Raw genomic sequence first — 72,089 nt, 5'->3', positions numbered from 1 at the left:
TTTTTGATTTTCTTGCACTAGGACCCCCAGATCCCTTTGTACTGCAGTACTTTCCAATTTCTTGCCATTAAGATAATAACTTGCTCTCTGATTTTTCCTGCCAAAGTGCATAACCTCACGTTTTCCAATATTGTATATGAAACTTGGTAACTAGTGTAATCGTCAGCACAGCTTCAGCAGGGATCCTGTCTGACTAATGTCCTTGACAACTTTGAGGAAGTGAAGTCCCAAGTGGCCTGTGGAAAGACTTGTGCTATGGTGAACCTACACTTCCAAAAAGGTTTTAACAAGTCCCACATGAATGGCTGCTATTTAAGTTTACAGTGGTGGGGGAATCAAAATAAAACCTGAGATGGCTACGGGGTTAAAAGCAGTGGGTGCTTGTTAAGAGATTGATATTGAGGTGGGGAAGTGCTCATCAAATTTGCAGTCAATACCAAACTGGGAAGGGGGAGTTAAATCTGAAAGAGGCAACAGGGACCTATGAAATGAGTCAGATAGAATATGTAAGTAGGTGGCAGATGAGATTTAATACAGAGAAGTGCAAAATATTGCACATAGGAAGAAAACTCCATGAATGGTGTTGAAATACCTTAAGCTTTGAAAGAGAGCCAGGGATATTAGTAGACTCGCACTTAACTTGTCCAGGAGCAGCAATCAACAATGCAAGTAAAAGGCTGAATTATATAACCAGAGCAAGAGGATAATAGTCAAAGGAAGCCATGCTTATACTGGCTGGTCTGATGATAACTTGAGTATGTTTCCATTTCTGGACCCTGAGAAGTTAATGGAGACATTCAAACCTTGAAGACAGGATGGAGAAGAGCTGTGAGACTGATTCCTTACATCAGAGAGCTGAGTTATGAGAAAAGACTGGAAGAAGTCAATCCTTTCAACCTTGAAAATAGGGAGTGATATAGAACCTCATAGACGTATGTAAAATAGTAAACTATAGAGAAAAGGTACATCTGGAACACTATTTCAAATTAAACTGTGACAGTAGGACTGAGTTCAAACTAACAAAGGCAGATTTAGGACTGATAGCAAGAATTTCTTTGCACAAAGACTGATCAATAAGCTTGTGGGATGGTCAGTGTGGGCAAAACACTTTGGAATCATTTAAGTGACTGATGGATGATTTGACAGGGGTATTGTCGGTTCTTTCTGGAACGGTGAGGCCGGATGGGTGAAATGGTCTCCCTCATCCCGTGAGGTTGGATGAGAACAGATTTGGCGGTGTGTCCTCTGTGGTCGAATAGCCTGAACTAGGCTTACATTTCGAAATGGACCAGTTGATTGCGGTACTGGAAGGCCAACAGCGCCATGGAACCTGAATCAGCGTCTTCCAAAAAAACATGATAGAAAATTAGGAGAAAAGAAAGACTTGACTTTGAGCATTGCTCAGACTGATTTTAGACTTGGAACAGTATGCTGCGCAATAAACACACTGGGACTATATCGTAATAGGCTACAAGTTTTCCATTAACTCTTTGCGCTGTGCTGTGTTTGTACTCATAAACTCACCCACATTGTTAGGAAGAATGTAGCGAGCCAACAAACGCTGAAGAAACATTAGCTACAGTGGGACCTCACAGAGTTTCATGTGAGAGAGCAGTTGCTGAAACCAAGTAAACGCATCACTGACTTGCCAGGAGATTTCTCATTTGGAGCTGAAGTATAGATTGCAAACAATTCCCATTTGTGCTGAGTTTGCTGATGTCATCCAGCAGGGAGCAATGGGGGCCCTGCAATTACCGTCTGTACTCCGTGGCTAAGGTGGGGAAAAAAATTTGCCAGCGTTCCTCCTCCAGATTGTTATCGTTTGACCCCTAGTGGATAAGTGATCCTGTGGATGCTGGGTGATGAATTGCTTGAATTGAATTGCTTGTTGGGACTTATTGTTGAAGCTTACACATGGGCTCCTTGAGTGAGGTAATGCAGAGCTGCCAAGGTGCCTATTGCACAAAACAAAAATCTGAATATTTTCTACAACGCAGAACTCAAAGGAAACATTTAAATTTTGAGGTAATGAGGCAGGATCGTAAGTTTTAAATGGGCATAGGTACAAATTCTTTCGGGTGTTCTTGTGGATTTTTTTCTGTTCCAAATTTTCTCCATCTCCTGAACACCATGAATCATGCTCGGGTACATGTATCGTGAATCTTGGCAGCTTTTCAAATAGTGCCATGGGACCTTTTACGTCCACATGAAGGGGCAGACGGGGCCTCGGTTTAACATTTCATCCGAAAGATGACACCTCCAACAGTGCAGTACTCCCTCAGTACTGCACCGAAGTGTTAGCGTAGATTATCTGGTCAAGTCTTCTGGAGTGGGACTTGAACCCACGACCTTCTGACTCAGAGGCAAAATTGCTACCAACTGAGCCATGGCTGGGGACCTAAAAGGTGGTTAAAGTTGCAGCGAGTGTTTACTGTACATCGGCTGCTGACTGCTGCAGCTGTTCACTTTCTCCAGACCAGCTGGACACAATCGAGTGCAGCAGCAGTCAGTGAGTGGGTTAGAGGCAGCAGTCGAGTGCTATCAAACAATAATAGACTAAGGTAAACACAAGTTAGTGAAAATATCCAGCAGCAATTTCATCATTAGTGCTTTACACTAAATGGTGACTAGTTCATTCTCAAAGCAGTATGTTGCCAGTACAATTCTTCAGTCCAGATTCAAGTTGGATGTAAATCTAGGATTCCTGCCAACCAGGGGTTGAGGGTCATGGGAAAGCTTGCATTGACATCAGACTCTTGATATTTTAATAAGGCCAAAGGAGGTACCAGAAACCTTCAGGAACTGAATCCTTTGATGCAGAATGATACAAATCCACTTCAGAAGTGACAGTCTACCACTGGCAGCGCAGACTTTTAAAAGATTTTACAAGTCCTGAAAGATTTTGGTGGGACTCCTGAGAGTTTAGATGAAGAGTTTAAGTTCTTGTAAATTTTTATTGACCAGACATTCTGCAATTCTTCACCTTGATCTTATTGAGTGAAAAGAAAGTCCTGTTGAAATGTTTGCTGTATATTTTTTACTACATTATTCACTGATGCATATTGCAGTTCATGCTGCATGTCTCACATTAAGATGAGGGAAATTTATAATTATCATCGGTATTTTGCAGCTTACTTTAGTACTGGAAGAAGTGTCATGTTTTAGAGCAAATGATGTCTTGCAGCAAAAGATGGCGAATATCACAGGGTTAGTTGCGGTGTCTCTCAGAATGACCTTGGTGTCGGGGTTTGTTAGTGTTTGTCTCCCCTTCATGCTGCTTGCTAATAAATAAATAATAAATCCAATAAGGAATTCAGGAGAAACTTCTTTACCCAAAGAGTGGTGAGAAGGTGGAACTTGCTACCACAAGGAGTAGTTGAGGCGAATAGCATCGATGCATTTAAGGGGAAGCTGGATAAGTACTTGAGGGAGAAAGGAATAGAAGGTTATGCTGATAGGGTGAGATGAAGCAGAAGGCTCGTGAGGAGCATAAACACTGGTATGGACCAGTTTCATGCTGCAAATTCTATGTAATTCTATGTAATTTGCTCTCCTCAAATCACAAGATAATTATGGATGTGAAAGGTCATTCAGTCCATCCATTCTGAGAGACACTCACACCTCCATGAAATGATTCCAGGGTTTTTGCGTCCACAACTCTATCTGAAAGTCTATTCCACACTTTGATCAAGCTTTGTGCGAAGAAGCAGTTCCTGTCCCCCTAGTTCAGTGTTGTCCGATACATTAACCCCTGGCCACATATAGCTAATTGGGAATCCAGATGTAGCTAATAGCATTTCTGATTAGTAAATAAAATGAGTAGTAGACACTGTCGTTGGGCATGTGATCGCAATAATCTTATTCGCATGGCGTGTGCATGTGAACTTTAACCATTTGGTGCATTTGTTGGTAAAATGGTAAGACGAAAAGCAGAGAGTGCGAGTGTTTTTTTGATTGTTGTGAGTGGTTTACTTCCTTTGTTACTGAATGGTGGTAGATGCTTGTTAATTAAATATATACACGTGAAGTCCATTTACCTGTATTATGTGAGTCTATGTAAGGTGTTTTCTACTAAGATGAGTACATGCGGCTAAAATGGTGTCGCCATAGCCACACCTGTGACAAATTAACAATTTCCATTGGACAACACTGACCTAGTGGTACATTCATTTAATGTAATATTCCAGGTTACCTTTTTCTAAAAAGAAAGACTTGGATTTATACAGCACCTTTCACAACCTCAGGATGTCCTACAGCACTTTATAGCCAATGAAATACTTTTGCAGTGTAGTCACTGTTGTAATATAGGAAACGTGGCAGCCAATTTGAGCACAGCAAGCTCCCACAAACAGCAATGTGATAGTGACCAGATAATCTGTTTTAGTGATGTTGGTTGAGGGAAAAATATTGGCCAGGACACCAGGGAGAACTCCCCTGCTTCAAAATAGTGGCATGGGATCTTTTACCTCCACCTGAGAGGGCAGACGAGAGCCTCGGTTTAACGTCTCATCCGAAAAACGACACCTCCGTCAGTGCAGCACTCCCTCAGTACTGGCATCGGGAGTGTCAGCCTAGATTTTGTGCTCAAGTCTCTGGAGTGAGACTTGAATCCATAACCTTCTGACTCAAAGGCAAAAGTGCTACCTCCAGGTTAACTTTTTCTATGCACTTAACAGTCTTCTATACCTCTGTAAGATCATCTTTCAGATACCTCCTTTTGAGGCTGAAAAGCCCAGGTTTAGGAACATAGGAACATAGCTACATAGGAACAGGAGTAGGCCATTCAGCCCCTCGTGCCTGCTCCGCCATTTGATAAGATCATGGCTGATCTGTGATCTAACTCCATATACCTGCCTTTGGCCCATATCCCTTAATACCTTTGGTTGCCAAAAAGCTATCAATCTCAGATTTAAATTTAGCAATTGAGTTAGTATCAATTGCCATTTGCGGAAGAGAGTTCCAAACTTCTTCCACCCTTTGTGTGTAGAAATGTCTTCTAATCTCGCTCCTGAAAGGTCTGGCTCTAATTTTTAGACTGTGCCCCCTACTCCTAAAATCCCCAACCAGCGGAAATAGTTTCTCTCTATCCACCCTATCTGTTCCCCTTAATATCTTATAAACTTCGATCAGATCACCCCTTAACCTTCGAAACTCGAGAGAATACAACCCCAATTTGTGTAAACTCTCCTCCTAATTTAACTCTTGAAGTCCGGGTATTATTCTAGTAAACCTACACTGCACTCCCTCCAAGGCCAATATGTCCTTCCGAAGGTGCGGTGCCCAGAACTGCTCACAGTACTCCAGGTGTGGTCTAACCAGGGTTTTGTATAGCTGCAGCATAACTTCTGTCCCCTTGTACTCTAGTCCTCTAGATATAAAGGCCAGCATTCCATTTGCCTTCTCCATCATTCCTCATTACTCAGACATCAGATGCAATCTCTACCTCAGTCTTTCTCCCCTCACTCCTCCGGTGCTGAGTTTGCTGTCATTGCGCTCACTCTTTCTCTTTGCACCTTGCCTGTTTGTGTTCCTTGAGATGTGTGCAGCTGATAGCTCCGTTCAAACCCACTGTCACAAAGTAAAATCACTGAGCAGAAACATGTATCTCCATTGCCTGTGGGACTTTTTAACGGATTCAAGAAAGCTACTTGTTCTACTCATGGTAAATGTTGAAATTTGGAATGTTTGCTGTGCCAAGTCACACATCATGGTTCAAAATGTGTTGCTGGAGGAAGTCATTTTTTTTTTGGAGAGCGAATGAAAAACAGTTTACAGATAATGCACGTTGTTTCAAATCTTTACATGTTCACCGAGGTGAGAGATGTTAGGAACATTGGAATTGTTAGACGATAAAAGACCCAGGTCCATCTAGTTCACCTTCTACTATTCTGGTAGTTGTATAATACTGATCATAGCAATCAATCTCTATCAATTAGTCTACAACAGACCCAGAAAGTCTGCAGAATAGAACATTCTAGGCATCAAGCACTCCCAAATTAAGTGTAGCACAGCCTGATGTAGAATAAAGCTTTCTCTACTCAGCCCCAATCTCAGATGCGCACCCCTATTGCATCTGTGTGACATTTTTGCCATTTACTATACCAGTCTCTCTGAGTAAGATTGACAGCTAGTGCTGAATCAGGGACAGTTTTGTCTTGTAGGCCTGTGTCCCAGATAGAGACTGGGGAGCATCCTTCACATTTCCCATTTCTTCAGGAAATGTGAGTCTGAGCAAAGGACCTGTTATGAAGATCTCCACTCATTTTTCTACTCCATTCCACCCCATGAACTGGCATTCAACAACAATTTGCATTTATATCGCGCCTTTAAAGTAGTAAAAACATCCCAAGGCACTTCACAGGATCAGACAGAATTTTAAACCGAGCCACACAAGGAGAAATTAGGACAGGTGACCAAAAGCTTGGTCAAAGAGGTAGGTTTGAAGGAGCGTCTTAAAGGAGGAGAGAGTGGTAGAGAGGTTTAGGCAGGGAATCCCAGAGCTTAGGGCCTAGGCACCTGAAGGCACGGCCGCCAATGGTGGAGTGATGAAAATCGGGGATACGCAAGAGGCCAGAATTGGAGGAGCGCAGAGATCGCAGAGGGTTGTACGGCTGGAGAAGGTTACAGAGATAGGGAGGGGAGAGGCCATAGATGGATTTGAAAACAAGGATGAGAATACACAGGACATAACGAATTTAAAAACCAGCCTTTATAATTCCAGAGTCAAGTGCAATCTGACTTCAGAATACAGATGTGTGAGACCACTACAGAGAGACCCTCTTGCATGGCTTGATACCAGGCGCAGTGGTAAATCAGGTTTTAAAAATTGCTCAGGTTGTTTGTTGGACCTTGTGGGCACTTTTTAAACTTGCTGCAGTTTTTTTTAAAATGCCTGTGGCATTGTCTACAGTCGTTGATGGACATAAGCTTTTTGAAATGTATATACTTATACAGTATCTACAATATGTACACAATATATCCACAAAATGTATACAGCATATATGCTATATATATATATATAAAATATAATGACGGAGAGACATCAGAGACTGGTTCCAAAAGGCCATCTAGTGGTCAGAGCCTGCAACTACTTTGTGACTATTGATGTAGCAAAATTAATTGGGAATTGTTGACATAGCAATTTACAATAGTAAGTGTTGACACTAAAATGTGCCCAATAACCGTGACAACAGGAAGTAAGGTTTGTGCATGCCCTATGCCAGATATTTAATAGTATGTAGATTGACAATTTACTGGTGACGAGTGGGGCTTTGAACTTGTCTGGAAACATTTCTTCTGGAGGGGAGAACACAATTCGCAACCAAACAATACAACAGAGATCTTGCTGCCAGAAATCGCACTCAGCACCTATTAGTCGCTGATTGGTAGCATAATATAACTGCAACCTGAGCTTTTCCATTAAATCATATAATTTTACAGCACAGAAGGAGGCCATTCAGCCCATCGTGCTTGTGCCAGCTCTTTAAAAGAGCTATCCAATTAGGCCCACTCCCCCGCTCATTCCCCATAGCCCTGCAAATTTTTCCTTTTCAAGTGTACATCCAATTCCCTTTTGAAAGTTACTATTGAATCTGCTTCCACCACCCTTTCAGGTAGTGCATTCCAGATCATAACATCTCGCTGCGTAAAAACATTTCTCCTCATCTTGCCTCTGGTTCTTTTGTCTACCTTGTGCATTATACTGTGTATGATACTCTCCAGTGTCCAGTACCTTTGGGGTAACCTACCATTTGGTAGCACTCTCGCCTCTGAGTCAGAAGGTTGTGGATTCAAGTCCCACTCCAGAGACTTGAGCACAAAAACTGAGGGAGTGCTGCACTGTCGGAGGTGCCGTCTTTCGGATGAGATGTTAAACCGAGGCCCTGCCTGTCCTCTCAGATGGACGTAAAAGATCCCATGGCACTATTCGATGAAGAGCAGGGTAATTATCCCCGGTGTCCTGGCTATATTTATACCTCAACCAACATCACTAAAACAGATTACCTGGTTATTTATCTCATTGCTGTTTGTGGGACCTTGCTGTGCGCAAATTGGCTGCCACGTTTCCTACATTACAACAGCGACTACACTTCAAAAAGTACTTAATTGGCTGCAAACCGCTTAGGGACACCCTGAGGTCATGAAAGGCACTATGTAAATGCGAGTTCTTTCGTTTTTTTCTTTAACCTACTCCTGTGTATCTTGCATGTGACACTCTCCAGCTTGTGTATTATTCTATGTGGAATACATGCGCCATTGATTTGAATAATGGAATCTCTTAGAGCAGTTTCTCTTTGACTGAAAAATGTGTTTCTATTTTGTTTTCTAATATTGATGTGTAAAGCGTAATTAAGAAAAAGAAAATGCTTGTGCCATGGATGCATTTAAGGGGAAGCTAGATAAGCACATGAGGGAGAAAGAAATAGAAGGATGTGCTGATAGGGTGAGATGAAGAGGGATGGGAGGAGGCTCGTGTGGAGCATAAACTCCAGCATAGAACAGTTGGGCCGAATGGCCTGTTTCTGTGCTGTACATTCCATGTAAATCTATGTTATTTTTACAATGAGTAAAAATATAATTACAAATTATTTTTTACTGTGATTGGTGCTTTCATCATATGATGAAAGGACAGCACCGAGAAACTGCAACACCATTTAATCCTGACAAGTCTGTAACCACTCTTCATTGCCTCGATGCTTTATGCTTTGATGGGGGATTATGGCTGGTTCGAGACTTCTGTACACGAGGCGTGAGCAGCAGTAATACATTTGAATTATGTGGCAGGATCAGGTCTGGATTTATCCAGACTTGATTGTGTTTGTAGAGTGATTTATTGGAGTTGTTGGGATGTCAAAATGCTGATTGTGAGAGCTCCTGGGCAATGGCAGTCTCCGAGATGTGTCTCAAATGGGGTTTACAGCGACTTTAACCCACCAGAGCTGAAAAAAAATCCACACTGAGGTTTGAATGAGTAAAATGAAAAGAGCACGGAATCATTGCAATAAACTAAAAATTGACTTGCATATGAGGCACTAAAATGCGCACATTTAAGTGATTCTGCTCCCATGATCCTTTACATAATGCGCTCCTGATGCCAGTGCGTGCGTATGTGTGCACGCGCCTTTGCGTGTGTGCTCCTTTAAATGAGGAGCATCTGAACTCAGCGTCTGAATGATGCACAGCGTTATTAATGCTCAAATCGGCCAGCAACTTGTAGCTAGGAAGAGGTACCCCGTGAATTGCAAATCGCCACAAGTCGCTGGCCGATTTGCGCCACTCCACCGTTAGCTTTGCAAAAATGGCATCTCGCGCTTAACCTCCCCGTGATTTTCATGAAGTTGCTGCATTTACGCATTAATTGCTCATTAAACTCGCCACAGAAAGTTAAGTCTTGTAGTTAACAGTGTAAGTACCCTTTTAATGGCATGATAATTCTCTTGCCCGAAAAGTAAGTGTGGAGTCTCATTCTTTCAGGTTGTGAATTGTTTTAGGAGATTTTAAAGATATCAAATTTTAAAATTTAAAATTTTCTTTCTTACTTTTCCTTTCTGTCTCTTTTTCTCTCTTTCTTTGCCTCTTTGTTTCTCTTTCTGCACCTGATTTGATTCTAATTCACCCACCTTCACCGTTCTTCCTCTGTTTATTTCTCAATCCTTTAATCTCGTTGGTTACGGAGGTACATTGTTGGTCCTGTTGTTCACCAAGGTCTCAGATACCCACTTGCCCTCACTGAGCTGTTATCAGCTCGCACTTCCAGCGACTTTGTGGGCAAATAATTTTAAAACCTAAACATGCACCAAGTCTAACTAATGGGGCACGCCGTGAGATGCCCTGCTCCAGCAAAATCTGTCCCAATGGGTTTGGTGAACCCAAATACAAGCACATCTTCTCCTTCACTCCCCTTCCTTCTCTGCTTTCCAGAGGGATCATTGCCTCTGCGACACCCTCATTCCCCCCGGCATTTACCCCAGTATGTGCTGCTTTTACCAGGCATCTTCCCACGAGACTGTAGCATTTCTGATGAAGGTATTAGCCTATTTTACTTTTTCAGATGTTAATGGTTTTGCTGAATGTTTCCTATTTTTAATCAACTGTTCTACAAGTTTTTTTTTGAACATCTGCTCATGGAATTTTACTAAGTAAATGCAGATTATTGTAGTTGCTTCATCAATTTCGTTGGTGAAGTTTGGGCCTCCCATCCTGTGTTGCCCTTAGTTACCTGTGCATTAATACTGGTGGTCATAAACTTAAAAAAGAACTTGTGTTTACATAATCCCATATCATTTCACACAATGAATTACATTTGGGTGCAGTAACCATTGTTCTATAGGCAAATACGGCAGTCATTCCTTATCAATAATGTCACAACAAGCAGTGCAAAGGATGACCAGTTCATCTGGTTTTTTGTTTGGTGGTATTAGTTGGGGGAAGAATGTTGACCAGAACAATGGGAGGACGCACTGATCTTCTTTGAACGATGCCATGGAATCTTCAACGTCTATCCGAATGGGCGGATGGGACCCCGGTTCAATATCTCATCCAAAAGGACTGACAATAACCAGCCCTAACAAAGACACAGAACCAGAATCTACTGCTTTTGGAGACTAGATCTTGAAGCCAGCAAAGCCGTGATGCCAATCCAGGAAAAGGCAAAAGAGTAAAACATGGGCGAGAATGACACTCTGAACTACTGTCACAAACTTGCTATTGGCTCATTATATGGGAGCACCAGTGAAGGCCTAGGAGCAAGTTGAAAAAAAATTATTCTTGGATCTGGGCGTCACTGGCGAAGCCAGTTCTTTATTGCCCATCCCTAGTTGCCCCTTGAGAAGGTGGCGGTGGTCTGCCTTCTTGAACTGCTGCAGTCTCGTGAGGTGATGGCGCTCCCACAGTGCTGTTAGGTAAGGAGTTCCAGGGTTTTGACCCAGTGATGATGAAGGGACGGCGACATATGTCCAGTTGCCTGCCTGTCCTCTTGAATGAGAGTGTTGTATGGAGGCTCCAAGAAATCGGAAGAGGAGAGAACAGTTTTAAAAAGATGGACGCTTCCCCTTGGGGGAAAAAGAAGTTAAAATTAATCATTAATTATTCATTTCATTTTGTTTTAGAATTCCGAGATGAAAATTAAAGCCATAGGAAGTGCTGATATTAGCTCCCCAATAGCCTAGTCAGTAGATAAAGGCTGGTGTAATATTAAGCCATACAAGCTAGAAAGCCTCAGGTTTAATGTATGGTTTGTGCTGAGATAGGTGATCTCAGCTGGGATGCTCCATGATTAGGGAGTGAAAAAATCAGCAAAACTTCCTGCTCCTGATTGCTATCCAGTCACACCTGCTCGGAAGTGTTCATGTGTGGATGTTGAATGAGGATAGATCTGGTATGGCTATTATCTATCACCCAGTCAAGTATCCTGCAACACTCGTTGTCTACACTCACAGAGGAATAATGGTGCCCAGGGAGCAGTATCGTCAGAAAGGGATCAATGCTTTAAGGTGGAAGGAAGTGGAGGGGACAGAATTGGAAGAAAACGGAACAGCCACACAAATCTGAAACAAAATGAGAAAATGATGGAAACATATAGACATCCAGCTCCTAAAAGACATCTGCTGATGGAAGTGTTAAAATCATGAAGGGTTCTGATAGAGTAAATAAGGAGAAAGTGTTTCCAGTGGCAGATAGGTTGGTAACCAGAGGACACGGATTTAAGGTGATTGCCAAAAGAACCAGTGGTGGGATGAGGAGAATTTTTTTAACGTAATGAGTTGTTATGATCTGGAATTCACTGCCTGAAAGGATAATGGAAGCAAATTCAGTAGTAACTTTCAAAAAGGAATTGGATAAATACTTGAAGGGGAAAAGTTTGCAGGCCTATGGGGAAAAGTGCAAGGCAATGGGACTGGTCACTTCCTGTGCTGTATCATTCTCTGATTCCAGACGTCCCACCCGAAATGTTAACTTGTCTTTTATATTTATTTAAGAATTTTTAGGACCATTATTTGTTTTAAGCAATAACAGTGAGAAAAAAAAACAGCATTCAGATCCAATGTCAAAGATAAACCTTGGTGGCATTCTGACAGTATCTGGATGACTAGCAGTGGCCGGTAAAAAGCATCGACTTTAGTTCCTGTAACCATTTGGTCATACTGTCCCAAGGTACTTGGAAACAAACAGCGAAAGCTGCAACATTGACAGCATTTATTTATGGCTCCCGTAAATGGTACTGGTGTACGAAAGGGAGAATGTGTGAAGCTGATCGCTTGGCTGATTGTACTGCAAGCCCAGAGTGTTCTGAAATGAGTAACATGAGATACTCATAACCTACACTGGACTTTGACCTCTTTCTTTCTTTTCACTCACCCACTGCTGCCAAAACTCACCAAAACCTAGCACCACAATATTAAAAAAGGGCATTAACAGGGGTCTGCATTGTAAATATAGGTAATCCTGTTAGAATTAATATAATCTTGGTAAATTAGCAAAAATAGGTAATCCTGTTAGAATGAATATAATCATGGTTACTTAGAAATATGTGATTGGCAAGGAAGTGAGGAAAACCACTCCTTATATGGGAGACAGTGGGTGCAAACAGGTATGAGGGTAGGGACAAAGATCCAAGTGTGAGGCATGAGGAGAAAGAACAAGAGCCAAGGTCTGCATGCCTCCCAGAGGATCGGGTAATATCGCTTCCTCGTTTTATCTGTAACTTAAGTAGGTAAGTATTCCTTGATTCAAATAAAACATACTCGTTATCCACAAACCGATTGGTCTCTTTCCCCACCGCCTCCCCCCCCCCCCGATTTTCTTACAGTATCCAAATACTGCTTTCCTTCTTATGCAGTTGGTGTAAAATAGATTTCTTTCTATTCACTAGTTATTTAAGTCATAGGAACAGGAGTATCATTCTGAATAGTCTGTTGCAAAAAAAACAAAATTGCAGTTTTGATGATGGACGCTTATTTTTACTGTAGGACTATTATGTTAGGTCAGAGTAACCGGTGAGAAAGACATGGCCTTTCGGCCAACAGCTACACTTGTAAATCTAAAGGACCCAACCTTGAGCTGACAATAGGCGCACTTGTTCATTGGTCTTGCTAGTTGCTGCCAGATTCAGTGGCTATGGTATTGCCCCAATAAATGCACAGAGCCTTAGTTCGCCTGATATCAGTAGCACCAATAGCGTCAACATTGCCCAATTACGAAGCTCAGATTAAAACGGGGACTTGCAATGATGTCATCACACCACACACGCGCACAGAAAATGGGTCTCCACCTTCCCAAACTACCTCTGACGTGCTTAAGGAGAGCAGCTCCTCCAGATGAGTTAAAGTAAACAGGGGAGCATGATACCAGATGGTCGGTATAGCAACGCTCTCTGTAAACTGGATTTTCATTAACAGCAAGATAAAAGAGTCTTAAATAGGGCTTCTGATATCAATTTGGTCTTTAGGAACATAGAAATGTAGGAACATGGGAACAGGAGGAGGCCATTCAGCCCCTTGAGCCTGTTCCGTCATTCAATTAGATCATGGTCGATCTGTATCCTAACTCCATCTACCCGCCTTGGTTCCGTAACCCTTAATACCCTTGTCTTGAAACCTCCAATTGTCCCAGCATCCACTGCCTTTTGGGGAGAGAGTTCCAGATTTCTACTATCCGCATTCTTATTAAGGTGAAGGAAGCTAGTTCCGGGGAACAGGGTATGTTGAGTGGGGAGGGCACCATACTGTTCTAGAAAAAAATATCCTTCATAACATTTTGTAATCTATTAACATTTGAAGCAGCATTAAATAGTAAATAACCATTTCTTCTAATAAATGAAATTAAGGTAATCCAATTCCTCCATCCCCATAATCATTCTGGTTGCTTTCTTCTGTGTCCTTTCAATAGCCACAACCTGCTTTCTGTACTGAGGCGACCAGAACTGGGTCGCACCAATGATTTATAAAGTGGCAGGATTACCTCACTATTTTGGCTCAATATTGACCTTTTAATATAGCCCAACATCTGATTTTCTTCACTTGTTGCCACCAAGCTTCAATTTAATTGTCAAATCAGGACCCTCAGATCTCTTTCATTTTCCATCCACATTATTTTCTTTCCATTTAAGTAATAGTCCCTTCCTGAAATTTTTGTCCCCATGAGAAGCACTTTGCATTTCTCCACATTGAATTTCATAGGAACATAGGAACAGGAGTAGGCCATTCAGCCCCTCGTGCCTGCTCCGCCATTTGATAAGATCATGGCTGATCTGTGATCTAACTCCATATATCTGCCTTTGGCCCATATCCCTTAATACCTTTGGTTGCCAAAAAGCTATCTATCTCAGATTTAAATTTAGCAATTGAGCTAGTATCAATTGCCGTTTGCGGAAGAGAGTTCCAAACTTCTACAACCCTTTGTGTGTAGAAATGTTTTCTAATCTCGCTCCTGAAAGGTCTGGCTCTAATTTTTAGACTGTGCCCCCTACTCCTAAAATCCCTAACCAGCAGAAATAGTTTCTCTCTATCCACCCTATCTGTTCCCCTTAATATCTTATAAACTTCGATCAGATCACTCCTTAACCTTCGAAACTCTAGAGAATACAACCCCGATTTGTGTAATCTCTCCTCGTAACTTAACCCTTGAAGTCCGGGTATCATTCCAGTAAACCTACACTGCACTCCCTCCAAGGCCAATATGTCCTTCCGAAGGTGCGGTGCCCAGAACTGCTCATCTGTCACCTGTGTGCCCAATTTCCAAGTATAATCAAATGCTCCTGTAGCTTATCCTGTTCAGCTTTGGAGTCTACCACCTTCATTAGCTTTGTGTCATCTGTATATTTAGCCATTGTGCTTGTGACTGCAAGCTCCAGATCATCTGTGAAGATATTAATCAAAATAGGTCTCAAAACAGACCCCCATGGGACTCCACTGGTAACTTTCTCCCAGACTGATGACAATCCCTGTACCACCACCCCCTGGGTTCTATTAGTAAACTAATTATGTATCCATTGTAAAATATTTCCACTGATTCCTGCTTTCTTTATTTTCAGAGGAACTGTATCAAAGGTCTTAATGAAATCCAAGTACAGCACATCCACTGCCTTACCCCTATCAAGCTCCTATGTCATGCCATCAAAGAAAACCAGTAAATTAGATTGACAAGACCGTCCCTTCATGAACCCAAACTGGCTATCTTTTATGATTTTATTTCTATCCAGATGCTCCATGACCTTATCTTTAATAAGGGTTTCCCTATCTTGACCCACAATGGACGCCTAGAGAAGCATATAAACCAGTAAAACCATCAAATATCAAAAAAACTTTCCATCAACCAGCGTGTTGTATTGTACTTTATCTTTAATTATTGACAAGTAAACATTCATTACATCAACAAAACTATCGTGGGATTTATAGATCTTGGCCCAGGTTTTTTATGTTATCTTATTCCATTCCGGAGTCTCCCAGGGCTACACCTTATTCCTCAGCCAAGAGAGCAGACAGCTGACCTACTCCCCAGCTTATTCCTGTGATTTTTTCCTTCCCTCACCTCCTTCTGATAGTACGGCTGAGAACAAGTGTTTAATGAGTGTAGAATCACAAGTGAACCTACATCTTAAACCGTTCCATTTACTTGGAAGTCCTAATAAACATTTTGCCCACGAGATTTTTTGTTAATAAAGACAATTGAATAGGGCAAATTTTTTACCTTCATCACAAGGGCAGTAATCTGGCGGAGCTGATCGCCTGCCAGTTACCGAACCCATCTGATTTTCATTCCACTGATCCACTAACCCAGATCCCTGTCCCTGCGATGATGACAAAAATTTACCCCAGTATATTTGGTTGCAAAAAGCACTGGTGTCTCTGACCTGATGCTCGTAACTATTTCTGGGTTTGCACAAATTAACTTTTGTTTTTGTAAATGTCATGCTGAAGATATTGATGCTGGGAAATAGAGTTCTTAACCGTTCCAGTGTCAAAATCAAGAAACTCCTAGGTCAAGCAATGGGCCACATGCAGAGTAAAGCTCCCTCTACTCTGTCCCAACAATGTACCTCAGTACCTCAATACGTTAAAAAAATAGTATTTAACAAAAATAAAATACTCTGTACAATCAGTTGTGACGGTTTCAAGAGTTTCAAGGATACATATTGTAGCAGTGAAAGCCATTATCATACTCCAGTGACTCAACAAGTTTATCCATTGAGAAACACATACAGGAAAAAGGTCCCAGGTTTCACCTCCAGTCTGTGGTGAGTTGGCTGATCTCAGCCTTGGTTATGGGGTTGTTACATCAGGCCTCAGAGCCATGTACGGAGAGGAAAATCATCTACAGTTCTTGCTCCTGACCTCCATCGAATGACTCCCCGGCTGTACATTCAGTGATCCCATGGCTAAATATCCTGCAGACACTCGCTGACAAGGGCCTCATACAAATAAAAAGGAAAAAAATGCAAAACTTGCATTTATATAGCACCTTTCACAACCTCAGCATGTCCCTATGCACTTTACAACCAAGTATTTTTGAAGTGCAGTCACTTGTAATTTAAGAAGCGCGGTAGCCAATTTGCACACAGCAAGGTCCCAAAAAACAGCAATGAAATAAATGACCAGATCATCTGTTTTAGTGATGTTGGTTGAGGGATAAATGTTGACCAGGACACTGGGGAGAACTCCCCTGTTCTTCTTTGAATAGTACCGTGGGATCTTTAACATCCAGCTGAGAGGGCAGACTGGGCCTCAAATAAAGTCTACTTGCGCGACGTACCACAGGCAATCTTGTGCCCATTGAATTGTACCTTGGCATGGAGTCAATGCCAATGGGATAGGAGGAACAAACTTGGCAAGAAAAAAAATTAAACTAGGAACAACACAGATCCTACATCACATGGCATCATGAAATGGCAACATAAAGAAAAATGATTATAACAAAATTCACAGCCTTATAAAGATCTGGAATAGTATCTGATATATTGCAGTGAACTAAAGACAGTAATAGAATCGCAGTTCAGATAACATACACAATACTGCTTGAGAATTGCAGCGTTATTGGAACTCAGCTGAATTATTACTTTGAATGATACCCGTTATCCTGTATATTTGGCCTACATGGAGATTGTTTTATTTTTGCGAATTTTAGTGTGTAAATTCGGTTATACTGCAGCTTCTGTGTTAATCTGACATCGTTTTCCTGTTACATGGATGCACAAAGCACAACATAACTGTGGTTTGAAGTTGTTGATCTGAGGGGATTGTCTCACATTAGTTGTAGCATATGTGCAACTAAGAAAAAAAAACTTGCATTTATATAGCGCCTTTTATGACCTCAGCATGTCCCAAAGTGCTTTACAACCTATGAAGTACTTTTGAAATGTAGTTACTGTTGTAATGTAGGAAATGCGGCAGCCAATTTGCACACAGCAAGCTCCCACAATCAGCAATGCGACAATGACCAGAGAATCTGTTTCAGAGATGTTGATTGAGGATAAATATTGGCCAGGACACCGGAGAGAACTCCTCTGCTTTTCTTCGAAATAGTGTCGAGATCGTTTACATCCATCTGAGGGGGCAGACGGGGCATCGGTTTAATGTCTCATGTGAAAGGCGGCACCTCCGACAGCGCAGCACTCCCTTGGTACTGCACTAGGAGCATCAGCCTAGATTTTCTGCTCAGGTCTCTGGAGTGGAACTTGAACCTTCCGACTCAGAGGTAAGTGCTGCCCATTGAGCCATGGCTGACACACAAGAACATAACTGTTGCAAAGGCATTTTTAAAAGAAATCTTAATTTAAAAGTCAGCATGTTACAAGAAAGACTGGGTTGAGGAAGACCATACAACCCATCTTAAGTCACTGAGCCCAGAAGGACCTACAGTCCTCCCCTTCATAGCATCCAGCCAAACCATTCCATGGGTTTTGGTTCCACCGGCCAAGGCTGATGTCCATTACCCTGATGAGCTGAACTTCGTACAAGCATTTAAGAACGCGCACAGAAAGCTGCACTTTGCCAGAGAATACAGTACCGTGGAACTGGCACTCACTGCAAAGCAGGTTCCTGCAGCACGAAGGTGACATAAATCACAATGCTTGACAATCTCGGTTTTAAAACTCCAATTTTGCCATTTATCACAATGCACCAAAAAGGCATCGTTGCATTTCAAAACCATTTTGTAGCATTTTACAGTGCAGTGAATCATCTTATATTAAAAACAACAGAATAGCTAATTGAACGAGCAAATATTTGTGTTATTTGGTACTACACTTGAAAAGTACTTCATCGGCTATAAAGCAAAGCGCTTTACTATCAGTGAAGTACTTTTGAAGTGTAGTCACTGTGATAATGTTTCCCTACGTTACAACAGTGACTACACTTCAAAAGTACTTAATTGGCTGTAAAGTGCTTTGGGATGTCCTGAGGTTGTGAAAGGCGCTATATAAATGCAAGTTCTGTCTTTCTACTATCAATTATTTAGGGGAGGATGACGAGAAAATCAGTGTTTTAGGGGTTTCCTTAAATTCCTGTCTGTACGAATTTAACACAGTTATTAATTTGAAGTAAGGTTAATGAATGCTTTGAATCTCGTAGACAGGAACTTGATGTGAACACCTTAACCACTGCACTGACAATAATGTGAAGAGTTAATTAAAGCCCTGACTGCACTTTATGATACACTAGCAACCTAGTAAACATTTTTTTTGTTTAAAAAAAAAATCAGTGTTTTAGGTTGGATTTAAAAATGGGTTGGGTCCAGACAGAGATTGCTCAAATATTAAAGCTGTTTCTTTCGCGGATTAAGTTCTCAACAATGGTGGTTGTGGCCACCCACCTTCTGTATAGGTTACTGAATAGCTGGCACAGAGCTCCCTCCTGCCTAGGTAAATCTCTTGCAAAAATACATAGTGATTTATTAGGTCACTTACATTTTTTGAATAATTGTCTTAAAAAGGCACTGTTTCATCTTGCAGGGAGATAATCCTGGCAGGTGGGAGCTACACTATGCCAGTTTAAGGGTATCCAGTGTGGTGATGGCCATGGGGGTCTGTGCATCGCCCCATGGATGGTAAAATTGGGGGGGGGGGGGTTGCACAATGCACACGCGACCCGAACCCGCCGGGCAGGTCAGGTTAAAATTGTGGCCTTAGACTCCGGGTAATTTTCCCAATACACGGGTCTGGCAGTGAACCTTGACCGCCACCTGTGTGCATCGGTAAATCACAGGCAGGCTTTTTCTACCTACTCTTCTACACGTAGCAAGTACTCGGAGATGGGGGTCAAGCGGACTAGAGGCGGGAGGGGGCAAAAAGTGACACCAGACCTCGAAAAAGTGAATCATTTGGACATTCTCCCGCATTCGGCCCTGAAATTCCAGAGGGTCGGAGGGGTTTCACAGTCTCCCGCTGTAAAGTCAGGGGGAGGCCAGCGGACTCACCTGGAGAAAATGGCATAAATGGTCATGGAAAAATGGGGCAAACCGTTGAAAGCGGACGTTTGTCTGAGGGGGGGGTGGGGTTCCACCAAAGTCATAGCAGGATGTCGGGAGAACTCCCTGTAAAATTTCATAACTCCCTTGGGGTTTGGGATTATTTTTTGCCAGGAAACCTCGACTCAGTAACCTTATATTTCACTCAAGGTTCAAAAAAAAAATCCCACATAAGCTGTAACTTCCTGAAAGAATCTAAACTGCTTTCAATCGATTCGGCTACGCATTTGTGTGACTCATTACTACTGGACTGAATTCCGGTACAATCAAAACCCAACACAGAGCTAGAACATATGGGAAGCAGAGCTCCATATACATGCTTACAATTTTGGAACTAAACTATAAACAAGCATTACACAGAATTTTACAGCACGGAAACAGGCCATTCGGCCCAACTGGTCTATGCCAGTGTTTATGCTCCTCATGAGCTTCTTCCCACTCTACTTCATCTCACCGTATCACCATATCCTTCTATTCCTTTCTCCCTCATGTATTTATGTAGCTTCCCCTTAAATTAATCTCATTCAAACATAGCAGTGAAAATCTTTTGTAGTGATTGCCTTCATGTTAATTTTTACTGAGGACCATTTCAATCCTTTGGGTCTGGATTATTCCCCTGACCCCTCCCCTAGGGAGCCCCCTAACTAATACTGCAGTTAAATTTAACTCAAATCTTAAAAATCTCACATAAGCCAGAAATTCCTGAAAGACCCTAAACTGCTTTCAAAAAAAAAGTGACATAAGGTGAACAAAGATTTTTTTTTTTTAGTAGTGTGTGTAAGTAGCTTTCACGGCAGCTTGTGATGGGGCACTAGTCCAAAGAAGGGCTTGTATGGAGAGCAGCCTGTTGGATCCAGTCCTCTTTGTGGGTGCCATCGCAGTAAGGAGGGTTCTTGGTCTGTTTGCAGCCGCACAGCCAGACTGTCTTCGCCTCCTCCAGTTTGAACCTTAATGGGGTTGGAGCTGAAGGAAAAGACTTGTGGGTCCCGTCACAGAATGGCTGAAAAGAAGCAAAAAGAAAGCCACACAGTTTAAAAATTGGACAAAGGACCACATACAATATACACTGGCCTGCAGTTTGCTCCGAATTTGCGCCCGGAATTCGCCCGTACATGGGCAAAAAGATCATGGAATTTTGGGCGTAGATGAGTTACCCACATGACTACAAGCCCCCGCGATCTTTTACATCCGCCTATCAAACCCTCCCTCCGAACAAAACTCCGCCCACCAAACTGGCCACGCCCCCCACCCCCCAACTCTCAAACGCGAGTATCCTCCAATTTTGCGTGCTCGGGGGTCTCTCAATGTTGTGATCAGATTTTCAGGCACAGCAGGAAAGAGAGTCATTTTTCTGGTCTTTTGATTTAATTTTTTGAGCGTTTAAAATGTTTTTCCATCCTCACTGATACCTGCTCTGTGTTTTCTGTTTCTTTGAATGGATTTAAGTGGCACAAGTGTATAAATCACATGAAAAATTGAAAAGCTTCCCCGATCGCAGGTCCTTAAACACGCTGTGACTGATGTACATGAATGATGGTCAAATGAGTTGACACTTAAATTTTAAGACTCAAAGAAACATGCTGGTGTGGGGTTGGCGTTTCCTCGGGCCCCAATTATTTACACTGATTTACGCCCATTTTAAGTTTGGGCATATTCTAATGAGATAAGGAGGATACTTGGGCGTAATTCAACATTGGCAAAATGAGCGAACGTTGGGCACTTTTTCGGGTCTAACTTCTGGGTTGTGCCCGAGGAAGAAACTCCTGTCCACAATTCATACTACTGGGAATAATTTTTTTTTGTGGTTATCTCAAGGTGCAATTGAAGAAAATTGCATCCAATCCAAACTCAACTCAAAGATCAGATGATCCACACCATCTTGGTAGGCAGCTTTCCAAGTTTATTTTTTGACGTCAATTTTCATTTCAACACTCCTTAAATTGTCTTCCTTTTATTTGCAAGTTTACTGGTTTGCGGTTTTCATGGAAAAATGGATAGAATTGCAGAATGTGATCCTTAAAATCCTGGATTCACGTGTAATAGTAAAAAGGGAATTTGACTTAATCACAAACCTTAATTTTAAACGGAAAGAAATTGTGGAAAACGCAATCCCCAAAACACCTGTAAAAATTCAAGAACCCCACATATTAGAAATGGAATTTGATTTATTCAGTCACTGTAAACCAGTGGCTCAGTAAATCTTTTTATTTGTCCTTAATAGCCTGTGCCACTTAGTTCATTACTTAAAACAACAACAACTTACATTTACATAGCGCCTTTAACATAGTAAAATGTCCCAAGGCGCTTCACAGGTGCGTTATCACACAAAATTTGACACCGAGCCACATAAAGAGATATTAGGGCAGGTAGCTTGGTCAAAGTGGTAGGTTTTAAGGAGCGACTTAAAAGGAGGAGAGATTGGTGGAGAGGTTTAGGGAGCTGAAGGCACGGCTGCCGATGGTGGAGCGATGAAAATCAGAGATGTGCAAGAGGCCAGAATTGGAGGAACGCAGAAATCGCGGAGGATCGTAGGGCTGGAGGAGGTTACAGTGATATGGAGGAGCGAGGCCATGGAGGGATTTGATCACAAGGATGAGAATTTTAAAATTGAGGCTTTGCTGGACCGGGAACCAATGTAGGTCAGCGAGCACAGGGGTGATGGCTGAACGGGACTTAGAGTGCGAGTTTGGATACAGGCGGCAGAGTTTTGGAAGGCCAGTTACACTACACTGCGTGTTGATGCAATGTGGTTTTGACTTTGACCAGATGCAGAACTGCGTATGATCACTTGCCTGTACCTTATGTACACAAGGAGGTAGTCTCACACCACCAGCCTGTTGGCGGCTGCATTTTAAAAATCTTTTCAATGTTAGCAGAGAGCCGACTTCCCCCCATTGAGTCTTTCTTGATGTTTAAATCTAGCCATTTTCCCTGATCAGAGAGTGAGGCGGAGCAGCAGGATATGCGGGGGCAGCCGTTCAACATGCCACCTGGGTGTAAAACTGGCATTGTAGATCGGCTACCCGTAACATAAACCGCCCGATTATCATTCCCGTCGATTTCACTGGAAAGGAAAATTGGGCGGTATATAAAATGATTTGCACGTCCAGGTGGCAAGTTGAAAATCTGCCAGCCTGATATCACTCTAAACCGATGTGGTTCTTAGGGCAGTATTTGAACTAGAAAAAGTGAATTGGTGCAATTAGTGACACATCATCACTTGTACAAATTCAAGAACTGCCTCCAGGAATCTTTACACAAAATTGCTCTACATGTCGAAATTTGCTGGATTTGTCATGGGATGTTGTGTGAGACAAATCACTTGCTCTACCCATTGTATAATCATCGCTTAAGGGACCACCTTGAAGTGTTTCACAGGAATATCTAAATGTAGATTTGTTTTTTCTATATATTTGGATTAAAAATATAACAGTATTTTCTACGTGAAACTCACCCACTTTCACTGTTAAGTTTTTTGGTTATTATTAATATTTGAACTACAATTTACATTTTTTAGCAATCATATTCATCACTGATTATTCCAATTCACATTTTTTAGCAATCAAAATATGAGCTGAATGGCCTCCTTCTGCGCTGTATGATTCTATGTTCATCAATAATTACACTAATTGTACCAATTCACATTTTTGAATCATGCTGATCGGATTAAATCTTGCTATTTTTTGGCCATGTTTCTGAACAAAATCATATTGCACTCTCTCAAAGACAAATGTTTCGTTCACTGCAACAATACATGTGAAAGCTCCCTCAATGGTTCAGCTGGTGAAATGTAGCAGAGGCATAAAGACCAGGAAGGTACCTGTTCAATTCCCATTCTTTGCTGAATTTGGCCGGGGTGGCACTGGGAATGCTTTCAACTGGTCTCGCCCTCCGTTAGGGATGGGAAAACAAAACAGTTCCTTGCTCCTGGCTGCCATCCAGCAATCCTTGCTGAGAAAGAGAGAGAGAGAGAGAGAGAGAGCGAGCGAGGAAGAGAGAGAGAGAGTCAGAGAGCGAGAAAAAGCATACACGTGTGGATGGATCTGGGCTCAGAACAGAAACAGGCTGAGCCCACAGTCAAACAGCCTGCTGAAACTAACATAAAGAATGATCACTTGAGTGCACTGTAGGGCACCCAGCACACCTGTAGAACTATAGGCTCCAGGAGGGGGGAGAAAACAGGTGAAAAAAAGAAAATAAAAAAAACAAGTGTGCAACTTTGCACAGTCTCTGATTATCTGACACTTGCTGTAGATTAAAGGCAATACTTGTCTGAACTTGGTTACTATTTTACTTTGAGATACGAGTTTGAGGACATCAATCAAGTTGCCACTGATAGTTTCAGTATTCATCACAAATTGATAGATCCACTGCAGCAGATAAGGGCGAGGGAAGATAGCTCATTTCCAAATCAGAAATATTTCTTAACTTTGCTGCCAATATCTGTTTGGCTACAGGATACTCACTTGTTTAAAAATCATAAAGGAAGCTGAATTTTTTGGCTGTCCTTCGCTACATATTTCAATCATTCTTATGCAGGGTTGTGTTGATGCTTGAACAGATAATGGAAAAGATATAGTCGGGCCCTTAAGGCTACTACAATTTTTTTTTCTCCAAATAAATCCCCCACTTGTCCATGTCAGGTGACGTCAATGTTACCAATTCAAAGTTCATCTGATCTGCTTCTCAGTCCTACTCCGAAGCAGAACTGTCAAAAAAAATAGATTAAAATGTTAAAAGAAAAATGATCTTGATCCTATCTGGATGCTCAAGTGCTTCTGCACATGACTCTCAGCTGCAAGGTGATAAGTTTCGAAATTGATAATGAAGTCACATTTGCCTCAAGTTTTGGTTGAGTTTTGCCAGATTTTGATTGGGATGGTGATGGCTCATTTTTCTGGTGGAAAAATGGACTTTGTCTGATTTGCTCATTCCAAAAATCATTTGTCCAAATTGCTCAAGCAAGACCTTCATTTATATACCGCCTCATCAGATCTCTGAAATGTCTCAAAAGTGCTTCATGTACGATGAACTACTTTTGCATTGCAGTGACTATTGCTATGCAGGGAAATGTGGCAGCTATTTTCTGTGCAGCAAGAGAAATAAAGGTTGTATCTTATGGCCAAGGCCTTCATTCATCCCATTAGTTTATTTGTGATAGATTATTTCTGAAATTCAGCATCCCTGACAGTGCAGCACTCCCTTAACACTGCACTGGAGTGTCAGCCTAGATTTTGTCTCTGGAGTGGGACTTGAACCCACAACCTTCTGATTCAGAGGCGAGAGTGCTACCAACTGAGCCACAGCTGACGCTGTGCATAGACAATTAGACAGGACAAGACACCAGAGATCTGCCATTGCCCGCAGAATGAAAACAGAGCACAAGTCGCTGCCTTTAGGAGAGGAGAGGATGTCAAATGTCGATGCTAAAGAAGGAGCATGAGAAAGGGCATGAGAAACTGTGATGAAGAGCATGGGAGACTACAGCTCGACATTGGGAAGTTAGAGCAGAAGGAAAAAGAACAGTGAATGGAAATATACCCTAAAATGAGAAATTATTAATGGAGTGGAAAAACCAATTTAGGAGATCAGATATACAGATCCTTAAAAGCAGGATTGCGAATGGAAAAATCTACAAAAGGGGCAAATGAGAATCTGGACTTTATACATATAGAAGCATTGAGTACAAAAGCAAGGAGGTGATAATGAATCTTTACAAGACATTGGTTAGTTTTGGGAATCTCATTATAGGAAGGATATTGGAGTCATGGAAAAAGTACAATTTAGATTTACTAGGATGATACCAGGGAGTGGAGAATATAGTTCTGGAAAGAAAATTGAAAAGTAGAGCTATAATCACTACAGCAGTGATAGTTAAGGGGGGAGGGTGTCGGGGGGTCTAAGGGAAGTATTTAAAAATTTGAAAGTCTTTAAAAGGATAAATGGTGAAAGATTACTTCCGTTAGTCATTAAATCAGGAACACGGAGGCATACATTTGGGATTAGTACCAGAAGGACATAAAGGGGGAGGTTAGAGAATTTTATTTTCCAAATAAAGAATATGGAATGAATCAGCACAAGTGCATATTGAAGCCAAGTCAATCACAGCATGCAAGAGAGAATTAGATAAATACTTGAAGAAAAATATGGAGAAAGAGAAGGGAAATGGATTAGAATAGATAGCTCCGATGAACAGACAACAGGCAAAACTAAATGACCTCCACAAGTTTGTAAGATTCCATGAAAGCAGTTCTTTTTTAAATCTGCACATTATTGACGATGCAGATTAATGTTCCCTTGATGCTTTGCCTTTCCTTCCTGGAGCTAATATTGAGAACAGGCCAATAAATGACCACCAAAGGCTCAAGCTTAACAGGACATTCACTTTTTAAAATTCTCCAAGTTACTGGCTGGTGTTGTTCATCAGACACTGGTCTTTCGTCTCTGGAACCAAGGCTCAAATCCAGCCCACATTGTTGGGATGAGGTCTCCTCTGTCTGTAAGGGCCCCATGCGAAATGAGTTTGGGCAGTCTCAACTGACTTCCTCATGGGCCCACATCACAAAATCCATAATTCAGCACCAAACGGGAAATCTAATGCTGAAGCCAGAGGATGGCTGTTGTAGCAAGTGGGAAAACATCACAATGGCACAGTAGGTGAGTAGAGTAATGTTTTTTCTGAAGATGAGAGGCTAAGTCACAGTGCTAGGAAGCTTTACTCTACTTCTTCACCCAGAGAGTCGTGAGGATGTGAAACTCATAAGAACATGAGAACATAAGAAATAGGAGCGGGAGTAGGCCATACGGCCCCTCGGGCCTGCTCCACCTTTCAATAAGACCATGACTGATCTTCGTCCTCAACACCACTTTCCCACCCGTTACCACATGGAGTAGCTGAGGCGAATAACATAGATGCATTTAAGGGGAAGCTAGATAAACACATGAAGGAGAAAGGAATAGAAAGATATGTTGATAGGGTGAGATGAAGTAAGGTGGGAGGAGGCTCATGTGGAGCATAAACACTGGCATAGACCTGTTGGGCCGAATGGCCTATTTCTGTGCTGTATATTCTATGTTCTGTGTAAAGTGCCTGAAATGGAAAGTGTCCTGTTCCCTATCACTAACATTCCTTGTATTGATGAGCACAAAATTCACAACGAAAGTGCTTCAAAGCACTGTTAATAATTCTAATTAAGTGCATATTTTTTCCGCCATTTTGTATTTTTCCAATTGGTTCTTTAGAAGTATTCCTCCCCCCACCGACTAGTGTGATGTAATCCTGGTCAGGCGAACGGCCCAGCCACATAAAAAGAGTGTCTTCGCTATGGAAACAACCCAGAGCACAATCTGCAGTGGGAGAAACGGGTTGCCTCATGTGTCTCTAGGCACGGACGAGCAGAAGAATGACGCAATAGCATTGAAAAGTGTGCACGGAATGGGACTACGTGGCTGTCCATGTGCACAGTGGCATGTCAGTCCAAACTGTCAAGCTGCACTTTTAAAGAGTGTGGTTAATGAGTCATTACACTAAAATACTAAAATGAGTCAAAGGCTTTAAAACAGCGTTTCCAGTGGTAATCCCCTTAATTTATTAATAGTTTAGGATTTTAAAAGACGTGTTTTACATGATTTATACACTGTGTTAAGTGACATTTAACACAGTCATGCTTCCGTGAAAAGAAATAAAGTCTAGGAAGTGTTCTTGTTCTGTAACGGATAATGAATATTGAATATAATATTGTGTTGCATTGTACTGAACATATATAGGTCAACAGAACCACGAGAATAGCAGAGACGTCTTTCCAGGCATTTCATAATTATCTGGCGTATGATACTTCCGAGGAGCAGATACAAGTATATTGTGTGGTACAAAAATGTTTTCTTTCCATCACCCCTCCATGGTGATTTGTTCTGGAGTGATCCACAGGTGTCTGCAGCCCTCTGCTACCTTGGCCAAGTGACCCATCTATCATGTATGACTGTAGCCAGAGGGAATGACCAGGTTATTTGACTTTGGAGGGCCGCTATAGCCAAACCCAATTCTGATCTCACCCGACATCCACATATATGCAATTTCCAGTACTGGTCATTGGCTAGCAATCAGGAATAGGGGCCTTGGATGATTGTTTTTTTTTAATCACCTCTCTGGCCCAGAGACACCAAGACCAATTGTAGTGCTCCTGTTCCCTTCCCCCATTCTAGTTGAGGTTGGCCAACTCAGTATAGACAAGGAAACAAAAACAGGAACCTTCTGGTCTACATGAGTCAGTGCTACACCACATGTTGGATCTATCCCTTAAGCCATTATGGGAACTTCAAAAGAAATACTTCATAGTTCCAAAAATACAATATCTTGGAGTCTAAAATAACTGGAATCCGATGCATGTGATTTCATGAGCCTGATGGCACTCTCATACCAACCAGAAAAGGTCCAGGTTGCATTCCTGATCTATGCTCAGCGAACTGACCTCTCAACTGGTCTCAGTGCCCTTGGCCGTGGGGGGAGTGGGGTGGGCGGAAGAGAATTATTCAGCACCTTGGCTCTCTCTCCAGTGACCCCTGCTAGAGGTGTGTACATGTAAAACCAGTATGATTCAGTAACTTCAAGGGGTGATTTCCCCTGATTGCTAAGTGTAGTGTGATTGTGTATATATAGCTGGAAGATTTCCACTGTTTGCTATTTCTAGCAAAACCATTAACAACTCACATTTCTTTAGTGCCTTTCGTGAAATGACACAGGGTGCTTTGCAGGTGGTTGCTGAATGCTTTACATAGAATGTACAGCACAGAAACAGGCCATTCGGCCCAACTGGTCCATGCCAGTGTTTATGCTCCACAAGAGCCTCCTCCCACTCCTCCTCATCTAACCCTATCAGCATAACCTTCTATTCCTTTCTCCCTCGTCTAGCTTTCCCGTAAATACATCTATGTTATTCGCCTCAACTACTCCCAGTAGCAGCGAGTTCCACATTCGAACCAGTCTCTAGGTAAAGATTGGTTTCCTACCAATGGTGAACTGGGTGCACAGTACCTCAAAGTTGGAAGAGTGGAGGGTAAATATTGGGAAGTAGGGTTGGAGAAGATCACAGAGACAGGGGTGGAGGAAGGCCCATGGAGGGATTTGAAGCGTTTTTTTTTATGATGCTGCTACATTTAACAACCAGAGGAAATCACTCTCAGGGGAGAGAAAAGATTGTGAGGAACACATTATTATCGTGGCAATTTCAGAAATGATTGTCCTGGGATTAAACTTACTTTGTGGGGGGGGGCGATGGGTCTGGAGGGGCTTGAAATTTTGATTTTTGACACTTCATTGGGTGCCGGTGTTTTGAAGTTCATTCTTTTATATAACTAAATACTTGATGTTTATAATTCTTCCAGATGTGGAAAAACACACCCTATTGTTAAAACTCACAAAACACTTTCCCTAATGACTCATGGGGTATGCAAGTATTCCTGGTCTGTGTGTGGCCAATAACCTGGCGGAGTGGATCACCCACCCTCGATGGAACCCACCCGATTTTCGTTCCATTGAAATCACTGGAAATGACAATCGGGAGGTTTTATAAAAGGGCAGTTGATCCGCTTTGTCCTTGCAGTGAAGTTGAAAATGACCCCCAGCGATTTTATCTGATGAAGTAGTGGAGCTGTACAGACCTGGAAGACTTGCCAACCCACCAGCCCACTGCCAGCCATCCTTAATCCGCAACCAGCCACTGGAAACGTAGGACCACAGGAGCAGGAGTAGGCCACTCAGCCCCTGGAGCCTGTTTGGCCATTCAATTAGATCATGGCTGATCTGTATCGTAACTCAATCTACCCGCCTTGGTTCCGTGACCCTTAATACCCCTGGCCTAACAAAAATGTAACAATCTCAGTTTTGAAATTTTCAATTGACCCCCAGCCTCAACATCTTTCTGGGGGGGGGGGGGGGGGGGAGCCTTCCAGATTTCCACTCCCCTTTGTGTGAAGAAGTGCTTCCTGACATCACCCCTGAACAGCCTAGCTTTAATTTTAAGGTTATGCCCCCTTGTTCTGGACTCCCCACCCGAGGAAATAGTTTATCTCTATCTACCCTAATCATCTTAAACACCTCAATGAAATCACCCCTCAATCTTCAATACTCAAGGGAATAGAAGCCTAGTCTATGCAACCTGTCCTCATTAACCCCGTGTGATAATCTGGCACACGCACTTCATAAAACCCGCCTGACGATGTTCATTCTCTTGATTTCACCAGGTGGGTTCTATAAAGGTCAGGTGATTCGCTCCGACAGATTACTGCCCAAGCAGGCGCACAAAATTCTACCCCAATGCCTGCAGGAGAAGACAGCAGGGGAGCAAACTGAACAGGAATTGTTCCTTAAAAAATAGCTTTTAGAAAAGTTTTATAAACACAGGGCTGAGTTAAAACCAGTGTACATGTGGCATATAATGAACACTAAGATTGAGGGGAGACCGTAAGTATTAAGTGTAGTCGTTACAGTAACAGTTCAACAGGTCAAGACCTCAAAATGCTGCCTTGGCAAATCGTGAAAATAAATCTGATCATTTGTGGGCTGGCACCAGAGATTTTTAAAAAAGCATGAAAGAAACCCAACTTGCTCACTGATGTCGGGAAGGGAACCTGCCACCTTCACCTGGTCTGGCCTACACGTGACTCCAGTCCCACACTACAACAACTTGCATTCATATCGCGCCTTTAACGCAGCAAAACGTCCCAAGGCTATGTAGTTGACTCTAAATGGTCTCTGAAGTAGCCTAGTAAGCAATTGCTAGAAGGCCCAACATCATAGCATTGCCCACATCCTGAAAACAAATTTTAAAAGTGTGTTGCGGTATTATTTATATAAAACCAGCAGTGTCATAGACCCTGATCAAAAGGCTTTTATTTCCTGGGGCACCCAAAAATAAGATATTATTTTGTCAGAAAAAAAACTCTTATTATTTCGGTGCACGAGTGGAAATTATTCCAACCAACCTCTGAGGGCTGTCTGCAAGGCAGTTCGTGAATCAACACCAGTATTTGAGGTTAATTTTCATGTTCGTCAACGTGAAGTAGATCAGCAGCGGAGCAAGTTACAATTTTAGATTTTGCTATTTAAGGACTAATTTTCTGAGACTGTGCTACGCCCACCAGTGGCAAATACCTGAACATTTTAATGATTGGAAAATTGTGGACGGAATATCCAGGAATTCCCGACATGGACGGCCAACGAGCAAGGCTGCATGAACTTGGAAAATTACCCAGTTGGCATCGAGCGATCCCGTATCAGGCTTAGAATGGGCCGGGTGCAGTGTAATGTTCAATCCACTCTACCCCAATAATGTTCAATCCACTCTACCCCAATAATGTTCAATCCACTCTACCCCAATAATGTGCCTTAACCCCAATCGCAGACAACCAATCCCTGTTGCATTCATAAAAACGGGCAGGGGTAAAACCAGCAGCCAATCCCATCCCGTCGGTTTCCCGCCGTGTAAATTAGGTTAAAATTAACCCCTGGGTTCCTGGTTGCTATCCAACGACTCCTGCTGGAAAGTGGGGCTCGGGAAGGATAGGCTTGACTACGAAGCCCATGGTTGAATAGTCTGCTGACACTGACTGCCTAGGCTCGGGTGAAGAATGTCCATTTGGGTGAACTGCTTGTTCACTGGTAGAAGCAAGGGTCCATCCGCACATTACAGAATTCCTGGATATTCCATCCACAATTTTCCAATCATTAAAATGTTCAGGTATTTGCCACTGGTGGGCGTAGCACAGTCTCAAAAAATTAGCCCTTAAATAGCAAAAGCTAAAATTGTAACTTGCTCTGCTACTGATCTCCTTCACATTGACGAACATGAAAAAAAATGGGGTGGGGGGGGGGGGGGGAGGAAGGGGAAGAAAGATTATTTTTTTTTGGAAGGGTTTTACACCGAGTTCTTTGATATTACAGCCCATGATGTGCATCCTTACCTGGCCTGGCTAACAAAACGCCAATACAGGTTTGCCAGTTTTATATTTTGCTTCCGGTGTGGTATCAGCGCCCAAGTGTACACTGTGCCCATGACCAAAACTACAAGTAACTAAACAGCATTAAATAATACCAGTGAATATATACCTGCTTTTGGCTGTGCCCACAGGCACACCAAGAATAGAGTTTAGCTGCTTGAAGTTCCTCTTCGAAGGGATGTTTAGCTGCAATGACAGCTCTCTTTGGTGCAGTAGAGGTGCAGTACCAGTGACTTCTCATCTGCACTTGGAAGAAAAAAAAAGGAACTGAAATTTTGGTTGGTGGTTTTGGTACCGAAAAGGATTCTAATTACCATAGTTAGACATGGTTAACAACTGGCAGCCAGCATGGCAGCAATGTAGGGCTTTTCCTTGCTACATTAATCGTCTGGACAGCCAAATTTCAATAAGCAGTTAGGTCTCCCCTCTCTGTTTTTCATTGAAGTATTTATTGGTATGTTTATATAGTGGAAACATACACAAAAACTTTCCAAAGCAAAAGCTTTCAAAGAAAACCAATATGTTTAGAAAACAGTTGGTTTTTTAACAGTTTACTTGTAAAGACAGTTCTCGGTTAAGTTGTGTCATGGGGCTGCTGTGTTGAGGAGTAGCTCAGACTGTAACAGATTCTGAAAAAGCATGGGTTCTGCTAATGTCCTTTTCTCTCTATTGAAGCCAGATACAAGCATCGATTTTTTTCCAGTTTGTTTTTCCCCTTGCCCCCTCCTCAAATGCTGATTCATGCATGGGGTTGGTTCCATAGGAACAAGAATAGGCCATTCAGCCCCTCGAGCCTGTTCTATTGTTCATCGTTGTGCATCTAACTTGACGTACCCGCCTTGGTTCCGTAACCCTTAACACCCTTGCCTAACAAAAATCTATCAATCTCAGTTTTGAAATTTACAATTGACTCCCCAGCCTCAACAGGCTTTTTGGGGAAGAGAGTTCCAGATTTCCACCACCCTTTGTGTGAAGAAATGCTTCCTGACTTAATTCCTGAATGGCCTCGCTCTAATTTAAAGGTTATGCCCCCCTTGTTCTGGAGTCCCCCACCAGAGGAAATGGTTTCTCTCGATCTACCCTATCAAATCCTTTGATCATCTTAAACATCTCAATTAGATCACCCTTTAATCTTCTATATTCAAGGGAATAAAAACCTAGTCTGTGCAACCTGTCCTCATAATTTAACCCATTTAGCCCCAGTATCGTTCTGGTGAGTCAGGACTGCACCCCCTGCAAGACCAATATATCCTTCCAGAGTTGCGGTGACTAGAACTCCAGGGACTTGGGCACAAAATCTAGGCTGACACTCCAGTGTAGTACTGCGGGAGTGCTGCATTGTTGGAGGTGCCATCTTTTGGATGAGACCTCTCAAGTGGACATAAAAGATCCCACGGCACTATTTCGAAGAAGAGCAGAGGAGTTCTCCCCCGTGTCCTGGGCCAATATTTATCCCTCAACCAACAACTAAAAACAGATTATCTGATCATCATCACATTGCTGTTTGTGGGACCTTGCTGTGCGTAAATTGGCTGCCACCTTTCCTACTTTACAAGAGCGACTACACTTCAAAAATACTTCATTGGCTGTAAAGTGCGTTGGGATGTTCTGAGGTCATGAAAGGTGCTATATAAATGCAAGTCTTTCTTTCTTTATACTCTACTGATGTGGCAAATAGCATTCACTTGCTGATTGCTGCATCACAATGACTGGACGTGGCCAGTGTTGAGTCTATCGTTCACTCCTGGAACCCTTTCAGCCTCTCCCCTAGCTAGTTTGACACTAAGCATGTCCCCTATTTCTTCCCTTGTGTTCAATATCTTGCACTTATCTATACTGAATTTTATTTACCATAGTCCTGCCAACTGGCAAATAAATCTAGATCTTCCTGTAGTTTCCTGGCTGCTTCAGATTTGACTAAACCCCCCCCCCCACCCCCCAACCTCTAGTTTAGTATCATCTGTAGATTTCACACACATTGGATTTTGCTTACAGACCGTGTACCTCAATTATAAACAGTAAGGGCACCAGGACCAATCTATGGGGCATTCATCTCGCCAGGCTGACATCACTCCCCTAGTTAGTATCCACCACTTCTTCTCTAGAACTATAGGTTTTATCAATAGACATGCATGGAAGTCAGGATCAGCCTCACAGCATTCCGACACAGATTGCCAAGGCTCATACATCATGAATGACCACATTTATGAAGTCTAAAGGGCTGACAAATCCTTTGTTTTGAAATCCCTCCAGGGTCTCGCCCGTCCCCATCTCTGTAACCTCCTTCAGTCCTACAACCCTCCGAGATATACTGCACTTCTCCAATTCTGGCCTCTTGCGCATCTCCGATTTTCATCGCTCCACCATTGGCGGTCGTGCCTTCAGTTGCCCAGACCGTAAGCTCTGGAATTCGCTCCTTAAACCGTTCTGCCTCTCTATCTCTCCTCCTTTAAGGCCCTTAAAATCTACCTCTTTGACCAAGCATTTGGTCACCTGTCCTAATATCTCCTTATGTGGCTCGGTGTCAAATTATGTTTGATAACACTCTTTGGGGCGTTTTACTAGAATCATAGAAAAGTTGCAGCACGGAAGGAGGCCATTTGGCCCTTCAAGACCATGCCAGCTCTATGCAAGAGCTATCCAGCTAGTCCCACTCCCCCGTCCTATCCCCGTAGCCCTGCAATTTTTTTTCCTTTCGAGTACTTATCCAGTTCCCTTTTGAAGGCCATGATTGAATCTGCCTCCACCACCCCCTTGGGCAGTGCATTCCAGATCCTAACCACTCGCTGTGTAAAAAAGGTTTTCCTCCACTATGTTAAAGGCACTATACAAATTCAAGTTGTTGTTGACAGGGCCCATGAAATTATACCTCAGCAAGAATCAGCAACATTGGCAGGTGGTATGGGTGAGGTGTGACATTATTTTAAAAATAAAACAGTTTGTTAAATATTGTCTTATCTATCTGATTTGGGATGGGGGGAGGGGGGAGGACGAACCTGATGGAGTTAGTGAACCATAGTATGAGACCATGTCGACATTTAAGAATAGGTTAGATAGGTAATTGGAAGAAAGGTAAAAGGATATGGGAACAGTGTAGGCACTGGGATTAGGATGGTGTGCAGGATAAACACCATCTGGGCTGGTTAGGCAGACTGGCCTCTTTCTGTTATAATTTCTATGTAATCCTACGTGAGGGAGGTTAAATATTTGGTAAATAAAATCCATTAACCCAGGGAATTTAAATAATTTGCCATTTCAACAGAAATATGGAAGCAGATTCAATAGTAACTTTCAAAGGGGAATTTGATATATGCTTGAAAAAAGAAAAATTTGCAGGGCTATGGGGAAAGAGCAGGGGAATGGGACTGATTGATAGTTCTTTCAGAGACCCCGCAGGGGCACGATGGGCCAAATGTCTCCTTCTGTGCTGTATGATTCTATGATTAAATATTATGAAGAAAAGGAGGCAGCAACAAAGCGTTGTCAAAGTTCTTTTTTTATCCCCAACTGATGGGCGAGACTCCCTTTAAACCTGTGCCAAGTCTGCGTCTTTTCACTGCCAAGTGTTTTGGGACCACACCCAGAGCAGCATCCCAGCCAGATCTATTGGACTACTGGTGAAATATACTATTGTGTCTATGGGGGAGGGGGGAGGGTGGGTCTGTTTACCTTGTTAATTTGAAAGGAAATTACATTTTTTCCTAGTTTACACAATAAAATATCCGTGAACCTTGGGGTGTCGGGAGAGATTCTTGCTCTCGTTGCCACTGTTACCGTAAACGTAGGATTTTTTTTTTAAAAAACGGGACAAACATGATTTAGTTAATCATCTTGCTATCGCAGTTTGTCCAGATTCTCTTCGTTGGGATAAAAGTGAAAGAGCGCCGTTTGAACTGCTCAGAAATGTTAACAAGAGGCTGCCCAGAGATTTGTTTTCAATACTGTATATATGTAAACCACACCACGTGAAATTACTGGCAAATAGCCAAACAAGGCTAAATATATATATATATAAACAGAATAAATCCTGGGTATTTCGGGAGGCTATTAGTAAGCGGTGGGCTGTGAATCAGTTTGAGGGTTCTTTCTGTTTCTCTAAAGCCAGCTCTGTTACGGCGGGTTTTCCCACTCTTACAAGACTGACCCAATAAGGTATTTTTGCAACCGGTTCTGAAACGTTTACCGGATTATCAAAACCCTTTTAACTGTTCCAATATTAATTTACTGAATGTAACCCAGCATGAGCTGAATACGGAACAGCGGCAATTCAGTGTAGTTCACTGAATGAAGGTTGCATCTTCGCAATGGATAAATGGTTTTCTTTCGATGGTGAACCGATTTTAGATAAACCTTATTCTACTTTCCTATCTATAACAAACATTTTGGCAGTGCGAATCGACTAGAAACCCGGTTCCTGAATTGAACGGGAGAGAAACGAGACTAAAATAAAATTTCTAAAGGGGCAGCAACAGATGTTTGAGAGAGCGAGCCCTTTTAATGAAAGAAAAAATCCCAGTTTAAGAATATTACGAATTGTAAAGACGACGTTAAGAGGGAGGAAGCGTTTTGTGACCTCTTCGACCCTATCTTCTTGTCAACATCTGAAAGCCCTTTCTCAATTTCTGTGCACCGGCGAGGGTAAAAGAAAGAGAGAGAGAGAAAGACCCAGACAGTAATGTTTATATTTATTGTGCCAAGTAGACGCGGTCTGGTTTTCATTATCTAGTCTGCATTTCAAACGCTGCAACGCGAGTTCATTTTATAGACGAGCCTCAACATTAAGTCTCGGTATGACTGAGAACAACCATTTGGGTGTTCAGGTGCGGGGGGATTTGGGTGTGGAGCTTTGTTTAGTGCGAGTGTCTGGTAAACAATGATATAGGTCTCTCCCTGTGCTGGTTAAGGGCTGTACGGTTATGGCGTGTCCAGTTGTAACTATCCAGATATGCTTATAATGTAGGCGTCTCGGTGTGATAGGTGTCGTTATATTCAGTGTAGGTGTGCAGGTATGTTTCGTGGGGGCATAATTTTGAGGAGGATGGGGTCCTGTTTTCACCCACTTTCTAGTCGAAATAAAACACCGGGGTGCAAATGTTTCCAGTGATGTGGTATTTTAGAGATAGGGACATAATAACCTGAATTCAATGAACAATCTCTGGCCATCAGACTAGATCACAGCTCAGAGTCTACAAGCCGCTGAGAATGATCTGAAACTGTAGTAAATCACTAAAAATAAAAGCCATCGAGGAAAAAAAAAGCATCAAAAGGCAAGAAAGCGCCAGATATATCTAGAGAAATAAAAGCAGAAGATGTTGGAAACGCTCAGCGGGTCTGGCAGCATCTGTGGCGAGAGTAACGCAACGTTAACGTTTCAGATCGACGTCCTTTCATCAGAACTGGAAGAATGTTTCCTCTGTTTTTTCTTTAAAAAATTCAGATTTCCACCAGCTGCAGTTTTATAACTAGAGAAACGCCGGCCAAAGGCGTCTTGGGGACAACGATCCAGGTTTACAACCACCAGCCTCAGTCTCGAAAGGAGAATGATTTTCCCGTCCTAAATGGCTAAAGGAACCCTCAATGGAAAGGGTTTTTTGTGTGTGTGTGTGGAGGATGAAATAGATAAATTAGATTTGTGCAATTTCAAATTTAAGAAGAGGGTCGACCGTTGTATTCGCTAGTGGACACAGATTTAAGGTAATTGGCAAAAGAGCCAGAGGTGAGTTGAGATTTTTTTTTAATCCATGGAAGTGTTCCGACCTAGAATTCACTGCCTGGAAGGGCGGTGGAAGCAGATTCAATAGTAATTTTCAAAAAGGAATTGGATAAATACTTGAAGGGGAGAAAATTTGCCTGGCTATGGGGGAAAGAGCAGGGGAGTGGGAATAATTGGATAGCTCAGGCACGATGGGCCGAATGGCCTCCTTCTGTGCTGTATGATTCTAGGTGCTGTTCACAAGTTGGCATTTCATTGCACCATTTCGTATACGACTGTCTGTATTGTATAATCTGCCCCTTTACCGGACTATGGTTTGGATTTTCTTTCACAGTTGGAAAAGTCTGGTGTGTTGGAAGATTGGCTTCGACAGACTCCGACACGCCACCACACAGACCTAATCGATCGGTAATCAATATATCTCGTAGATCACTTTGAATTATCAACTATATAAATTTTATTTTCGAGAAGCCCTGCCCCTCCCCCACCCCACCAAAAATATTTTTGTAATTCATATTTTTTGAAAACAACAAAAACAGTGTGTATATGCAGCAACTGGTATCGAATAGACGTTATGGGAGAAATCCAGGGGGAAAGCGGTCTGAGGTGCCTGACTGGAGTGATGTTGACGGAATCGGCACAATGCGGATACTGTGTTGTCCCTGGAGGCAGTGAATGTTATCGAACATCTTTGAGACGCAGTGGCTACTTGAGAAGTGATGAATGTAGCGTTCTCTGGAAACAATATTACATAGAAGATTCAGGGAACGAGGACGAAATATATTCACAGCAACTGGGAGAACTTCGCCTAATCTCAGCCTCCAACCCAACAGTCCAGTTTCAATATCCCGTTTGGATCGCAGATTTTTTTCCCCCTATTTAATCTGCTCTGTTTTACATTAAAGCGGTCAGCGCTGTATTTTGATTAAGGGGTTACTCAGGGGTTTTTTTTTGGTCAAAAGGCAATAAAGTAAATTATATAACCGCGGGGGAATGTCTGAGTTTTCCAAGGTTTGTGATTTTTGTATCAAAAAAAATTAAGCAATTAAAAAGGGACGTTACAGCGAAAAAAAAACTGCCCTCTGGATACACCGGTGAGTCATTGCAGAGGTGGAAAAGCATTACAAACATTTCCCAGAAACGCGAGGCCCCCTGAATCAATCAGTTTCTTTCAATGTTGGAACCTACAGCTTTAGTCAACTGGTGATATTTAATACAACAATTACACGTCAGTTTCATAAAATGTGCGTGTGGTAAACAGTCCAACTCCTAAATACACTAACGTTTTGGCAAAAATAAAGTGATCTTAAATAAGGATTACATAGAATTTACAGCACAGAAACAGGCCATTCGGCCCAACTGGTTCATGCCGGCGTTTATGCTCCACACGAGCCTCCTCCCACCCTACTTCATCTCACCCTATCTGCATATCCTCCTATTCCTTTCTCCCTCATGTACTTATCCAGCTTCCCCTTAAATGTATCTTCCCCTCAACTATTCCATGTGGTAGCCAATTCCACATTCTAATCACTCAGGTTGTATTAATAGCAGTGCAAAAACTATTTAAAATGACGATTCACCAAGGGCAGTCCTGCGCACTGTTCTAATGATAATTGAATAACAATAATGACTATCAAGCGACACCCAATGAGGGGTTAGGTCATTGAGTCACACCAGTTGTCACTGGTGAATACATGTATACCATGCAAATCAAAAGGGAATTGGATAAATACTTGAAGGGGAAATATACAGGGGGAAAGAGCAGGGGAGTGGGACTAATTGGATAGCTCTTTCAAAGAGCCGGCACAGGCATGATGGGCTGAATGGCCTCCTTCTGTGCTGTACCATACTATGATACTACTATGAAGTCAACAAATACAGAAACATACAAAATCTGATGACTGACAGACAGAACTCTGATAGCGCAGGTGCTCCCTGGGATCATCTCTCGAAACCCCCTACTTACCTGGAAGCCAGTTGGGATATTGGCGTAAACTTGACATGAAGTGAAGACGGCAAACTCAACATTCCCAAGTGTGAGCTTTCTAGGTGAATTCAAATATGTATTTGGAGAAAAACTTTTTTTTAAAGAAATGTGCTACCAAAAGGCAATATGTAATGAAGGGTTGGGGTATTTCCATGCAATGACTATGTGATGATAGCTGCTCCTGTTTGGTGCCATAGGAAAAGGAATAGGTCATTCAGCCCCTCGAGACTGTTCCGCCATTCAATTAGATCATGACTGAAAATAATCCTTCACACTCAAAACTCCTTCACACTGTAACTTGCCCAAGTCACTTCCCCACGAACAAAAATACTCAACAAAAGAATTAAACAACATATTAAAATTCCTAACCAGACATTATTTTTGCTTAAAAAGAGCCTAGGTTTTTCCTTTAAATTTGAGGAACGTAGCGATAGTGTTGGACAGCACCAAGGTTGAGAAGGTGGGGGAGGTGAAATCAAGAAACAGTGGTGTGTTGAAGCTATAGTTTGCTTTAATTAAACTTTGCAGTTATGTTTGATATTTAATATCAAATAAGTTGATATAAATTTAATATTTAATAAGTACCACTGTGTTTGCACCAGCAACAGAAATGTTTGTCTTTATGGGTCACATGTGTGTTTGTGGAACATTTTCTTGGGTTAAAGGTTCTACATAAATGCAAGTTGTTGTTGTAGTAGTAGTAGTACCATGGGGTCTTTAGCCCATATGTAAACTTAAATGAATACTCCCATTAATGTGCATACATCTTAAACTGCAAATAGTAACCAATCTTAGGGGTTTTCATCCAATGAGACATCAGTACTAAGAATAACCCTTTTCAAATCTACATGTCTGCAAAATTTAAACAGGACAAACCAGTGAATAAGAAATATAAGTGCGGATAGGGCTTAGGTACCTGGGTTTCATGAGCTGGATTGTCAGGGTTTGGGGGGGATGCATATGTCCCACTGGAAGTTGTCTGGATACCTCTGCTCTTACAGATAAACCTCTGCAAATGTCAGGCAGCCCAGCGCTGTTTTGAACCCACTTTGAAAGATTCCAAAAAAGCCTATTTCTGAAAATTTGGCTTTCCAACATTTTAAATTGGAGCTTCTAGTTACAAAGTGCAGAGCCACTAAAATTTCCACAGGAGTTTTAGAAGAGGCATCGGGTACCAATGGATTTGTACCTTTACACTGTTTCGATGCAAAATCAGGCACGATGTGTTTCAGTTGCTTTATGGCAAAAAAAAACAGGAAGAACTTAGTTAAACATTGCAATGTTATACACTATTGCAATTTTTTTAAAAAAAATGAAAATTCTAAGTTCTATGTTATTATTCTGGAACTCCCTACCTAACAGCACTGTGGGAGAACCTTCACCACACGGACTGCAGCGGTTCAAGGCGGCAGCTCACCACCACCTTCTCAAGGACAATTAGGGATGGGCAATAAATGCTGGCCTTGCCAGCGATGTCCACATCCCATGAATGAATTAATTTAAAAAAATTGAAGTATGCTATTTCTGCATAATCCAATGCTCTATCCATGTTGCTATATGTACCCAGATTTTTTTATATAATTGGGACTGATAGCAAATGTAATATCTCACAGATGGGGTACATTTACTGATGCATTAAGGAGAGTACAACAGATGGCTGGGAGTGTGTTTCACGTCTAACACACCAGAGGGCTTTGGATGACCTCCATAAAGCACAAAAGTAAAGATCAAGCCGTTTATAAACTTCAGCCAAACCACTAGAGTGTTATAATCTGGAGCACACTCCTAACCAAAAAAAAAGCATCTGCACGTTCACATTTCTGTTTACATTTTGAGTTTGTGCCTCTATTGCTAATGAGAAATTTTCCTCATCACCAGTGACCACGGTCATAATGGGGGTTAGCCGTGGCTGCAGCTAGAACTCTCGCTTCTGAATCAGAAGGTTGTGGGTTCCACTCCAGAGACTTGAGCACAAAATCAAGGATGACACTCCAGTGCAGTACTGAGGCAGTGCTGCAGTGTCGGAGGTGCCATCTTTCAGATGAGATGTTACGCCGAGGCTCTGCCTACCCCCTCAGGTGGACGTAAAAGATCCCATGGCACTATTTTGAAGAAGAGCAGGGGAGTTCTCCGCGGAGTCCTGGCCAATATTTATCCCTCAACCAACATCACTAAAACAGATTATCTGATCATTATCACATTGCTGTTTGTGGAACCTTGCTGTGCATAAATTGACTGTCGCATTTCCTACATTACAACAGCGACTGCACTTCAAAAAAGTACTTCATTGGCTTTAAAGCACAAATGCAAGTCTTTCTTTTCCTTCTACTTTGAGCTGTGTGGCTTCCTATTGTGCTATTTTTCAGGTAAATTTTGTTTTGTGGAGGTAGAATAATACTGATGTAGAGAACAAATGTGAATACAAGATCCATAATCATCCTCTGAAGCCAGAAATGAGATCACAGTTTTCTAATGGCTCCCTCAAGTCTTGTAATTTTTTTTTACACGTATAATGTGTATTGAGAGGGCAGTTTTATTCTGGTTTTATTTTTTCTTCCATCTATGGTTGCTACAACATACTGATGACCAATCATACCAATACCAAAATGATTGACAGTAGACTTTTTATAGATATGCAAATATTTTCTGGTGTATATACGATTCCATAGGAAAGACCATAACCCACTTAGCTTGATCAAAAACTAATGGTGAATTGTGTGCGCTGTGGTAATCTATTAACAAAACAGTATATCCATTTCTTTCTATAGAATTACGATTTTTGAACCTAGATATCAATGTTGCTGATATTAGCAAACATTTAATGTGTTTTGATGATATTCTTCTGTCTGCTATTTAAACACAGGAGTTAACCCACTTATTTTAAACGGGTAAGCTCCTCCAATAAATAGCACAGAAAGGAATGGCATTCAAAGGCATTAAGTGTTTGCCTGCTTAATATAAGAACAGGAGTAGGCCATTCAGCCCCTTGAGCCTGTTCTGCCATTCAGTTAGATCATGGCTGCTCTGTATCTTAACTCCACGTGCCCGCCTTGGTTCCGCGACCCTTAAGTCAAAATATTTTTTAGTCATAATGTAATGATCAGTGATAATGTAATGGTACAGTATAAAATACAATAAAAAGGCCTTGGAAAGGGTACAGAGGAGATTTACTAGAATGATACCAGGGGTGAGACACTTCAGTTATGTGGAGAGACGGGAGAAGCTGGGATTATTCTCCTTAGAGCGGAGAAGGTTAAGGGGAGATTTAATAGAAGTGTTCAAAATTATGAAAGGTTTTGATAGAGTAAATAAGGAGAAACTGTTTTCACTGACAGGAGGGTCAATAACCAAAGGACACAGATTTAAGATAATTGGCCAAAGAACCAGAGGGGAGATGAAGAGAATTTTTTTAATGCAACGAGTTATTATGATCTGGAATGCATTGCCTGAAAGGGTGGTGGAAGCAGGAGTTCCTCAGGGCAGTGTCCTAGGCCCAACCATCTTCAGCTGCTTCATCAATGACCTTCCCTCCATCATAAGGTCAGAAATGGGGATGTTCGCTGATGACTGCACAGTGTTCAGTTCCATTCGCAACCCCTCAGATAATGAAGCAGTCCGAGCCCGCATGCAGCAAGACCTGGACAACATCCAGGCTTGGGCTCATAAGTGGCAAGTAACATTCGCGCCAGATAAGTGCCAGGCAATGACCATCTCCAACAAGAGAAAGTCTAACCACCTCCCCTTGACATTCAACGGCATTACCATCGCCGAATCCCCCACCATCAATATCCTGGGGGTCACCATTGACCAGAAACTGAACTGGACCAGCCATATAAATACTGTGGCTACGAGAGCAGGTCAGAGGCTGGGTGTTCTGCAGCGAGTGACTCACCTCCTGACTCCCCAAAGCCTTTCCACCATCTACAAGGCACAAGTCAGGAGTGTGATGGAATACTCTCCACTTGCCTGGATGAGTGCAGCTCCAACAACACTCAAGAAGCTCGACACCATCCAAGATAAAGCAGCCCGCTTGATTGGCACCCCATCCATCACCCTAAACATTCACTCCCTTCACCACCGGCGCACTGTGGCTGCAGTGTGTACCATCCACAGGATGCACTGCAGCAACTCGCCAAGGCTTCTTCGACAGCACCTCCCAAACCTGCGACCTCTACCACCTAGAAGGACAAGAGCAGCAGGCACATGGGAACAACACCACCTGCACGTTCCCCTCCAAGTCACACACCATCCCGACTTGGAAATATATCGCCGTTCCTTCATTGTCGCTGGGTCAAAATCCTGGAACTCCCTTCCTAACAGCACTGTGGGAGAACCGTCACCACACGGACTGCAGCGGTTCAAGAAGGCGGCTCACCACCACCTTCTCGAGGGCAATTAGGGATGGGCAATAAATGCTGGCCTCGCCAGCGACGCCCACATCCCGTGAACGAATAAAAAAATAAAAAAAAAGCAGATTCAATAGTAACTTTCAAAAGGCAATAGGATATATAGACTTCAAAAGGAAAAATTTGTAGGGCCGAGAGGGAAGAGATGGGGAGTGGGACTAATCAGATAGCTCTTTCAAAGAGCCGGCACAGGCACGATGGGCTGAATGGCCACCTTCTGCGCTGTAAGATTCTATGATTCTATGAACCCACTGCAGTAACTGCCACAAAGCCTTACGATCTTCATCACAAGATGGTTGTCCATATCACCCTGGACTTGCTTCAGGACCATAGCTTGGAAAAATAAAAAGTGGGTATACTCAGTATACTCTTGATTACATGTTGCTAAAAAGTGGACATACTCTTGCCTCCAAATAATAAATGGTGGGTATGTAATCCAGTTTATCCTCCATTAAACCCTTAGTGTTACAGCCGTCAGTTACTACACCCCTGCACGCTGGAACTCCCTTCCTAAACCCGTCACGTTTTGGGATTGTTGACTATTTCACTAGGGAAGGATATTGGTAATTTGTATGAAAACATTACTATTAAGTTAACTTCAAGCTCATAGGAGCTAAATTCACAGAGAAGCCAATACTGGGGAATGCGCATCAAAACCAGACGAGCCAGTTTGCGGAATGTTGCTTCTCGCATACCAATTCCGCTTGAGACAAAGGAAGTTGTTTACACCTTCCTGTGGACCATCCAGGCTCATTATGTCAGGATGGTCCTATTTATTCCAGGTCAGCAGGATATAGATTCCAGGACTCCCACCCAGGCCTACTCCTGCTCCTATTTTTTTCTCTATGTTTACAGACAGCCCCTACTGGGAAATCTCGAGCCATGGAGACCTGGAAAAGGGTCAGGGGCCCACCTGCTGGTTTCCTGTCCACCTTGAATAAAAAAGGACATCTGAGCACATGGTCTACGGCAGTTTTTGAGAAGATTTGTTGTGAGCGAGAGACAGGGAGCAAGCATGACCTCCTTAAGATAGAAATCGTCTGGATCAGCAGAAATACTGAGCAGAAAATTGACATTTAGCTTGCTATTGGGACAGCACGTTGTATTTTATAATTTTTGGTTATGAGGAGTGATACTAAATTCTGTTGAAGTATGGCAATATTTACTATAAATGTTACTGTATTCATTCACTTAACAATTGTAATATAAACCAGTTTGCTGATTTACATTTGGCCTCATCTTACTAAAGTGTTTAAAAGTGCTTCTTTTGGAAGATTGGAGAAATGCACATGTGAGATTACAGTATTCAGAAAGAACTTGCATTTATATAACGCCTTTCACGATCACAGGACATCCCAAAAGCAATTCACAGCCAATTAAGTTCCTTTGAAGCGTAGTCACCATTATAATGTAAAGAACGAGGCAGCCAATTTGCACACAGCAAGGTCCCATGAACAGCCATGAAATAAACAACCAGATAATCTGTTTTTTAGTGATGATGGTTGAGGGATAAACATTGGCCAGGACACTGGGAGAACTCCCCTGCTCCTAATCGAATAGTACCATTGGATTCTATAAATTCGCCTGAGAGGGCAGGTTTAATGTCGTATCAAAAGACTTCCAACAGTGCAGCACTCCCTCAGTACTGCACTGAAGTGTCAACCTAGATTTTGTGCTCAAGGCTCTGGAGTGGGATTTGAAACCACAACCATCTGACTCAGATTTGAGGGTTCTACCATTGAGCTGAGGCTGATATCTGACCAGTTCATATAACAGGTGGTTTAATTGTTACAATCTTTGGGTCATGCTATAGTATAACTAGATATTGGGTAGTTAAGGTAAACTCCTGATCATAAGGGACGGGTGATCTGCTTATGAGAGAAGTTGATCAGAGACCCAGCATAGATTTACAAAGGGTCGGTTATATCTGACGAACTTGATTGAATTTTTTGAAGAGGTGACTAAAGTAGTGGGCAGGGGAATGTCTATGGATGTTGTTTACATGGACTTTCAGAAGGCAGTCGAATAAAGTCCCCCTTAAGAGAATATCAGCTAAAGTTGAAGCTCATGGAATTGAGGGCAAATTATTGACCTGGTTAGGAAATTGGTTAATTGGCAGGAGTCAGAGTAGGGATAATGGGCAGGTACTCAAATTGGCAGGATGTGACTCGTGGCGTCCCACAGGGATCTGTGTTGGGGCCTCAACTATTCACTGTATTTTTTAATGACTTAGATGACGGGATAGAGAGCCACATATCCAAGTTTGCCGATGTCACAAAGATAGGAGCATTGTAAGCAGTGTAGATGGAAGCATAAAATTACGGACAGATATTAATAGATTAAGTGAATGGGCAAATCTGTGGCAAATGGATTTCAATATAGGCAAGTGTGAGGTCATCCACTTTGGACCTAAAACAGATAAATCAGAGTACTTTCTAAATGGTAAAAAGCTCGAAACAATGGAGGTCCAAACAGACTCAGGGGTCAATGTATGTAGATCATTAAAGTGTCATGGACAGTTACAGAAAATAATCAAAAAGGCTAATGGAATACTGACATTTATATCCAGAGGACTAGAATACAAGGGGTAGAAGTTATACTACAGCTGTACAAAGCCCTGGTTAGATCACACCTGGAGTGCTGTGTTCCGTTCTGGGCATCGCACCTTAGAAAGGATATATTGGCTTTGGAGAGAGTGCAGCGTAGATTTACTGGAATGATACCTGGACTCCAAGGGTTAAATTACGAGGAGCGATTACACAAACTAGGGTTGTATTCCCTGGAATTTAGAAGATTAATGGTGATTTGATCAAAGTTTTCAAGATATTAAATTAAGGGGAACTGAAAGGGTAGATAGATAGAAATTATTTCCGCTGGCTGGGGAGTCTAGGACTAGGGGACATGGCCTAAAATTAGAGCCAGGACTTTCAGGAGTGAAGTTAGGAAACACTTCTACATGCAAAGGATGGTAGAAGTTTGGAACTCTCTTCCGCAAACGGCAGTTGATGCTAGCTCAATTGTTAATTTTAAAATCTGAGATAGATAGATTTTTGTTAACCAAAAGGTATTAAGGGATTTGGGGCTAAGGCGGGAATATGGAGTTAGGTCACAGATCAGTCATGACCTCACTGAATGGCGGAACAGGCTTGAGGGGCTACTCCTGTTCCTATGCTCCTAAACTGGTGGTGTAGTATCAGAGTATATATGGTGCAGACCTGAAATTTATAACACCGTGCAATTTCCATCTCCTCACCTTTCAAAAGCCTCCTCAAAACTTACCTCCTTGTCAGCACCTTTGGGCTCTCCCCTAACTCATCTCCTACTTGGACTGCAATGTCCACAGCTCCCCCTCCTTTAGGACATTTAGTTACACGAAAGGTGTTATTGCAAATAAGCTGTTGAAATAATAGGAATCTTACAAATTAAATGTTTCGCTAATGTTGAATCATATTTGAGAGTATGAACAGAACAAGTTTACTCATCTGTATTGCAGGAACCGGGCATTCGGGTTCCTGGAGTTGAAGAATTTTAGACCACTTCTCCTTACAATACTTGTACAGAATGGTCAAGTGAAAAACATGGGGCGAGAAATACATCTTGATGAGACAGGTTTGGATGAAGAAGATCCCTCTGTAATACCAAGCCTTATTATAGGATCTAGCAGTTTGATAAATGAGTCCAACGCTTTGTCCTCCAACACAATTCCTGACAACCCGCTCCAGCTGTTAATCACCCTCTGATACATCCCGAGTTTGCCCTGTGTGCTACAGGAATGAAGGATATTCCCATATTTGCGTTAGTGATTAATTCATAGAGAGAAAAACAAATATGATAATCACTCTTCCAATCAGTCGGATGATTATTTTCAAACAACTGCATCTCTCCCTCATGTCTTGATAGAAAAATATTAAATGTTAAAAATCGCGTTCCCCGATACAATGTTTCCAAACTTTGTTCCAAATTTATATCAGGCCTTACAGCAATCCCAGAACAAGTCTGCGTGTCAGAACAGCCTTTTCTCTTTTATTTATACAGTTTGCAAATTATAATTAGTGAGCGGGTGCACCATAGCTAGGCATTGAGCTATGTTCTGGGTTCAAACCTAAACTTCTAAAAAAAAATCCTTCTTTTGAAAGAAAGCGCCTGAGCTCACTTGAAAGAAAGAATCGGTGTTCTTCCAGAGCGAGTGAGTTCCTCAATTCGACCAGAGAAAACTGATTAGTTGGGCTTGCACTTTTAAATGTGAATAGTAGCGACCTTATTGATAAGACTAATTGTGCAGACTTACTTCGTGGGATACATGGAGACACTGAATTGTGGGGTCAGCCTTCTGAAATAAGTTCCGCAAGATCCATTAAGTAAAATAGAACAGGACACTGGTGTTATCCTTTCCAAAAAAAAAGGTGGGGTTTACCAAAGATCAGAAGGACCATGACTCTCCTTCAAAAAAAGATGTTAAAATTATTTGACTCTTCACATTGTTTCCTCCGAATATTTGAGAATTTGTCCCAATGTTCAAATTGGTGATAATTTCATCAAAAACCCAACGATCATCAGACCGATTATGTTTTCAACCTCAAAACAGATTGTAATCCCACTGCGCAAGGATTCAAATTCATCCTTAAACCCGAAAGGGTTAACCCAGATTCCTGGTAAACGCCGACTGCGCATTTTTAAAACTCGGTTTCCACGCTCAATTCCCCCCAAAACAACCTGCAATAACTGCATGGAATACACAGAAATGAATTGGACATCCGCAGGATTTTGCCATTTGGGTTAAATGAACTGCCCAGTGACTTAACATTCGTTCAGTGTGAACTTTCCTCTTACATTCAATATAAAAATGAACGAGTCCCGCCTTGATCCTACGACTATAAGCAGGTGATTTGTAGAGATCGGGTTTATCCCACGACAGTCCAATCTTTCCCCAAACAGCCACAGAATCGCCTTAAATTGTGGAGTCCCGATTGTCTTTGGATTATTGTGCCCCCGAAAGGGTTAATCCAGATTCCTCCAAAGTCCTGGTAAACGCCGATTGCACATTTTGAAAAATCAGTTTCCACGGTCCACTCCCCAAAACAACCTCAAATTAGTGCACGGATGACACAGAATCAATTCTACTGGAAGAAAGGAACTTGGATCAGCTGCGAGTGTCTGAAACAAATGTCTGCAGGATTCTACAGGCCCGCCTCCCAGTTAAACCAGCATCAAAGATTGGCCCTGGCGGGGATTTTGGGGTCGTGGATATTCACAACACCCCATCTAACAAAATGCAAATCACTCCCTGAAATATCAAATCCAAGCAGTGCCTCGTAGACGGATGGAGAGAAAGTGAGAGGCAGAGAGAGACAGACAGACAGACGCTGCAACTCTATAGATTGTGGGATTGGAGGTATTTGCTACATATTCCATACATCACAAAATGGAATATACAGAGTAAAAGTGCTGAGGGCTAAATACATGCAATTGCAAAATTTCTCATAAATCAACAAGAGAAATTGGACTTGTCAGAAAAATGGATGATCCTGACTATTCCATTATTTTGATCCTCTGAATGCTTGCCCTCCTGTCCTGAATATGCTAACTCTTGCTTGGGGAATACGGTCCCTTGTACCTTACACAAAAGTGGCCATTCTTCATGCATTAACGCGGTCTTAAGCACACAGACCAATGCTTGACATCAGCACGGTACTGAGGAAGTGCTACATTGTCGAAGATGCTTTCTTTCTGATGAGATATTAAACCGAGTTTAGGTAGGTGTAAAATGATTCCATGGCACTTGTTTTTCAAAGCAGAGCAGAGAATTCTCCTGATGCCTTGCACGACATTCATCCCTCGGCCAGCACCAGCAAAAAAAATTCAGACTAACTGATCATTTATAATACTGTCTGTGGGAACTGGCTGTATACAAATTGGCTGCCATTGCATTAACATACAAAACAGTGGCTGCACTTTAAAAAGCTATTAATTGGCTGTGAAGTGCTTTGGGACATTCTGAGGACATAAAAGGCACTATATAAATACAAGTTCTTTTTTCTAGGTAGAGTGTTGCCGAACTATTTCAATTTCAACTGGAGCTGGGGTGGTGAGCTGAGCCAGACTTAGTCTTCATTTGACATCTACACAAACGCAATTCCATCAGGAGTCACTTTATACCAATGAAGACTTTAGCGCTGGGACACTGAGTTCAGTTGTAGCGTTCCAACCACTGCCTCAACTGAAATCGTAAACAATTTTACAACACCAAGTTATAGTCCAACGATTTTATTTTTAATCCCACAAGCTTTCGGGGGCTTTCCCCTTCCTCAGGCGGTTCTGCGTTCAGAGTGCACAAGAATGAATAATGACAATAGGAAGACCAAGAGTCCAGAATCAGGAGCATAACCTTAAAATTAGAGCTAGGCCATTCAGGGGTGATGTCAGGAAGCACTTCTTCACACAAAGGGTAGTGGAAATCTGGAACTCTCTCCCCCCCAAAAAAGCTGTTGAGGCTGGGGGTCAACTGAAAATTTCAAAACTGAGATTGATAAGAGTTTTGTTAAGCTCCTGTGGACCTGTTGGGCTGAATGGCCTGTTTCTGTGCAATACATTCCATGTAAGGGTGTTAAGGGATATGGAACCAAGGCAGGTAAATGGAGTTAAGATTCAGATCAGCCATGATCTAATTGAATGGTGGAACAGGCTTGAGGGGCTGAATGGTCTACGTTATGTGCTCAAATCCGGTAGTGGGGCTTGAACCAACAACTTTCTGACTTGGAGTAAGAGTGTTACTGATTGAGCCATTAATCAAGCTGACCAATTGCAGCACATATGCCCATACGCAATTAGCTAGATCAGCAGAAGGCCAAAGATGGAAACCTTCCTGGCCTGTATAGCTTAGCGCAGTGCTTTTTCCTACTGAGCCATTATCAGATACCTCTCTCTCACTCTGTAATGGATGCAAAAGAGGCTCATTTAACCATATGGAGCACTAACTGCCTATCGTTATCTCACCCCCTCTCCACTCACCACTGTCTGTAGAACAGAAATAATTCTGTTGATGTTTTGTGGCACTAATCCTGCATATGGAGCAGATTAATAATATGAGATTTTAGTGGAACATTCTGAAACAAAATCCTTTGAGCAGAAAATCTGCTTAGGTGTCCAAAGTATCTTGATGTTAATAATACTTGCATTTATAGCGCATCTCAAAGTACTTCATGCACTGAAATGCTTTTGGAGTGAACTGACTATAGGCAACATACCATCAACATTCCAAAACAACAATGAAATGAATGACGAGTTTTGGAGGTATTGATTGAGGGAGCAAAGCAGGCTACTGCTTGTTCTTTAAAGTGCCATGGGATGGTTAATGTCCATCTGAACAGTTTAATTTTGCATCCAAAAGACACTAGCTCCATCACTGCGGCACTCCCTGCAGTGTCAGGAAACACATTTTCCCCCTAAACATCTCTTGTTGCTTTATCAACCCCGAATCTACCCAAGACTAGAATCCTGCTTCCAATTTTCCCTTCTCGAGTTGCTGACTCATGGTGAGTTAAGAGTTTCATGGGCAGAAGCCACCTTCCAGTGCTTCAGCTTCCAGTATTCATGTGCAAATCAAGACCATGAACGTTGGCAAACTATTTGGCCAAAGTGACGGTTACATACATACCTGATCCTGTCCTCACACAGCATTCAGTTTCTAGCACGGGTCACGAGATTGCGATCAGCAGCAGGTTTTTCCCTCACTAGCCCAGGCGCGCCAAGGCCAATTATATCAGCCCAACTGCTGCCTTGGCCAAGATCAGTGAACTCAACATGGACCAGGGATTGAACCTGGAACTTTCTTGGGGTGTATGGGTCAGTACCACATTGGGTAGCTCACCTCATAGTATCATAGTAGGCATAGCACAGGAGGAGGCCATTCAGCCCATCGTGACTGTGCCAGTTCTTTGCAAGAGCTATCCAATCAGTCCCATTCCCCTGCTCTTTCTCCATAGCCCTGTAATTTTTTTTGTCTTCATTATTTATCTAATTCCCTTTTCAAAGTTACTGTTAAATCTGCTTCCACCGCCCTTTCAGACAGTGGATTCCAGATCATAACAACTCACTGTGTAAAAAAATGTTTCCTCATCTCGCCTTTGGCTGTTTTGCCGATCACCTTAAATCCGTGCCCTCTGGTTACAAAGCTGTGACCCTTCTGCCACTGGAAACAGTTTCTTCTTGTTTACTCTGTCAAAACCGTTCATGATTTTGAACACCTCTATCAAATCTCCCCTTAACCGTCTCTGTTCTAAAGGAGAACAGCCCCAGCTTCTCCAGTCTCTTCACATAACTGAAGTCCCTCATCCCCGGCATCATCTCTTCTGCACCCTCTCGAAGGCCTTGACATCCTTCCTAAAGTATGGCGCCCAGAATTGAACACAATACTCCCGCTGAGGCCTAACCAGTATTTTATAAAGGTTTAGCATAACTTCCTTGCTTTTGTACTCCATGCCCCTATTAATAAAGCCCAGGATCCCATATGCTTTTTTAACAGCCTTCTCAACTTGTCCTGCCACCTTCAAAGGTTTGTGCGTGTGCACCCACAGGTCTCTAAAAGCCATCAGGGGAGCTCTGATGTGGTGATTTATGCTATCTTCAATCAATTTCTAAACTGCCAGTAGACAAGAAAATGGAATCCTAAAATACTTACAGGTATGTGAACAAATCCCTTTACTGCAACCAAGTTGCTATCTCATTCCCTCTGCCGGAATGTTTATCAGATTAAAAAAGGGACCAAAGGTTACAGGCATTTGTATATTGTGGCACTGTCCTAAAAAGCAAACTATTTATTGTCCTTGCTGACAATGTCAATAAAAGGCTGAGAGATATTGGCTGGGTGGGGAACATGCATTCAAAAGGAGGTTGCAATGCTCTATCACAGAAGGCAGAGAGAGCTGTATTTTACCTGTACTTCGAATGATCTGATCAAGAATCCATGCCAACATTTTTTCTGAATATATCCCCAGCTCAACTTAATTGCCCATTATCCTGATGTCCAACTGAGTAATGACACTGCATGTTGTGGCACTTAGCTGTACAGACCAGAAGGTCTCGGGCATTTTTCCTAGTCTGTTTTGTTCGAACCAATAGATTGGGTTCAGTTACCCTCAAAGTTCCTGACAAGTGTCCACTTCTACAAGGGGGCACCACTAAAACAACTGGCTCAAACAAAGTAAAGCTGTATGCATACATAATTTTGTCCTGACTGTCAACAAAACACTGCACATCCTGTGGTGCCCACCGGGCGCGAAAGGCTTAACGGTGGACAGCGCATGATTCCGCTCCAAGGTCTCCCGGGCAGGCACGAGTCCTTGGAAGAGGGGCAAGCAGTCGGACCATTCCCTCTCGACGACCTTATGCATCCTGAACATACAGATGGCAACTTTCGCCAAGCCAAGGAGCGGACAGACCAGGAGCTCCTACGACTTACTCGACCCAGCCCCCTCCCCGCCCGCCACCCCCGCCCCCGGTCATTGTACTGTGACCCTTGCTGGAAAGTGGACCTCAGACAAAGGACAGGATATTGGACATGGCTGGGATGTCCTCACAGTCAGATGTCCTGTGAACAGTCACTGTCGAGTCTCACACATGAAGAACAACCTGTTGAGGGCGGGTGTGTATCAGGGGGCCGCAGGCATCCATGGAAGCATATTCCAGCATGAAGGCAGCACCTTCAAGGGAGGGCATTAAATTGACTGTTAACTCCTGTTCTCTAAATAAATCTTCATGCTGTATTAGACAGTCACAACACTGCAGTCGTATTCACATAAGGAATAAAATGAAACCCTGTCATTCCAGTAATCGCCATTAATCCATTAGCAGCATTAAAAGGCCTGAATTGTGGAATAAATACTTGGAAGAATGGAGTATCACCCACTCAAGGCCTGATCCAAAGTGGTGACACTCAACCTGGCTGATCATGTGTGGTTAGGGTTGCCAACTCTGGTTGAATGTGTTCCGGGAGGTTTCACCGCACGGCCTCCTGCTTCCTGCTGCTCTGCCCCCACGCTCACACCATTCGTCGCCCAACACGGGGAGCACCGCCTTCCCATGGTCAATCGGAAAGCGAAAATACTCTCCATTACCCAACTGGATGATTCTTGACCGACTGTCAAACAGCCTTTATTCCCCTATCGCCAATATTTTTACAACTAATAAACAGAAGTGTTCAAAGAAAATGAAAAAAAAAGCACAATTTTTTTTTAATGCCCCTGTGGTTTTTCTCCAGGGTTGCTCGCAGCAGTGTCCCAGAGATTAATCTTCCATTCCTGGAGACTCCAGGCCAATCCTGGAGGGTTGGCAACCCTAAGTGGGGCACATTGAAGAGGCCAGACTTTCAAGGAAAAAGACACAGGAATTAATATCTCAAAGAAGGGGGAGAAGTGATTGCTAGAAATATGATAATAGGATATTAATTTATATGGTCCAAAAAAAAGGAACTTAATACTGGAACAACGATATCGCGTAAGTTCAATGCACACTCGGACAAATACGGCTGCTCGGCTCTGGGTCACTTTGGTAGATTTCAATAAAATTTCAATAACATTTCACAGCTCTGTATAGCAATCTGGGAATAAAGTACCATACATTATAGGCAATCATTTTTAACATGTGGAAAACCTGCAAAAGGAGGCCTTTACGGTGAATGTAAGTGGAGGATGATAGTGTCAGCTGTGGCTCAGTGCCTCTGAGTCAGAAGGTTGTGGATTCCAAGTCCCACTCTAGAGACTTAAGCACATAATCTAGGCTGACACTCCAGTGCAGTATGGAGTGCTGCACTGTCAGAGGTGCTATCTTTCGGAGGCCCTGTCTGCCCTCTCAGGTGGATGTAAAAGATCCCATGGCACTATCTTGAAGAAGAGCAGGGGAGTGCGCCCTGGCCAATATTTATCCCTCACAAAAAAACAGATTATCTGGTCATTATCGCATTGCTGTTTGTAGGACCTTGCTGTGCGTAAATTGGCTGCCGCGTTTCCTACATTACAACAGTGACTACACTTCAAAACGTACTTCGTTGGCTGTAAAGTGCTTTGTGACGTCCTGAGGCCCTGAAAGGCGCCCTATAAATGCAAGTTCTTTCTTTTACACAATCACTTACCGAGCAAAGCTGCTCAAAGAGTCTCACAACAGCTCCCCTGATGGGGTGGATAAATGCATTACTGAGCATAATACTTGAAGAGTGGAAAGGTCCCAGGTTCCTTTTTTATTTCACCCCACCTCTCCTGAGAGTGCTCATTCTTCCTGGCGTAGCTCCAAGGGGGTCAGCTGCCCTTCAGTACTTTGCTGTAGTGGCCACTCTTTGTGTACCAGTCTAGGCAGTCACTGCCGCCGGACTATTTGTGCAGCGCATCACAGCCAAGCTCACTTCTCGCCTCATCCAACATCCACAAGTGCACATATCCCAGCAGCAGTCAGGAACCCTGGCTGATTCGTCGCTCCCTAGAGCGGGCGGAACTGAGGCTAACTGAAGCCCACCAACCGTGCTCAGCTAAGCAGAGATCAGGAATTGAGGCCAGAATCTGCCACCACCCCACACAGTAAACTTACCCGCTAAGCCACTGGATGAACACAAGTCCCTGATCCTGAATTGCCTTCTAACATTTGCTATTAAGGATCACACATGGTCACTTTGCTAAGATTCACACGGAACTCTACCCTTCCGGGGTTGGGGGAGTGTTAGAGAAAATTGAGGGAAAATGAAAACAAAAAAACCATTAGAACTATATTATAATAAGTACTGTGGCCTGCAAGATATGGTGTGTTCAAATGACAGGTGAACTAAATCAAGAGGGGTATTGGATGGCATGGGGGGGGCATTGTATTGAAGTTTCTTCTTTAAACATTAACCCATGATACCATCTCATTCCTAGAACTATTTTTTGTCCGTTTTTCCCCTCTTATTTTGGTGCCAATTTTATCTGCTCCCCTTCTCCTCTTCCACAGACATCAACTCCCTGCTGGGGTTTGGTTTCACAGGCACTTGCTGCTGGCCACTGGGCGTTCATGTGCAAGTGTGGACAGTAGGCTATTCAACTACGGGTGGTAATCACAGCTGAACACATACCCTGTCCTCACTAGACAGCCACACACACATTTCTTCCGGGGCTCACTGGTTAATTATCAGGAATAGGCACCCTGGCTGATTTCTTCCTCCCTAGCCCAAGGGCACTGAAGCTTACAGTAGCAGCCCTACTACCACCAGGGCTGAGAGCAGCTAATTCAGCTTAGTCCAGAGAATGTATCTGTGATACTCCTGATCTCTATGGCACAGTGCCCTGATGAGTTAAGCCTTGGGGAGTTTAGCTCCATGGTGAAGCATTTGACTGCAGATCAAGAGGCTCCCAAAACAGTAGGTAGACAGGCTAGATGGAATAAAGGTCTTGTCCTGCCTGAAATTGTTACCAAGCCTGCTAAACTCCCCTGCTCTTCTTCGAAATAGTGCCATGGGATCATTCACCTCCTCCTGAGAGGGCAGAAAGGGGGCCTTGGCTTGACATCTCATCCCATAGGCAACACCTCCCTCCGACAGTGCAGCACTCCCTCAGTACTGCTCTGGAGTGTCAGCTTAGATTTTGAGCTCAAGTCTCTGGAGTGGGACTTGAATTCACGACCTTGTGACTCAGAGGCGAGAGTGCTACCAACTGAGCCACCAAAAAAAAATAATAATTTTGATTTAAAAAAAAAATGACATTTTGAATAATTATCCAGGTGGGGGTGGGAAATATTGCCCAGGAGGAGTTTAACAACAGTAATATACTGAACAGGTAAATAAGACAACTGCAGGGAACTTGCAATCACTTGCCCCACTTACCTGAAGTGACAGTGCGCGGTGACCCAGTCCCAGAACTAAAGGTCCATTCATTGTAGAGCCGCTGTGAGAATTCACTCGGTCAATTCCACCTTGAAGGTTTGTTATTTGTGATCCCCTGTATCAGCCGGGACGCCAAGGATTAAATTGCAGCCGGAAGGAAAAGCTGCAATGTCCGCCCCTTTTTATTTCTTTTGGTTCCCGGGTCACAATTCGAAGTCAAACCCAGGAGGACAAAACTTCCCCGAGATGTTTAAAAGAGTTTGCAGAATAAAAGCGTTTCCGGGGCACCTCTTTTCTTATGATTGCTTTCCCCCCCCCCCTTTCAGTTAAATGCTCTCCCGACCCAGGTTCAGGGTTTAACTGAAATGTCTGTCACGGTACCTTAGTTTGCAATCTGCATTAGGACGTATGATTTTGCGGCATCAATGAAAATTCGTACTCCAATATTCAATGTTCACCTTTTACTCCTAATGAGGCGTTCAGGCAAGTGTTCCTCTTCATTTTTTTTTGTATCTTCACCTCTATTCGTCTGCCTGCAGCTGAGAGAGTGCATGCACACCCATGTAGCCAGCACCAAAAACCATCCAGGTATGAGACTCCCTTCTGATTGTCAGTTCTCCTGTTTTTAGGTGTCGGTGAGTAGCACTCTGGTCCTTGAGTCAGAACGTCGTGGGTTCAAGTCCCACTCCAAGAGACTTGAGCACAAAATCTAGGCTGACACTCCAGTGCAGTATTGAGGGAGTGCTGCAGTGTCAGAGGTGCCGTCTTTCGGATGCGACGTTAAACCGAGGCCCCGTCTGCCCTCTCAGGTGGACGTAAAAAATCCCAAGGCGCTATTTCACGGAAGAGCAGGGGGAGTTCTCCCCAGTGTCCTAGGCCAATATTTATCCCTCAACCAACATCACTAAATCAGATTATCTGGTCATTATCACATTGCTGTTTGTGGGACCTTGCTGTGCGCAAATTGGCTGCCGCGTTTCCTACATTACGACAGTGACTATATTTCAAAAGTACTTAATTAGCTGTAAAGCGCTTTGGGACACCCTGTGGTCGTGAAAGGTGCTATGTAAATGCAAGTCTTTCCTATAGATGTTTCTTCTCCGTTTACCCTCACCTCTGCGTATCTGCTCTCATTGAATGGCAGAACAGGCTCGAGGGGCTGAATGCCCTCCTCCTGTTCCTATCGGCTGGGATAGAGCAGCGAGCAAGCTCCGAGCTTCTTTCAGTGTCAACAACAATTCTCTTGCTCTGACCTGCCAACCAGGAGGCCTCTGCACTGTGTGGCCAGGAGAGCTCAGCATCAGTCCTTCCACTGTTACCCTGGCACCTCCTAGCTGAGACCTGTCAAGAGAGAGAGAAAAAAAAAACATCCATCAGATGTGTGACTGATGAATTAGACCGTTAGCTGGTGCGAGAGTTTGACCCCATGATCACTAGAGGAAGTCAATGTTTTAAAAGCTAGGGGACCAGGTGCCTCCCTGAGATTCCTGTATTAAAGATTGACCCTGAGTTTAAAAGGTAGATTAATGATATTATAAATGATACTTGGACAAAATAAAAGGATAAATAAATAAGGGAATTGGATATGCTCGTGAAGCAAAAAAATCTGCATAACTATGGGGAAAGAGCAGGAGAGTGGGACTAATTGGATAGCTCTTTCGAAGAGCCGGCACAGGCACGATGGGCCGAAAGGCCTCCTTCTGTGCTGTATTATTCTATGATTCTATGAATCGTTCTGTGAGTTCTGTATGTTATGACAGAACTCACTTCAGTTTAGCACTGTTGCGTCTCGTCATTAGATAAAGAAAGACTTGCATTTATATAGCGCCTTTCATGACCTCAGGACATCCCAAAGTGCTTTATAGCCAATGAAGCACTTTTGAAATGTAGTCACTGTTGTAATGTAGCAAATGCAGCAGCCAATTTGCGCACAGCCAGGTCCCACAAACAGCAATGAGATAAAGATCAGATAATCTGTTTCAGTGGTGTTGGTTGAGGGATAACTATTGGCCAGGACACCGGGGAGAACTCTTCTTCGAAATAGTGCCAAGGGATCTTTTACGTCCACCGGAGAGGGCAGATGGGGCCTCAGTTTAACATCTCATCCGAAAGAAGGCACCTCCGACTGTGCAGCACGTCCCTCAGTACTGCACTGGGAGTGTCAGCCCAGATTTTGTGCTCAAGTCTCTGGAGTGGGACTTCAACCTACAACCTTTCTATCTTTCTTAACAGTAAAGAAACAAAAAATAATGTTAACATTAATCCTAGCTTACCAATGGGTCAGTGGGTGAATGAGCCACATGATATGGTGCTGAGCCTATAAGATCAAGAAAATCCAGCTTCAATGCCAAGCCTTGTGTGGCGTTAACTGACCTAAGCCAATGCAACGCTGGGGTTATTTAAACGAGGTCTTAGTGCCTCTAGGGAGAAATCAGCCGGGATTCTCACTCCTGGCCCCTCTCTAGTCAATCTGGATGGAAAGTGCACATATTGGTAAGTACAGTATTGTGCTCGACTGTGATGCACCCAGTGGTCAAATAGCCTGCCACCACTCACTGCGTTCAGAAAGAAAAAAAAATGACCAAAAGACACCTAGAACTGTATTCTAGCAAGGAGACAGCTTCAGACGAACAGAAAATTGCAGGTAAAACAAATTTGTATATATATATATAAAAAAAATCTACAACTTAAATGTTACTTTTTAATTATGGCTGACATGTTTGTAAAGTATACATCTTTCAGTTTTATCTCTCAAAGCTGCAGCCAGAGTGCGTGTTGTCAGTGAATTCTGTTTCCAAGGGCTGATTTAAAATGCAGATTCCGAGAGGGCAATCACTTCCTCCTATTTTCATTCATGCTTCATCTGTCAAGGAGAGGAATGCCAGGATCAAAGGGCATTACCTCATATTTATTGGCTCGCTGCCAGAGACAAGAGGTTTTCTGTAGTGACGGTTGGAGCTTAAAACCACACCTTTTTTCTTTCTTTGTGCATTCCGGAGCAAGAACTTGCAGTGAAAGATAATACCCGAGTGCAGTGAAGTTTTTAAACAATCCCTTTTTTTTTTGAGTGAGGAATGAGAAGTGAGTGGGTCTACAATCAGGAGGTTCAGGCCAAAGGGGTCTTTCAACCTTTACAAATTTTCTCTGACAAAAACCTTTCGACCTTAATAACCTTACACGTCTCTCCCTTTGTTTGTTCTGCTGTTCCTGTTAGTTGTGAACAGGTGCAGTTCTTGGACCAGAAATACTCTGCAGATGCCTGGGACGTTTATTTTCTTTGGTTGCACGTACAAAAATAGAAGATTGCAAGCATCGTTACTCGTTATGAAAGGGGCTGGTGTTGCAACACGTTAGTGTATTAAGATCGCCACTACTATGGTCATTGCTTCTCAGAACTTTCCTCTTTTGAGCCTTCTGTCCGCGAATTAAGCCGTTCTTCCCGCCCCAGAGCGCAAAAATCTGGGCTGACACTCTCAGTGCAGTACTGAGGGAGTGCTGCACTGTTGGAGGTGCTTTTTTTCGGATGAGATTTTAAACCGAGGCCCCGTCTGCCCTCTCAGGTGGAGGTAAAAGGTCCCACGGCACTATTTCGAAGGAGAGCAGGGGCGTTCTCCCCGGTGTCCTGGGGTCAATATTTATCCTTCAACCAACATCACTAAAAAACAGATTATCTGGTCATTTATCTCATTGCTGTTTGTGGGATCTTGCTGTGCGCAGATTGGCTGCCGCGTTTCCTACATTACAACAGCGACTACATTTCAAAAGTACTTCATTGGCTGCAAAGCACAGTGGGCCATCCTGAGGCCGTGAAAGGCGCTATATAAATGCAAGTCTTTCTTCTTTACACACTCTCCCTTCCCCCATATCCTCACTAGGCTGCATTCAGGACTCATTGCACTTCTTCCAGCTCAATATTCTATCTCACCAGGGGCTCATTCTGCCGCAAAGGGAGTTCCCTACCCTGTTGGGGGTAATACCTTGCATGGGAAATAAGAGTCACCTAGGAGGTGAGTGTTAAAAGAGACTAAAAAGGGACAATGTGGCAGCAAACGTCTGGAGACAAAGGCATGTTTGAGGAAGAATAATAGATTATTATTATTATTCCAACTTTCCCAGTAACTCAAAACTGTGCAACTCTTTTCCTTCCCCAGTTTTCCCTTGTACAGCCTTGTAAAACCCAAGCTTGGTGTCATCTAACCACTTGAATAATCTTATCTTCTCTACTACTTTTTTTCAACCTTGGTTGTGTTGGCTTGTTGGACTTTCATTCTTCACCTATGTTTCTCACTAATAATAAGGAGGGTATAAGGGTATGACAAAACTGTTGTCACATAGAGATTATGGCACATTTGGTCCAACTGGTCTATGTCGGCTTTATGTTCCCAAGGCGGAAGTGGGGGGACTGAACAGCTGGTACCCACCTCAGTGACGAAAAAGTCCACAAACTCCTTGCATTTGTTGATGAAGGTGCGGGTGGAGGGGGGGCGCAGGGAGAGGGGTTTACGGAGATGGGTACTAATGGAAAAAAGAAGCCGGGGGTTATCTTTGCTCTCCAAATGAGCCTGGAGTAGTAGGTGGTGTTGGCAGAGGAGAGTGATGCCCGAGACCACTTGATGTGGTCCAGCCAAATCTGCTGATGATGGCTAAAGCTTTTGTGTGTCAGATATGCTCAGCTATGGACTTGAGGACTAGCGAAGATGGGGCAGGGGAGGATTGACCAGAATAGGAGACATTAAGGGTTTTACTGGAGTCTAGTGCATCTAAGGTGGAGGTGAGGGAGTAGCTGAGAAAATCAACAGCTGTAGGAGTATCGTAGTGAATGGAGGGCCAAAGGTTAGGCAGCTGGGAGTTTGAAAGTGGTGTAGTAAGTGACCTGGGGGAGAATTTTTTTTCCCCAGGGATGGATGCAGGAGGATGTGGTGTTGGAAGGGGGTAGGGGGATGTGGGTGAGGAATACAAGGAAGTGGTCAGAGGTGGCCTTGTCTGTGATCAATAAGAAGGGAGTAGCAAGACCATGGGTCATAGCAAGGTCGAGGGGATGGCTGTGAATATGGTTAGGAGAATTTCCACGGATGGAGAGGTTAAGGGAGGACAAGAGATCAGTGAATTTAGAGGAGGGGGGGGGGGGCCAGGGGAGCTGAGATGGAGATTGAAATCATTAAGGATGAGGAGTCGCTGAGTGCAGAGGCTGACGGAGGATATCTCGGGGAGAAACTCAAGATGGGGCTTGGAGAGAGGCTATGCAACGATGATTTTAAAGAGGTGATGAGAAGGGTGAGACAAGGTGCAGTGCTCGAAGGATGAGACGGTACTAGAGTAGGGGGAGAGGCCAAGGTGTGACTTGGTGTAAGCTTGCCAGCTCTTGTTGGACATTTCCCAGAGGTTTCATCACATGACCTCCTGCCTCCAACTGTCCCGCCCCCACGCTCTCGCCATTGGTCGCCCAACACGTCCATCCTCACTATGCACTGCCTTCCACAGCAATTGGAAAGTGAACAGACTCTTCGTTACCCGATTGGACGATTCTTCACTCTCTGTCAATCAGACTTTTTTTCCCCCATCTCTGATATTTTTATGATGTGGAGATGCCGGTGATGGACTGGGGTGGACAAATGTAAGGAATCTTACAACACCAGGTTATAGTCCAACAAATTTGTTGGACTATAACCTGGTGTTGTAAGATTCCTTACATTTGTCCACCCCAGTCCATCACCGGCATCTCCACATCATGGCTACTATCGACACCACAAACTGCCGGCTCACAGTGTTATAAATTTGTTGGACTATAACCTGGTGTTGTAAGATTCCTTACATTTGATATTTTTATAACTAACAAGTGAAAGTTCAAAGAAAATGAAAAAAAAACACAACTTGTTTTAATGTTCCTATGCTATTTCTCCCCCAGTGTTGCTCGCAGCAGTGTCCTGGAGATTAACCTTCAATTCCTGGAGACTCCAGGGCAATCCTGGAGTGTTGGCAACCCCCTACGCAGATGGTGGAAAATATCGCTAGGTGGGAAGGCAAGATGTCACCACACATGAGACAACTCTCAAACACAGCCAGGATGTCAGTGCAATCATTCAGAATAAGGTCTTGGATGACAGGGGCCTTGTTCGGGAAGGAACAGAGATTCTGGAGGGAAATGGTGAGTGTTGCTTCACTGGCAGAGTCCAAGGGAGTGTAATGGTGAGCGGGAATGGGAAGGAGGTTGGTGGGTTCATTGGGCAGAAAAGTCCGTGGGAGAGCAGGATGGGATAGTTGGGGTTTCTGCTCCTAAGGAGGCAGTGATGTGCCCTTTAGAGGCACAGGAACAAGACGGCTGTGTTCTTAATCAAGAGAGATTCAAGCCTGGATGGCGTCAGGAGAGAGTAGGCAGGCGGAGATGTAGTGATGGGTCGGAGGTAGGAATTGGGAGGAGCAATGAAAGATGGCTTTACTGGGTGACAGGAAAGAAAGGTGAGAGGAAAGTTGGGCCAGTGAAAAAAAAAGGGAGTTAGAAGTAATGAGCTTGGGTCCGGAGCACAGCAGGCAAAATGCGCATGTAACAAGCACAGAGGGAGTTATTACAGAGGCATGACAAACATTAGGAGAGACGTATTCTGGTCATAAACAGAGGACCTTTCCCCTTACTCCAGGTGCCTTATACCAGATGTATCAAAAATTGTTACACTCAGTACTTTCAGTACTTTAATGTTACAATAAATATTACAATATCTAATTAACCATCTTTCAGCCTACAGGTGCCAACTTTCATTGAATCAACAACCTCACCAAACACTAAAGCACTCCACAAAGCCAGGATCACAAATCCAACAGAAGTTGCGTTCTTTTTAAGTGAGTCTCCCTCTGTCTCCGATCTTTCAGTGAGCCTCTCCCTTTTTATGTTCCCTCAGTGGGCCCATCGCTCTGGTTAGGGTACAGGAGGATAGTTAGAAGCTATTGTGTTTTAAGTCAAGCAGCATGACCCACTGATGTGGCATGTTTGTTATTTTTGTATTATTACGCCTGGACAAGTTGTACTGATCGAACTAAGTGAGTCCAATTGTAACCATTGCTCTGCACGTTCAGTTGCTGTGAATTAAAGTAGCTTAACAATTTTACCTGGCCACGGATCAAGGAGGGATCCTGTTGTTACACCCCCACATTACGCTGCTTAGATATTGGGCAGTACTGGTACACTCCTGAAAGCGAGACAAATTTAGAAATGATGAGTTGGGGAACTTCCTGATTTCTCTCGTGTACTTGAATCCAAGCCAAAAATGACGAACGTCTGCCACTGACTGATAGACAGTCTGCTACTTCTGCTACGTCTCTCAATACCACGGAAATGCAGCCAGTTTCTGTTGACTAATCTTCACACCTAGTTCAGGGACTACTTTTTAAAATTTGTTGACTAATTCTCTGATTTTGATGACTGAATAGCAAATACAACACTCACAGTGTCACGGTCCCCCGTTAACGAATTGCTAAAGGAGCACTCTGTTTATATCAATCATTGTGATGGGCAGCACCAGTGGCTGTGTCGTTATATCCATTGCCTAGTGCGGTACAGGGCCATAAATACATAGAATTACATAGAACTTACAGCACAGAAACAGGCCATTCGGCCCAACTGGTCCATGCTGGAGTTTATGCTCCACATGGGCCTCATCCCACCCCTCTTCATCTAACCCTATCAGCATATCCTTCTATTCCTTTCTCCCTCATGTGTTTATTGAGTAGGAAGGCACCAGGTTTAGTCTGTGCTCAGTTAGCTGATCTCAGGTAGGGGGCCCTTCATTTGGCCAAATGGCTCCAGGAGTAGGGAGGGCAAAATGAGTCGGCGTTCCCGCTCCTGATCGCTATCCAGTGCCTCGATGGTTATCCAATGACAAGCAATGACAAGATGGTACAACAGGTCAGAGTCAGAGATCACCGTGGCAACAATGACCACAATATGGTGGAGTTTAAGGTTATGATGGAAAAGAGAATGAGTAGAATGGAAACATCCAACTTTGAAAAGGGAAATTTTCAGGGAATGTGGAGTGAGGTAAGGAAACTGGATGGTCACTATCCCCCTCCAATGCTTATAGAATCATAGAATGGTTACAGCACTGAAGGAGGCCATTCGGTCCATCGAGCCCTTGCCGGCTCTTTGCAAGAGCAATCCAGTTAGTTCCATTCCAATCCAGTTAGCTCTTTCCCCGTGGCCCTGCAAATTTTTTTCCTTTCAAGTATTTATCCAATTTCTTTTTGAAAGCTACGATTGAATCTGCTTCCACCGCCCTTTCATGCAGCACGTTCCAGATCATAACTACTTGCTGCTTAAAAGTTTTTCCTCATGTTGCCTTTGGTTCTTTTGCCAATCACCTTAAATCTGTGTCCTCTGGTTCCGCCAATGGGAACAGTTTCTCTTTATTTACTTTATCTAAACCTTTCATGATTTTGAACACTTCTATCAAATCCCCTCTTAACGTTCTCTGCTCTAAAGAGAACAACCCAACTTCTGCAGTCTATCCACGTAACTTTAGTTCCTCATCCCTGGGACCATTCTAGTAAATCTTTTCTACATCCTCTCTAGGGCCTTCATGTCCTTCCTAAAGTGTGGTGCCCAGAATTGGACACAGCCTCCGTTGTCCAGTTTGGTGGGATTGCCCCTGCTTGGTTTCACTCTTACCTATCCAAACATAGCCAGAGCATCTCTAGTAATGGTTTACCTTCCCAAGTATCCATTCATGGCCCCCTCCTCTTCCTCATCTACGCGCCGACCCCTCGTGACATCATCCACACATGTAGGGTCAGCTTCCACTTGTAATGACCAGCTCCACCACTTCTCTTGACCCTCAGCTGCTTCCCTGCTATCAAACTCCATACCCTCGCCACCAACTCCATCCCTTTCCTTGGTCACTGTCTCAGGCTCTACCAAACTGTTTACAACCTCAATATCCTCTTTGACCCTGAGCTCAGTTTCTAACACCATATCCTTTCCATTACAAAGACCACCTACTTCCACCTTCACTGGCTCCAGAATTGATTACTCCAATACTCCCCCAGCTGGCCTTCCATCCTTCATCTTCTGTAAACTTCAGCTCATCCAAAACTCTACTGCCTTATCCTAACCCGCACCAAGTCACATTCTTCCATCATCCTTGACCCCGCTGACCGACATTGGCTCCCAGTCGACCAATGCCTCAAATTTAAAATTCTCATCCTTGCGTTTAAATCTCTCCATAGTCTTGCCCCCGTCTCTATCACTGTAACCTCCACCAGCCCTACAACCTACCCTCCCTGAAACGTCAGCCTAGATTTTGAGCTCAAGTCCCTGGAGTGGGATTCGAACCCACAACTATCCGACTCAAGAGGAGAGAGTGCTACCCACTGAGCCACAGCTGCCACTACAAGTCCTGAAGCTGTGCTGTGGACCCTTTTTGAATCTTTGGTATGTTGAGCTAATAATAAACAATGTAAAACCAAGAGTGAAGGCCATGGAGGAGGTGATGTAATGGCCTTTTCGCTGATTGTAAAAGTGATACCATTGTAAGAAAGTTAGAAGAAATCAGGAGAGGAGGAGGATTGAGCTCAACTGGGTGCAATGTGCATTCTTCTCCCGCAAAGGATCTTTTGTAATCTTGCTGTTGGCTGTATGTTTGTTCATTTAACCCTTAATAAACCTGCAACCTTTATAAATCACTGGTTAGGCCTCAGCTGGAATGTTGTGTCCAATTCTGGGCACCACACCTTAGGAAAGATGTCAAGGCCTTGGAGAGGGTGCAGAGGAGATTTACCAGAATGGTACAGGGCTGAGGGACTTCAATAATGTGGAGAGACCGGAGAAGCTGGGATTGGTCTCCTTAGAGCAGGGAAGGTTAAGTGGAGATTTAATAGAAATGTTCAAAATTACAAGGGGTTTTGAAAGCGTAGATAGGGAGAAACTGTTTCCATTGGCAGGAGGGTTGGTAACCAGAGGACATCGATTTAAGATAATTGGCAAAAAATCCAGGGGGGAAAATGAGATTATTTTTGTATTACATAGCGAGTTGGTATTTTCTGGAATGCTGGCAGGGTGGTGGAAGCAGATGTAAGAGTGACTTGCAAAAGGGAATTGGATATATCTCACTTGAAAAGGAAAAATTTGCAGGGCTGTAGGCAAAGAGCAGGGGAGTGGGATTAATTGGATAGCTCTTTCAAAGAGCCGGCATTGACATGATGGGCCGAACGGCTTCCTTCTGTGCTGTATAATTCTATGAAGCGTTTGACTCCTGTGTTTCAAACTCACGAAGTGGTGAGTGGTATTACAGCAGAGCCTGATTCTGTCCTGCAACACATATTTTCCTGCAGGGGTCAGTGTGTAGCGTTTGGGGACAGATGTCAGTTTGTTGAGCAAACACCGTAACTCTGGCTTAAATCACCTCACTCGGTCCATATGGCTCAGCATCACACCATATGGTCCATCAACCCACTAAGCCAGAGATGTCCAAGTTTTTATCTTTGTGAAGCACATAGGTACACATATGGGTTGCCAACTCTCCAAGATTGTCCGAGTCTCCAGGAATTAAAAGATTAATCTCGTGGATGCTACTGCGAGCAACCTGGGACAAAAGTCATAGGGGCATAAAAAAATTAAGAGATGGGAAGAAGATGGTCAAGAATCAACCAATCGGGTAACAAAGAGTCTGTTCGCTCTCCAATTGGCCGGGGAAGGACAGGGCACCGAGATGGATGTGTCCGGCAACCAATGGCGGGTGTGCGGGGGCGGGGTGGTTGGAGGCAGGAGATCATTGGATGAAACCTTCTGGAATACGTCCAACCAAAGTTGGCAATCTAAGACACACCATAGAGCCTTGGGGTATACTTATAAATTTTAAATCCCATTAATTTTGCATGTTTCTCAAGTTGATGATACAGACAGATCTTGGTGTTCTGATTTAGGATTTATGCATCAGTGAGGCGACAACCCTTTCCAAATCTCCAGGACTATAAAATTCAGTGAATAATTAATGTAACTGCAAGTAGAACGGAGTTGCCTAGGCTTCAAGAGCTGGGGGAACATATGTAGCCCTAAAAGGTGGGTTGGACATCCTGCACAAAGCCATCAGTAAGATTCTGAGAGGGCTTGATAGGGTAGATGCTGAGAGTCTAGAACTAGGGGGTGCATAGGCTCAAGATAAGACTGAGATGAGGAGGCATTTCTTCACTCAGAGGGTTGTGAATCTTTGGAATTCTCTACACCAGATGATTATGGATGCTCAGTTGTTGAGTATATTCAAGGCTGAGATCAATGGATTTTTGGAATCAAGGGATATGGGGATCAGGCAGGAAAGTGGAGTTGAAGCAGATGATCAGCCAGAATGGCAGAGCAGGCTCAAGGGGCCGAATGGCCTACTCCTGCTCCTATTTCTTACGTTCTTAAGACAGCTTTTAAGACTGATACCAAATAAATGTTAACACCGTGCTCAGATTTGATGCAGTTAGATGAACTAGCGCAGGTCATGCATTTATTTAGCACTTGTCACAACCTCAGGATGTCCCAAAGCGCTTTACAGCCAATAAAGTACTTTGGTTTTTGAAGTGCAGACACAGTTGTAATGTAGGAAACGCAGCAGTCAATTTGTGCACCGCAAGGTCCCACAAACAGCAATAAGATAAAGACCAGATAATCTGTTTTAGTGATGTTGGTGATAAGGGATATTGGCCAGAACACCAAAATAGTGCCGCGGGATTTTTTACATATTCCAAAAGCATTGGCACAATCAGCTTAAGTTTTGTGCTCAAATCTCTAGAGTGGGACACGAACCCACGACTTTCTGGCTCAGAGGCAAGACTGCTACCCACTGAGCCACAGAGACACAAACACACACAAAAAATGGACACAACACGGAGGCAAATAAATGAGAAAATAGTTTTCTTTTTTGAACAATTTGCTTTTTAGTAAAAATGTAATCCTTCATAGCAAAATATCTCTCTTACATTTGCTCAGTTCACGTGTTGCACACAGGCAACTCGGCCATCAGGAATCTCTAAACAGTTCTGTGTATAATTGCAAAGTTATTTAAAAAAAAAACAATAAATAAAACCAGACAGATAAATCTCTTTCTAAGGCAAAATGTTTTCCATAGAAATATTACAAATGAGAATATTTAGAATTTTTTTTTCTTTTTTTTCTTTTTGACAAATAATATTTGAAATGAGTTTTATTTACAAATCGGATGAAGCACCTGTACAACTTACACCCGGAGAATTAAAAGATCAGTTTATTAAAAAAGCAAGAGCAAAAAAGCATTCTTCTGCAGAGCAATCCATTCTCTGTCTAGATACGGCTGTTTTTTTAAACAAAAAACTGTTCCCCACCCCCCCTTTCTCTGCAGCCTGGATACCCATCCACGCAAGCAGGTGCGTGATCCTCGACAGGGGGAGGGTTAGCAGGCAATTCGGCTGCGGGGGCATCACCGCTAAGTAAATCCCCATGCCCTTTTCCCCCCCTCCCCCTCCTCCGGCCAAAGGCATGCATTTTCCAGCAGGATCACAGGGGTCGGAAGCAAGAACCCTCCAGGACATTCACGAGAGCAACTGCAGCATTCCTACTTCCTAGCCAGCTGAGATCAGCCGACTGGATACAGCCGGGGGGGGGGGGCACCCCTTATACTGGGGTCTTCCAGGTGTGCGCGGCTCAAGTTACACACTGGGTCTTGCACTCACTGAGCCACGGTGGGTGTGTGTGTGTGTGGGGGAGGGTCCTGCTATCCTAAGACAAGCCTCTACACAAGGTTAGCATGTTGAACGTTTAAAAAAAAATTGGAAAGAAAGCATGGTGCATTTTATAAATGTGCTGTTATCTAAAAGGAAAGTTTTTACAAAGGTGAGTTCTCTCTTCAATTATTTACATTACTTGCGCAGTATCCTGATGGTACACCGTGCGTCGAAGAGACTGTACGGTAAGGTTTAACACCCGTTATGTGACATTGCCACCAACACTACCAACAACAGCAACGCCAGACTACAGTGCTCCACATGACTGCAAATCACAAGACGCCCACTGCTCCCACGTAAAAAGTGCATAGCAACACAAATAATCAATTAGGATGGAGAGGAAAACCAGATCATTCAAATCCGCCCCCCCCCAACTTCCTTTATCATATTAATCTACTTTTAAAAACTATGGAGAATTACAATCAGAAGAAAAAAAAAGTTTGAACCAAACTGACACATGGCATTGACAGGACCTGCGATTGTTGGTCATGTTTTCGAAATGTATACCACCTGCGAACATGTCTAGTCACCTCCAACCCCTGGCCATGGGAGGTTTCCACTTTGCGTGTTACAGGTAGTGTTGCCAACTCTGGTTGGATGTATTCCTGGAGGTTTCATCACGAGACCTCCTGTCTCCAACCGGCCCCGTCCCCACACTCCCGCCCTTGGTCGCCCGACACGTCCATCCTCAAGCACACGATCTTCCCAGGCCAATTGGGAAACAAATAGACACCTTCTCACCCGAATGGATGATTCTTGACAGTCAGTCAGTCTTTCACCTCCCACCCCCGCTGCCCCCATCTCCAATAATTTATAACTAGTGAGCGAAAGTGTTCAAAGAAAATGAGTAAAAGAACAATTTTTTTTTAATGGTCCTATGATTTTTCTCTAGGGTTTGCTCGCAGTAGTGTCCTGGAGATTAAACTTCAAATCCAGAAGACTCCAGGACGATCCTGGAGGGTTGGCAACCCTAGTTACACATAATCAAATCGTAAATCCCTTTTTATAAAGAACACCTTTACGATTCTGATGCACGTAGCACGCAGAGGAAACCTTCCCTCTAACATCACTCGAGTCACGTTCCCTCAGTATAAACATCAAAAACCTCTGCCAGAAATCACACTGCCATCATTTATCAGTGGGACTGTGGAGAATAGGTTTATATTCATTCCATATACAAAACTGTATCGGACTCATTTGCAATGTTTTACTTAAAAGGGGCACAGTCGCCAAATAATCAAGTTTTCTCAGTCAGAAATTGATGCAGTTAAAAGTTTTAATTTGAGGGGAATACCGAGCTTGGATTCAGCTGCAACTTTTTGAAGCAGTTCTGAAAAGGCATTTTTCTCGAGCACCACGAAGAGCTTCAAACATATCACATTTTCAAAAAAAAAAACGAGAGAGAACTGAGAAAGTTTTACACATCAACGCATCAGTCGGATTCTACATCTCGCTGACACCTTAGCTACCTTGGTGGGTAGAAGGGGCACACCGCCACCAGCATTTGCAATCCTCTCCCCTTTGCTGTCCCCCCGCCCTTCTAGGGTTGCCAACTCTGGTTGGATGTATTCATGGAGGTTTCATAATGTGACCTCCTGCCCCTCGCCATTGGTCGACCAACATGTCCATTCTCGGGTTGCCCCGCCTTTCCACGGCCAATTGTAAAGCGAACAGACTCTTCGTTACCCGATTGGATGATTCTAGACAGTCAGTCCAACTGCTTTTCTTTCCCCATCTTCAACATTTTTATAACTAATGAAAAATGTTCAACGAAAATTAAGCAGTGTCCTGGAGACTAATTTTTTCAATTCCTGGAGGCTCCAGGACAATCCTGGAGGGTTGGCAACCCTAAACCCCCTGCCTCAAGTCCTTTCCACAGGGACCCTTCTCAGTCAGTACTAGTCAGCTATTTGACCACGGTGAGCATCACAGTTGAGTCTTATCCTGTTCTGAATTGGTGTACAAACACACATACACAGAAATATATATACACACACACACACACACACTTTCCAGCAGGAGTCATTAGTCAGTGATCAGGAACATAAATCCCAGGTGATTTTCCCCTCCCTAAACCAGGGGTGTGGAGATGCCGGTGATGGACTGGGGTGGACAAATGTAAGGAATCTTACAACACCAGGTATAGTCCAACAGTTTTATTTGAAAATCACAAGCTTTCGGAGGCTTTCTCCTTCGTCAGGTGAGTGTAGGATTCCTTGAAGGTTACCGCATATATAGTCAGAGAACAATGCCTGGTGATTACAGATAAACTTTCCAACTGCCCGTTGTCAAGGCAATCAGACGAGAGACAGTACATACAGGACTACTGAATATACAAACAGCCAGAACCCAAAGGCAGAGAGAGAGAGAGAGAGAAACATCCGAAAGGTAGAGAAAGAGAGAGAATGACCAGTTGTATTAAAAACAGATAACTCTTTTTTCGCTGGTGGGGTTACGTGTAGTGTGACATGAACCCAAGATCCTGGTTGAGGCAGTCTTCATGGGTGCGGAACTTGGCTATTAATTTCTGCTCGATGATTTTGCGTTGTCATGTGTCTCGAAGGCTGCCTTGGAGAATGCTTACCCGAAGATCGGTGGCTGAATGTCCTTGACTGCTGAAGTGTTCCCCAACTGGGAGGGAACCCTCCTGTCTGGCGATTGTTGCACGGTGTCCGTTCATCCGTTGTCGCAGTGTCTGCATGGTCTCGCCAATGTACCATGCTCCGGGGCATGTCATGCTACACGTAACCCCACCAGCGAAAAAAGAGTTATCTGTTTTTAATACAACTGGTCATTCTCTCTCTTTCTCTTCCTTTCGGATGTTTCTCTCGCTCTCTCTTTCTCTGTCTCTCTCTTTCTCTGTCTTTGGTTCGGACCGTTTGTATATTCAGTAGTCCTGTATGTGCTGTCTCTCTGTCTGATTGCCTTGACAACGGGCAGTTGGAAAGATTATCTGTAATCACC

General features: G+C 43.2%; 1 protein-coding gene and 1 long non-coding RNA gene across 2 annotated transcripts; one reads left to right on the top strand and one right to left on the bottom strand.

Moving 5' to 3' along the window:
* Window positions 1-15,320: 15,320 nt before the first annotated feature.
* LOC137299847 (CDGSH iron-sulfur domain-containing protein 3, mitochondrial-like) lies at window positions 15,321-56,609 on the bottom strand. Its single transcript, XM_067968779.1, has 3 exons — window positions 56,400-56,609; window positions 31,565-31,696; window positions 15,321-20,461 (listed from the first exon to the last, which is right to left on the bottom strand). Exons 1-3 carry the CDS (start codon window positions 56,448-56,450, stop codon window positions 20,273-20,275), a joined length of 372 nt encoding a protein of 123 aa, XP_067824880.1. The 5' UTR covers window positions 56,451-56,609; the 3' UTR covers window positions 15,321-20,272.
* LOC137299848 (uncharacterized) lies at window positions 56,606-66,068 on the top strand. The gene is made up of 3 exons (XR_010957997.1): window positions 56,606-56,882; window positions 62,305-62,544; window positions 63,133-66,068. It is a non-coding gene; the product is annotated as an uncharacterized lncRNA (long non-coding RNA).
* The last annotated feature ends 6,021 nt before the right edge of the window (window positions 66,069-72,089 follow it).

This window comes from Heptranchias perlo, chromosome 30, assembly GCF_035084215.1.
Source record: "Heptranchias perlo isolate sHepPer1 chromosome 30, sHepPer1.hap1, whole genome shotgun sequence".
Classification (NCBI taxonomy): Eukaryota; Metazoa; Chordata; class Chondrichthyes; order Hexanchiformes; family Hexanchidae; genus Heptranchias; species Heptranchias perlo.
The sequence above is the reverse complement of the archived record's forward strand: the minus strand, read 5'-3'. Positions and strand labels throughout refer to the sequence as shown.

Bases quoted from the DNA above. Each gene is read 5' to 3' on its own strand.
- LOC137299847 (XM_067968779.1), bottom strand. From the start codon at position 56,450: ATGAATGGACCTTTAGTTCTGGGACTGGGTCACCGCGCACTGTCACTT. The intron at 31,697-56,399 runs GTAAGTGGGGCA...TTCCAAGTGCAG, and splicing joins ACCGCGCACTGTCACTTCAG to ATGAGAAGTCACTGGTACTG. The intron at 20,462-31,564 runs GTATATATTCAC...GCTTCTTTTCAG, and splicing joins GTGGGCACAGCCAAAAGCAG to CCATTCTGTGACGGGACCCA.